Here is a 72,089-nt window from a genome sequence, read left to right as displayed (position 1 = left end):
CTGTAGATTGTCTTTGTATTTTGGTCACTGTTTTTTTTTGAGGTGCAGAAGTTTCTTAGTTTGAGATAGTCCCATTTATTTATCTCTGTTTTCACTTGCTTGGCCAGTGGCATGTCATCTTTGAAGATACGATTGGCTTCAATGTCTTGGAGGGTTTTGCCGGCCTTGTCTTCAATGTACCTTAGGGATTCTGGTCTGATGTCACGGTCTTTAATCCATTTTGATCTGACGTTTGTACATGGTGATAGGTGGAGGCCTAAGCCCATTTTTTTGCATGTAGCCATCCAGTTTTGCCAGCACAATTTGTTAAACATGCTTTCCTTGCTCCACTTTACATTTCTTGCTCCTTTATCAAAGATTAGAAGATCGTATATTTGGGGGTGTGTGTCAGAGTATCCAACCGTGTTCCATTGGTCTGCAGCTCTGCCTTTGTTCCAGTACCATGCTGTTTTAATGACTACTGCTTTGTAGTAGAGTTTGAAGTTGGGGAGGTTGATTCCTCCCATTTTCTTTTTCCCAAGAATTGCTTTATATATTCGTGGGGGCTTATTGCTCCATATGAATTTCAGGAGCGCTTGCTCCATTTCTTTGAAGAATGTCAAGGGTATCCCTATAGGGATCGCATTGAATTTGTACAATGCTTTGGGGAGAATTGCCATTTTGACAATATTAATTCTTCCAATCCATTATCAGGGTATGTCTTTCCATTTCCTCGTGTCCTCTTTTATTTCCTGAAGTGGCGTTTTGTAGTTTTCATTATACAAGTTCTTTACCTCCTTTGTTAAGCTGATTCTGAGGTACTGATTTTTTGAGGGGCAATTGTGAACGGGATTGCTTTTGTCATGTCACTTTCTTCAATATAGAGCATTTTTATGTGCCCTTTGGCCATTTGTATTGTTTTCGGAGGAATTTTCTGTTAATTTCTTCTCCCTATTTTTTGATGAGGTTGGAGGTTTTCTTCTTGTAAAGTTCTAACAGTGTCTGTATACCCTGGATATTAACCCCTTACCTGCTGAAACTAGGAAAATAATTTTCCCCATTCTGTGGGCTCTTTCTGTATTTTGGTTACTGTTTCTTTTGAGATGCAGAAGCTTTTTAGTTTAATATAGTCCCATTTGTTTGTCTTTATTTCCACTTACTTGGTCAGTGATGTTTCATCCTTAAAGATGCTGTTAGCTTCAATGTCATGGAGGGTTCTGCCTACATTTTCTTCCATGTACCTTTAGGTCTGATATTTATGTCTTTAATCTATTTTTATGTGACTTTTGTACCTGGTGTTAAACAGAGGTCTGGGTTCTTTTTTCTTTCTTTCTTTTCTTTTTTTTTTTTTTTTTTTGCATATTAGCTGTCCAGTTTTTCCAGCAACACTTGTTGAAGAGGCTTTCCTTTCTCCAATTCACACTTCTTGCTCCCTATTAAAGATTAAGTGATCATATACATTAGAGTCTGTGTCAGAATATTCAACTCTATTCCACTGATGCGGGGTCTGTCGTTATTCCAACACCATGCCGTTTTAATTACTACTGCTTTGTAGTACAGTTTGAAGTTGGGGAAGGTGATGTCTCCCATCTTCTATTTTTCCCAATAATTGATTTAGCTATTTGTGGAGATTTATTGTTCCATATGAATTTGAGAACTCCTAGAACTACCACCAACTGGGAGGTCTTTGGCACTACTGCAGCAGTATGGGAAGATGCCGTGGTTGACAACATCGAGGACGAATACGAGCGACTGGTTCAGCAACTACATGATTGTGCGAGGAACGCTGAGAGAGAAAGCCACAAAAAGACGCCTGTCTTCGGAAATTCTCAAGCTCATTCACCAACGTGGTCTGACACAAGCCTCAGGCAATCACAAGGTAATGTCCAAGCTCGCAAAGCTGCACAGAGAGGTGATGAAGGAAGACCTCAAAGAGAGAAGAGCAGCATTGTTAGCTGATGCGGCAGAAGCCGGGAAAGTATTCGCAACTCCCACCTGTCCTTCGCCAACTATAAGACCAAGATGACTGCCCTTCCACATCCTCATCGATCTATCATGTCTTCCAGAAGGGCAATGGAAAAGGTTATCCACAACTTCTACTCAGATCTCTTTGATAGCCACTTCCACCTGCCCACATACCAAATTCTGCAGGATGGATATGTCATTCCCAGCATTCTCTCTTCAGAAATCCAACATGCCATTATGTTGGCATAGAAGTGTACAGCACCTGATCCAGACAAGGTCAGATCCGAACACCTGAAGAGTCTGCCGCCAGTACTCATCAATACACTGGCTCGGTTCTTCACACACTACCTGTCCACATGCAAGGTTTCATCCCATTGGAAAACTAGCAGGACTGTCCTGTTGTACAAGATGGATACATCCACAACATCAGCAACTATCACCTGATCTGACTGTTGTCCGTTGTCTACAAGTTATTTACTGGAGTAATCCTGAATAGGATTGGCAGAACACTAGACAAAGAACAACCATGGGAGCAAGTCGGGTTCCGAAAAGGATTCAGCATGATCGACCATATCCACATGGTGACCAAATTCATTGAGGTTTCGCAAGAGTTCAAGATGCCGCTCTGTCTAACGTTCATTGATTCAAAGAAGGCCTTTGATTCTGTTGAGAATGAAGCAGTCATCAAAGCCCTAGCCAAACAGGGCATTCAAACTCAGTACATCAGAATCCTCCATGAGCTGTATTACGGATTCGCCACCAGGATCTCACCATTCTACAAAGAAGTGAACATCGACGTAAAGAGAGGGGTCCGGCAGGGCAACAGCATTTCACCAAAACTCTTCAGTGCCACCCTCGAGAACATCATGCGATGACTGAAATGGGAAGAAATGGGAGTGAAGATAGATGGTCAGCAACTACACCACCTCTGCTTCACCGATGACATCATTTTCATAACACCAAATATCAGCCAAGCAGCAACAATGCTGGCTGACATTGACCATGAATATGGAAAGGTTGAACTGCAATAGAATCTCACGAAGACAATGTCCATGAGAAATGGACTAGTTCCTGATGTTCCATTTGCCCTCAATGAAACGAACATCTCTGAATGCAGCAGTTATGTGTACCTTGTTCGAGAACTCAACATGACAAATAACCTGGCACCTGAACTGCACAGGAGGAAGAGAGCAGCATGGGATGCGTTCAAGAGAGTCAAAGAAGTGGTTAAAAGGATGAAGAACCTCCAGCTCTGGGCACATCTTTTCGACTCCACTGTTCTTCCTGCACTAACATACACCTCAGAGACCTGGGCCTTATGAAAACAGGATGAGAACGCTATTTGGGTATCCCAAGGAGGAATTGAAAGAGCTATGCTTGGAGTATCACACTTCACTCAAGTGAGAGAAGGAAACCAGAGTTCCAACCTCTGTCAACGATCAAGAATCAGGGACGCTGTCTTGTTTGCCAAGGCATCAAAAATCAGATGGGCCAGACACATAATGCGATTTAGAGATGACCGCTGACTATAGCTGTTACCAACTGGATTCCAAGGGATGTCAAAATATTGCATGGCCACCCACCTATGAGATGGTCAGACTTCTTTGTCAAGACCCTGAATGAACGATTTGAGTCTCTTCCTGCTCCTGGAGTGAGCAGACACCATTGGGCTACACTAGCACGCAACAGGGACGAATGAAGACGTTACTGGCGCCTGCTCAAACAAATTGACGAACAACAGGATGTCAAGTGATACAAGTGATGAATTTCAGGAGTGTTTTTCTATTTCTATGAAAAATATCATGGGTATCCTTATAGGGACTGCAGTGAATCTGTTTAATGCTTTGGGGTGTATGGGCATTTTGACAATGTTATCACTTCATCACTTCAGTTAAGCTGATTCCAGGGTATTTTATTTTCTGAGGCCAGGAAGATTGGTCCACGGTTTGGAAGCCTGCCTCATGTTCTGGGGGAGAAATCAGTTAGAATAGAGAAAAGACCCCCAAGACAATGATGATTTGATGGGCTGGAGCGATAGCACAGCGGGTAGGGCGTTTGCCTTGCACGCGGCCGACCTGGGTTCGATTCCCAGCATCCCATATGGTACCCTGAGCACCGCCAGGGGTGAATCCTGAGTGCAGAGCCAGGAGTAACCTCTGTGCACCGCCAGGTGTGACCCAAAAAGCAAAAAAAAAAAAAAATGATGATTTGAGGGATCACTTGGAATGGGAGATGTACTGAAAGTAGACAAAGGACCAAAAATGATGTCCTCTCAGTATCTGTATTGCAAACCATAATGCCCAGAAGTAGAGAGAGTAAGAAGAAAATTGTGCCACAGTGGCAGGAGGTAGGGTAGAGTCAGGGGTGGTGGAAGGGATACTGGGGACTTTGGTGGTAGAAAATGTACACTGGTGGAGAAATGGGTGTTCTTTTTTTTTTTTTTTTTTTTTTGCTTTTTGGGTCACACCCAGCGACGCTCAGGGGTTACTCCTGGCTTTGCACTCAGGAATTACTCCTGGCGGTGCTTGGGGGACCATATGGGATGCCTGGGATCGAACCCGGGTGGGCCGCGTGCAAGGCAAACGCCCTACCCGCTGTGCTATCGCTCCGGCCCCAATGGGTGTTCTTTCATTGTATGACTGAAACTCAATCATGAGAGCTTTATAACTGTATCTCACAGTGATTCAATAAAATTTAAAAATAATTTAAAAAGTGAAGAGAAGTAGCATCTTGCCCAAGGCAAACAAACCCATAAGCAAACCTCAGTAGATGAGGTTTCTGCCTTCTCCTTGTGTCAAATATGCACAGACTCCTCTTCTTAACAACTCAGATTCAGTGTGGGACAGAGCCTGTGAAGATACTCAGCCTCGAGGAGGAGGAGGCAGGTGTGAGAGAATAATTAGTTTTGAAGCAGTAGTAGAAAGGAAAAGAGACACGCCTTCTCACAGAAGACCTCCTAGAGCCAGAATTCACTTTTATATTTTCAAATTCTTAAAAACAGTTGAACCCTCTGAGTTCAGAGGGTTCAAGAGCTATCTACAAGAGCTGATGGAGATCTGGCCTCTCCTTTGTTTTAGTGAATTCAATTAGTAATCTACTCAGACCATCTTTCGTCTGTTTTTAATTCACGTTATGGAATGTTACCGCTACAATTTACACAGGTACTTTTATGGCAGGAAAAAATTTATAGATCTTGGGGCTGGAGTGATAGCACAGCGGGTACGGCATTTGCCTTGCATGCGGCCGACTAGGGTTCAATTCCCAGCATCGCATTTGGTCCCCTGAGTAATTCCTCAGTGCAGGAGTAACCCCTGTGCATCACTAGATGTAACCCAAAAAGCAAAAAAAAAAAAAAAAAAAAGTATTATAGGTCTTCACTAACTGGAGTTTCAACAGGTTGTTTTTCAATAGCCTAGGTCTGATTTAAGTAAGGTACCTCAATCTGTTTAAGGTAGCTATTAAAAAAAAAGAAAAAGCTGTGAATCTACCTGGGAAATTGTTTTCTTCTCTCTGGGGAACTGGAGTGTGGGCAATCACAACCACTTGGCACATTTGACGCAGGATAGTAAGCTCAGGACCTCGTGTTTGCCCGTGCGCTTCCTAAGCCTATAAATCACCCTTCCTCTGGGATCACAAACGCCTGAAATACCCTCATCACCTTGGTGTAGGTGCTGTTACCAGGTTTTACTTTATGACTTGTGCTTGCCAGTAAGTGCCTGAAGCTATTAAGTCATCTTCTGGGCTCCTAAAACAGAAAGATTTTTAAAGTTCAGCTAATATGTGAACTGCTGACTCATTCTGTCTCCAATGAGATGATGTGCCCCTTACTGAAACTTGCAACAATATGAATTTGTACCAAAAAAGGCCACTTTTCTATGTATTGTTGCAATCAACATATCACTGACCATTATTAATGGGTGGGGTTGAACGTGGGTAGTGTACAGGGCTTACTTCTGGCTCTGTGCTCAGGAGCCACTCCTGGTGATGCTCAGTGGACCATTTAGGAATGCAAGAGGTAAAACAGCTTGGTGCATGCAAGGCAAGCACCTTAGCCACTCTACTATGCTAATCAGCCCCTAAACATTATTTTAAAATTAAGTATTTATTGTTTTATAAGATATAAAGATTGGTTCATAATTTGGGGGGCAGTTTCAAACGCAGTTGGATAAAATACACAAGAGTGGGGAAAACAATCAAGAAAGTAGGCAAGAACTTAGGTTATTATGGGAAACAAGATCAATCTAATTTAGACTTGCCTTAGTTTCAGCCTACATGCAATGAAGCGTAGTAATTTGATCTCAGTTTATTAAATGGTATAATCCCTTTTTTAACTAATAAATATCTCGAAATAGTCTTTTGTATGAATTATGTTACAAGAAATCTCATTTTATCAGGGAGACCACTTAAACAATGTTGTAAAGGTGCTCTTGAAAAGGAGCTTGTAAAGGTGTTCTTGAAAAATGGTACTTAAAATTTGCAGGATCTCTGCAGACTCTAGGTACCTTAAAGAATAAGTTTTCCTAACTGTACAAGTAATATGTACATATTGTAGTATAAAGAAAAAGCTAAAAATTATGTAGAAGGTCCAAATCCAATGACGACTACTCTAAAAATTCTAGGTTTCTTATTATCTCTCTCTGTCTCTGTCTCTTAAACATACACATTTAGAAAAAGATTGATTTTGAAGTCTATGTTTAAGGAGGTTCAGAGAGATGGTACAGTGGATAAAATGCTTTCCTTGCATGCAAATGACCCTGGTTCATCCATGGCACCCCCTATGGTCCCTGAGCCCACCTGAAATGTCCCCTGGACAGAGTCAGGAATAAAACCTATGAGTCCCAGAGGTCCAGGAAAGTAATTTCAGAGAAGAATCATTCATTAAAGAAACCATCACGGAGAAGTTTCCAGAGTTGAAAAGCACCCAGATTCAAGAGGCCTGGAGGGTACCAGCTGAAAAAGACCAGCTAAGTAAATATCACTTGTATCACTTGTAGTCCCATTGATCTTCGATTTGCTCGAGCGGGCGCCAGTAACATCTCCATTTGTCCCTGTCTCAAGCTAGTGTAGCCCAATGATACCTGCTCGCTCCAGGAACAGAAAGAGCCTCAAATCATTCACTCAGAGATTTGACGAAGAAATCTGACCATCTAGTTGGTGGGCGGCATTATCTGGTTTCAGTTTTCTTAGTCTTGTCCATACAGACTAAAAGCTATTTTTGAGCTTCTTCCTTCCTTCCTTCCTTCCTTCCTTCCTTCCTTCCTTCCTTCCTTCCTTCCTTCCTTCCTTCCTTCCTTCCTTCCTTCCTCTTCCTCTTCTTCTTCCTCCTCCTCTTCTTCCTTCTTCTACTCATTTTCCTCTTCCTCCTCCTCTTCCTCCTCCTCTTCTTCCTTCTTCTATTCCTCCTCTTCCTCTTCCTTCCTTTCTTCTTCTTCCTCCTCCTCTCCCTCTTGCTTCCTTCCTTCTTCCTCCTCCTTCTCCTTCTCCCCCTCCTCCTACTCCTCCTCCTCCTCCATCTTCTTTTTTGTTGTTGCTGTTGTACTGGGCGTTGAACCCAGAACCTCTTTCAAAAAAGGAGCTCCAACACTGAGCAGCAGCCCTTCCCCTGAAAGTTATTTTTAAATTTACCATATAGCTAATATCTCTCCTTTTTTCAAGGAAAATCTCCTAATATTCTCAGGGTGAGTCCCTGAACAAGTGGTAGTAGCAGCAACAACATCACTTAGAAAAATTTTGGAAGGGCTCTAGAAATCTCAATGAGTGGAGAACAGGGTGTTTTGGGGGTTTTGTTGTTGTTGTTTTATGAGGGAGGTCCATGTGTGATTCCCTGCACCACATCACATAGTCCCATGCTCCAGGAGTACCGCCTGAGCACCAGCTTGGGAACAGTCTTCAAGCACTATCAGGATGGCCTCCACACTAGGAAAAGGTAACAGTGAGCCAGGGCTATGAGTAGTAGAGCACTTTGCATATGTGAGATCTGAATTTTATTTCTAGAAGTTCAAAACAAAAAAAGGAAAAAGAAACATGTTAGGAATACAAATTCTGGTGCAAATGCTGCCCGAGCACATGTGTCACCCGTGTGTCCCCTCTTGAGATGTGTTCTGTCCTGCTTCCATGTCTAATGCTGGGCTGTTTGTGGGCTCTCTCCACCGTTAGAGAAGCCATGTGCTCTCTTGAGTACGTTACTCTCTCTCACTTTTGCTCCTTCCATCCCCTTCCCAAAACACTCCAAATAAAATCTGTTTTTACTTCAAAAAAGAAAAAGAAAATCAAATTCTCAGACTCTACCCCAAATTTACAAAATCAGAAATTAGGGGTCAGGGGAGTCAGACATCTGTACTTTAAAACATCTCAATAATACACACCGAAGTCCAAGGGCCACGGGTCTATGGTATCAGTGATGTACAGAATGTCCTTGGGTGTGTGTGGGGGGGAGGGATGATTAAATTGACTTTTTGACCACTATCTAATTTTCCATAGACACAAATTAATGGACTTCTATTTCCTTAAGAAATACAGTGCTCCAGGATAGCATTAAAAATAATAATTTGTAAGAGTTTTTTGTAAGCTAGTAAGTGGTAAGAGAAGATAACTATGTTTATATATGTTAAATGTATATATGTATATATACACATTACATGCTCAAGGACACTCTCCACACGTTTGGACTAGCCTCAAGCATGAAGACTGCCAGTTTCTCCCAAAGGGAGAAGCAGGCTAAAGATATCGCTCGGCTGCTTGCGGCCCCGCACTTCTGAGAGCTTCCTTTTAAGTCTCTGGACGCTGACCGTTGATGGGATTACACACACCTGGGTTCCTCTGCCGGTACCTTCATGCATGAGGCCTGTTTGAACGTGTTGAGAGGAGCCTCCAGCATGGCTGCAGCTAGGTTCCGGTGGTCTTCGGCCGCCGGGAGCTCTGCTTGGGGTGGAGAGGGAAGCTGGAGCCCATCCCCTCCGAGGGGCCCAGGGGAAGACAGTGCGGGCAAGAGACTCTCTGCTGTGCTATTAGTAAAAAATACAATTCACCAGTGACAACTATTGTTACATTAAAGCAGAAATAAATTTCAGACTTGCATTAAGCACAAAAAAGCTAGCAACAAAGAAGATATATATTATACTTGTGTGTGGTGAAGTTATAATTGGCATCTGAAAAAAGGTTTCTAAGATTTAGTATTAGTCTATGCCCTTTTATGAGGCTTTTTTTAAATTTGGGGGCTTGGGGGTCACACCCGGGGTGCTCGGGGCTTATTCCCACCTCTGTGCTCAGGAGTCATCCCTGGCAGTGCTCAGGGATATGTGGCACTGGGAATGAATCTGGGCCATCTGCATGCAAGGTAAAGGCTTGGAGTCCTGTACCAGCTCCTGTGCCTGTACCAACCTGGGATTTTTTTAAGAGGTCAAGAAAAGGTTTTTTTTTTTTTAATTTTATTGAATCACTAGAGGGCTGGAGTGATAGCACAGTGGGTAGGGCGTTTGCCTTGCACGCGGCCGACCCGGTTTCGATTCCCAGCATCCCATATGGTCCCCCAAGCACCGCCAAGGGTGTGTGACCCAAGAAGAAAAAAAATTGTTGAATCACTGTGAGACAGTTACAAGCTTTTATCTTTGGGTTACAATCACAAAATGATCAAACACCCATCCCTCCACCAGTGCACATTCCCCACCACCAATATCCCGGGTATACCCCCCTTTCCCTGCCTCTATGGCAGACAATATTCCCCATACTCTCTCTCTCTACTTTTGGGCATTATGGCTTGCAACATAGACATTGAGAGGTCATCATAGTTGGTTCGTTATATACTTGCAGTCAGGAAAGTTTTAATACTCTTCCCTTTAAGAGGTGAAGGCTGTTTCCCCACCTGGAAGCCACATACAACCATCATACTAGCATGGAAGCAATGCTGCAGAACTGCCAGGGATAAGGAGAAAAGGCAAAGCAGCTTTCATCTTGCTTTTCAAAGAGGTATGCACTCTGGACTCAAGCACTGGGAGCTCTAAGCACTTTTTTTTTTATAACGAAGCACTTGGGAAAAACAAAATGGAATGTGGAAACAGTTCTTAACTTTCACATTTTTCAGCTTTCATACAGCCCAATTTTCACACGACACTGGCCACTCCTAAAAGCCTTCCCCACCCAGAGTCTGGAATCTACTGCACTGCCATTTTGTGAGCAATTCAAAGCATCTCCTGACTGTGACACCTGCCAACCCACAGCTCTCCTTTGGCAAAGCCACATCTCTTTCTATTTTGCTGTTTCTGCACAAATTTTGAGTTTTGCATCTTGCCACTATTATTTACAAAGAAAGCAGAAAAGAAATAGTAAGAGACATAGTCCTTAGCCACGTTAGGTTTTTATTTCATTTCTTTGGCAGTCTTAGGCTATGATTGTTTATACTTTTGTTTTATGCGTGTGATAGCCTCTCAAATATCTTCTAGTCCACAATTCATATTTCTTTCAAGTTTTTCTCTGCTCCTTAAGTCTCCTCTGCTTCCTCTGCGCTTCTTGCTCTCTTTCAGTCCTGATGGATCCCCAGATGCTTGCTTTTCTCTCGTCTAGTCATACACTGTGGTCCTAGTACTTAGCATGGCTTGCTTAGAAGCTGCGCAGGCCAGTTTTCCTAACAGAAAGGTGGCAAGTATCTTCCTATCACTGGGACGGGCACTGGCCAAGAAACTCTCCTATAGGACAGCAAGGGCATGGGAAACTGTGGACTAAAGGCCACCCTCTCCTTCCCGCCCCTTCCCTTTGTGCCACACAAAAATGTAGGAGACGCAAATACATTTTTTATCCAAGCAAAGATGACTTACGTATTTCATTAATTCTGAGTACATCTTGAAGTTTTTCTTTATCTCTCTCAGCCCTCTACCCTCATATGTAAACTAAACAAGTATCTTGGGACCCCCTATCGTTCTGGACCAGAGTTTACCCCAACACAGAGCTGGAGTTTCTTTCTATCTTTTATCCTCTTTCCTGATTCTTTTTCATGATGTTTGTTACAGATTTCTCTACAATAGTTCTCCAGCTATAGTGCCTGTGCCAGCAGCATTAACACTTCATGGGAACTTGTTATAAAGGAAAACTGTTTATTTGTAATGCTGCTGATGAGCCTTTGGTTGTTTCTGAATTTCTGACTATTACAAATAAAGCTAATATAGTTCTTGCACAAGTTTTTCCTATAAATCTTTTCTAGAGGGTAAATACCTATAAGTAGAATTGTAGGTAAATCCAATTAATGATGCAACCTAAAAATTCATAATTATGATCCTTGGATTTATGCTTAAATCCAGATTTAAAACTGAACTGCAGAGAGAGCAAGAGAGAGCGAGAGCGAGTGAGTGAGAGAAAGAGACAGAGAGAGAGAGAGAGAGAGAGAGAGAGAGAGAATATAGTGCCTCCCATAGAAGCAGACTGGCCAGGGTAAACTGGGGACACTGGTCCTGGGAAATATACACTGGTGGAGGGATGTTGGAACACTGTATGACTGAAACCTAATTATGAACAGCTTAGTAAAGATCTATCTCACAGTGAGTCAATAATAAAATCTTAAAGAAAAATAAAATAAAATTGAGCTGTCAGATTAAAAAGAGTTCAAAATATATTTATGTTAAATTTGTATTTAAAATACTTTTAATAATAACATATACATACAATACTCATATTTCTATTTTTAGTGAACTATTTAAAACATCAACAGCATATACTAGGGACTATAGTTCTCTAGTCCCTAATATAGCTCTTGGGGATAAAATTCCTCCATAACATATAGGGTTATTGCTTGATTTCTATATTAAACTTTTCATATAAGCTTTATGAAACTCATAAAATATAAAATATAACTCTACAAAAATGTATAATGGGTGGGAAAGTTAGGCCTTGGGGCTAGAGAAATCAATACCTAGATTTTTAATTAGCTCTCTAGCAAGTTTAACCAATTTTGTTACCTTGCTGTAAAGTTTTACTAGATAATGCATAGTCAGTTTTCCCCTAGCAGTTATGATGTTATGAGATTCTATGAATATTGTGGAATTTTTTCTTGTCCTGCAATTTTTGGAATGTGGGTTTCTCTCCCCAACTACTTGGTGTAGAAAAAGGACTACATTTCTGTGGTGAGTTGGTGGAAGAACTGCACTCAGGCTGTGAGGCTTCTGGCAGAACACTATCCTCACAGGACTGTGCTTGGGGCTGAATTATTCCCAAGGAATCACATGCAATGCCTATACCTAGTTAGGGCTCTGTTTATGCATTGAATTGTACTAGTGGTATTAGTCTCTTCATTGAAATAAATATCTGGATGAAATAAAAACTTGTGAAGAGAATTTCTGGAAGCAGTGGGGAAGTTCTTGGTCCAGTAAAAACCAGGCAATTTAAAAAAAATTATTAATGAATCACCGTGGGGGTACAGATACAGGTTTACATATTTTTGTGCTTGTGTTTCAGTCATATATAGCTTGAGTATCTATCCCTCCACCAGTACCCGTTCTCCACTGATGACCCCATCATCCCTCCCAACCCCTCCCACCCCATCCCCCTCCCCACCCCGCCTCTTTGGCAGAGCTTTCCCCCCTCTGTTCCCTCTCTCCCTTTGGGCGTTGTAAAACCAGCACGTTGCATGGACTGCATTTACTTCTGTTTTACTTAGTCACCTTCCAACAAGGTGAGAGAAATTGTATCTAATTTTTTTTTATGTCTAATGGAAACATTTCATCATCATTTATCATGTGCCAGATTATGTACTAATATAACTTAGTGCATGTATTTAGTACTGTTGTACTGATTTAACATGTATTTCCTGCTTGATAAGAATTATAATTATTGTTTCTCAGGTCCCATCTATAAAGTAGGTGTTTTACTTAAATTGTTGAATATTTTCAACAAATTAATTTTTTTCAGTTTGTTCTTTCGTTTTTAGGACACACCTGGCAGTGCTAATGGTTTACTCCTGGCTCTGTGCTCAGGGATCACTCCTGGCAGGCTTGGGGAACCAGGGCTTGGTTGATGCTAGGCAAGCACCCTACTCACTGTACTATTGCTCCAGCCCCTCAACATTTTGGAGACAGTATTTTAGGAATTGAGATTTTGAGGTGCTGACAAGTTAAGAAGCATGTCCAAATTAGGTAGGTGATAAAACTTGAAACTGGGATCTAAACCTAGATTTTCAAGTCTTCTTCATGTAATGCAACTGAATCTATTTCCATATTGGAAATGGATGTAAATAGCAAGGATTTAACACTTCATTTTGATAAGAACATCCATGGTTTAGCAAATGACTTTGGGAAAACTGGTCAGTCACATGTAAAAAAAAAAAGTTGAATTCAGACCCCAATCTCACACCATCCTCAAAAGTCAATTCCATTTTTTTTGTTGTTTTTCGTTATTGTTTTTTGGTTTTGGTCCCGGTAGTGCTCAGGTCTTACTCCTGGCTCTGCAATCCGGGATCACTCCTGACTGAGCTCAGGAGACCATATGTGGTGCCAGGGATTGAACCAGGCTCGGCCATGTGCAAGGCAAGTGCCCTACCTGCTGTACTATTGCTCTGATCCCACAAGAGCCAATTCAAAATGGTCTAAAGAATATAATAAATTAAGGAAACCACTTACAACCCTTAATGATATTGAGTCTAGAAGCATCTTCAAAGTTTCAGTGCCATTGGCCAAGCAAATAGAGACAAAGTTTAAAAAAATATGGGATCACATCAAATTAAGAAGCTTCTGCTCTGCAAAATACTGATGCCCTTTTCATAATAGCCGAAATCTGGAAACTACCCAAGTGTCCAAGAACAGACAACTGGATAAAGAGACTGCGACTTGCACACAATGAAATATTATTTGGCTGTAACTAAAGACAAAATGATAGTTTGCCACTATAAATAAATTTGTAGAGTAACATTTTTATTACTCTAAAGTGAAGTCTGCCAGAGAGTGGCAGAAACACAATCATGTCTCTTATATGTGGGTTACAGAAAAGTATAGGAAGGGGATAACAAGTGACCTAAAGCAACAGAATCTGTAAACTGGTATGTAGAACTGAATTTATCATGAGAGAGATTGGGAGAGAGGAGAGGGCTTCAAGGAGGGACTGAGAGGAAGCAGCCACTGTGGCAGGGAGTTTGGTGTTGCAACAGTGTAGATGTAAAATTCTATTATTACAGTGAACCATGGTGACTAAAATAAAGTTTTTCTTAAAAAAGGAGACCACTGGTAAAAAGATACTATTATGCCCATTTTCAAGATGAGGAAAATGAGATTGCCATATTCACACATAATAGTAGATTTAAAATCATGAACAACTTTGTGGTGGTCTATCTCATGGTAATTCAATTTAAAAAAGAAAGTAGAGTGGACCCAGAGTCTTGCTTCCTTGCTATTAATGCAGTACATTCTCTGATAGATGAAGTCAGGTTAAGTGAATATGAATTTAAATCCTTCCACCCCAAGAAAACCTTGAAAGCCATCATCTGAAATCTTATTTCCCTCCTAGTTCTTGTTTATACTTACTCTGAGAAAACAGGCAGAAAGAACTCAGACAGACTCAGTGAGTGCCAACAAACACTGATCTTCAAAGATAGATAGTCCTTAACAGTTTTACCTTCCAAACCACAAGTCCCAATAAAAATGATCCTCCACAAGTTTCAAAGTCAGCTCCAGGCCTAGATCCCAGATCCCGGGTTCCACAGGAAGGCGTCACCCACAACCCATGGGAAAGTTGGCAGGTCATTTAGAAACCTGGCTTCGGCTGGCTGCCTTTGATGGCTAAGCCAGAAGGGCTACTCTGGGCAGTGAGCGGCTTCCAGTCCACCTTTACAATTCACCCCAAGTTCCCAGGTCCCTGCACAAAGATTTCTCTTTTGCCTAGAAGATTCAGTCATTCAAATGATTACGGGAATATGCTGATAATTTTTGTTTGTTTGTTTTGGTAAATATATGCGGTGTCACTTCAGGTCTGCACATAAGTCCTTGCAACTCCTTGACTGCATTAGTCACTTCCAGTCAGAGTCACTGAGACCAGTGCCTCCAGAGCCCAGGTTCTCATTTCAAATCTCTGCTGGCTCACACTTGGGCTATGTTCTGTCTTCTGTCTCCAGCTGGCCCACTATCATGCCCTTTCCTCTGGAACAAAGCTTCCCACCTCCCCCCAGTTATCTCCTCATTCCTCACACTTAGAGGGGTGGAATTTATAGCTTGCTAATTTAGCCATGCCCCAAAGGACAAGCAAAGAGGGAATTGGGTTTAGGGCCCAGGACCCAAGTGGTAGGCAGAAAATAGGAAAAGCTCCAATTGTGTTTTTTTGTTTGTTTTAAATTTCTTTACCTAATTTCTCCTTGTTCCCCTTACTTCCGGGATGGAGCGATGGCACAGCAGGTAGGGTGTTTGCCTTGCACTCGGCGGACCCGGGTTCGATTCCTCCGCCCCTCTTGGAGAGCCCGGCAAGCTACTGAGAGTATCTTGCCTGCTATGGCAGAGCCTGGCAAGCTACCCGTGGCATATTTGATATGCCAAAAACAGTGACAAGAAGTCTCACAACTCCGTTGTGAGATGCTACTGGTGCCTGCATGAGCAAATCGATGAACAACGGGACAACTGTGCCCCTTACTCCCATTTGAAGACTTGCTATTTAGAGGTTGCTACTGAACTTTTTAAACAGCACCAGTATTGCCTAGTTGACCATTACCTGGTTAAGGTTCATTTTAAAGTAAAATGTACTAAAGAAAGTTTTTGGAATCAGATTTTCTCCTTGCTTCAAGCTATTCACCAGAAGTCTAGTGGGAAAGGTATTTTTGAAAGATGCATCAATGCTTTGAAAGTCACTAGGGGGTGTCATCAGTAAATCACCAACTATACAATATCCGTTAAGAAGGCACAATTTCTACCCCTGCCACACTGAATTTAGCCTCAAAGTCTGTAAACATTTGAAACAACTTCTGAGAGTTCCAAAGAAAACTTTAAAGGGGGACCTCTCCAATCTCTGTCCACTCGCCATTTTCTGTTTACTGAAAGCAGCCACAGACTCATTAATTTCTTTATTCCACAAACATATTTTGTGCCCCTAGTCCAGGTTATCAGGTGTTGGAGGTGCTAACAGTAGACAGAAAATAAAAATTATGTTTCCATGGGTCCCAGAGCCTGTGGAGGGAGTCAAGTCTCAAACCCCATTTCCATTTCTGGTGACTTGAGCTGTCCCAACCAACTACTGAAGGCAAATTTAATCTTTCAATCCTTTTGGCAGTGAGATGAAATACAAACCAGGTACAAATTCCTCTTCTTTCTCAGTTTGTCATTTTTTACTTCTTGTCATCTCAGTTCCTTCATCTATAAAATGGTATCACTTGTATCACTTGTCATCCCGTTACTCATCTATTTGCTCGAGCGGGCCAGTGACTTCTCCATTCATTCCTGTCGAGTGCTAGTGTAGCCCAATGGTGTCTGCTCGCACCAGGAACACGAAGAACCTAAAACCACTCATTCAGGGTCTGATGAAGTCTTACCATCTCGTAGGTGGGCGGCCAGGCATCCTTTTGATGTCCCTCGGAATCCATTGGTAATAGCTTTAATCCAGCAGTCGTCTCCAAATCGCATTACGTGTATGGCCCATCTGATTTTCAATGCCTTGGCAAACGAGACAGCGTCCCTGATTCTGGATCGTTGATGGAGGTCAGAACTCCAGATTCCTTCTCTCACTTGAGTGAAACGTTATATTCCAAGCAAAGCTTTTTTGATTCCTCTTTGGGATACCCGAATAGCATTCTCATCCTGTTTTCATAGGGCCCAGGTCTCTGAGACATATGTTAGTGCAGGAAGAACGGTGGAGTTGAAAAGATGTGCCCAGAGCCAGAGGTTCTTCGTTCTCTTAACAACTTCTTCAACGCTCTTGAAGGCATTCCATGCTGCTCTCTTCCTCCTGTGCAGTTCTGGCGCCAAGTCATTTGTCATGTTGAGTTCTCGACCCAGGTACACATAACTGCTGCATTCTATATTCTTGTATACTATAAAATGGTATACAAGTTAATCACATCTTTGCAGAGTTGCTGAGGTGATTAGGAAATAATATAAGTAATAAACACAAAATCCACATGTATCCACAAAATCCTTAAAGACTATTGTTCCCTAGATCTTTTAAGTTAAAGGAAAAAAAATATCCTTTTAATCCATCTTGCTGTTAGACATCTTGCTGAAGATAGAGCAAAAATAGTAAGACGCTCAGAAGACAATGAGAATAATTTGCAGCCCCCATTGCACAGGAGTATTCTATATAAAGAGGCATTCCAAGTCCTAGAATCTTTTCATTTGGAAAGGAAAGCTCCCAGAGGCACAATGTTTACAGTAAAATAAGCTGACGACAGGTATAGGAAAAGCTAATCAGGAGCCACTATTTACTTCCCCCCTCAAATACAAGAACTAGACTGTTCAACACATTGTATAATAGCCGTGTCACCTTCCACTTTGGAACACTATCAAAGTGAGCTTTACCCTCCCTTCCTCCTAGCTGTGGTGCCAAGCCACACCCCAGTCTCCGCCAGCACACAAGACACTGCAATATACACATACCGCTCAGAATCTGGAGGTTCTGGCCCTCTGGGGAGCTGGAGCCACACAGCCCAGCTGCTGGTGTTCGGGATTAAACCTAAGCCCACCAAGGTAAAGTGGTCTGTCCAAACTGGTCTGGAAGCTGAAAACACATCTAGAGTTAGCTTGACTTCAGGGTCAGATTACTGGGTTGATCTCTGCTAGACCTAGGTGACCTTGAGAATTAATAATTCCAATTTTAATATGGTTGGAGAATCAGTGAGTAGGTCGGGTCAGTGTATTCTGTATCAGTTGTCTGTGGTGTCTTGATTCTTGGTGTAGTCATTACGCTCTTTGAAACAGCCTGAGGTGGGTCAGGTACAAAGCGGGATCGTTGGGGGAAAGTTGGAAGATTCAACATATTCCTCCCACCTTACTTCCCTTCACCAACAATAAAGTACAAACTTCAAAAGAAATGTACTGAAATGGTGAACCCTGGACTCCAAGACCTTTGCCGCAGTAAAAACCTGTGGTCAGATTTTGGTCAGGGCAATCCTTGGACAACTTGGTGGCCATCCAAGTGTGCTTTCCATGGGGAATAAAGTTCATGTTTTGGAGGCAAAATCCTTGACTTTTTTTATCCTGTTATTCAAATTATTTCCTAATAATCTTCAGCATTTTTACACTCAAGAGACCTTAAAGGAACAGGATGTAGGAGTACAATCTATTTTCCTTCCTTTTGCTAATGAATAGATGTTTTCTTTCTGAATTCACTGGCCCTACCACCTATTTTTTTCACTCTCAAATACCATACAAAAAAGAAGTCAAATAGCAATCAAGAAACTGTAAGTTACCATGTTTTGCTTTGGATTTGTGCGGTATCTTTTCTTTTTAAAATTTTATTTTTAGTTAGACACTGTGACTATCAGAGATTTTCAACATGAAAAACCTAAAAAGAGAGGAATAGAAATTTTAGCACATATATGCATAAACAATAGGAAATAGTATGGGTGTTTGTGGTGCCACCTATTGGCCAGAAAGTAAGATTGAACTATATGTGCTATTGTTGATTGTGAAGATGAATAAAAAGTGTAATTTATGCTATTACAGCCAAAGTTATATATATTTTAACAGGGCTTTCCTGATTCCAAAATAGAGTGTTTAAATTTTGTCTTTAGTCACAGCTACTTGGCAATGTAGCACTATTTTACTATGTAATTTTTACGTTGGTTGACTTAATCAACTAAATATATAGAAAGAAATATGTTATGAGACCTGTTCTCTGGGTACTCTGTGATGAATGCACACATATTCCTACTTGAATGATTTTTCTAACTTGAAATTCATTACTGCATTGGTTACCTGTCCAGGTCTCGTTCATCAGCCATTTTCCTGAGTTATATGAACTCTGGTCAATACAGCCCACAGCTATTCCTTTCCCTGGCGCACTGCCCTTGGCTGAGAGCAACCATACTGACCAGGAGAGTTCAAGCCAGTTTCACGCACATACCCAACTTCCATAGCCAATAACTAAGGGTTCCAAATACAAGCACCCTCACCTCCGAGAACACAAATTCTTTGTTGAAATTCGTATTTCTCAACTCCCCAAATGATTAAGCTGAGCTAAACTCAAGCTGAGGCCAAATTCTTGTTTGTTTTTTTCCCCCTGTCCTTTCTTTCTCTCTCACTTTCCTCCCCTCTTTAAAAATACTCAATAAATCACTGGAACACAACTACTCTCAGGCTCTGCTTCTAAGGAAACTGACTTAAGAATTATCCCCAAGAAAAATGCACCTTTGTATTAATAAAAACCTTGAGAATAAAAATGTCTCATTTGGTCTGTGAGTATGGTTTTCCAGACATCCTTGATCACATGGGTCTTATCTATAAGCAACAAGCCCAGACTGAGAGACACAGCAGGTATATGGCACTGTGGGACCAAAGACTTGGGAGATGACATAAAATATATCCTGGAAATGTCATTCTGCCCCAGCCTTCTGAGAAATGCATTTAGTTTCAAAATAGTACATCCGTGCTGGCATTAGATCTCGTGCTCCCAGGAGCAGTGAAAAATGACCTGGAATTGGAGGAGTGAGGCTTTACACATTTCTGCAGTGGCCAGAGAAGCCAAGTTCTGAGGACTTGTGCCAAAGGAGAACCTTGAGGAAAGAAATAAACAAGAACTCTGTCAGAAGACAATTCCGAAATCATCTAAGAATTGTTGGTTGGGAGAGATGCATAAATAACATAAAAGAGATGGTGAAGGACTACATATTGATATTTAATGATGTATACCCAAACTATAAAATATGATTCTGCAATTTTACTTTAATGTTTACCAAAAAAGAAAATATTGACTAATTAATTGGATTAGGGGCATAACTGGTTCCTAAGAAGTTGCAGGACTGAGTCATAAACTGGAATCTAGTCAATTCAGGGTTTACATCATACTTCCCCAACTTCACTCAGTTTTCTCATCTACGAAACAGAGATTGTACTATTTACTCCCCAAAGTTAAGGTGGGGTTATTAATAAATACATTGTGGATGCAGTACCTGGTTAATACTAATCAAGGAATGAAGGGAAACATTTTTTAAAAATTTCACTTATTTTTAGGCCACACCCAGCAGTACTCAGGGGCTACTCCTAACTCAGTGTTGTGGGGTTGCTCCTGGCGGTTTTCAGGGGATCATGTGGTTACTGGGCCTGAGCGTAGGCAGCCCTTTGAGCTGTCTCCTCAGTCCTGAAGGGCAGTTGTTTTTTTATTCACTGGAGCTACAGCATCCACTGGTCAGTCTAACTTCTTGAATAAAGGCAGAATTTTGACATATTTCTTTTGGGGCAACACACGGCACTGCTCAGGACTTACTCCTGATTCTGTACTCAGGGATTACTCTTGGTGGTGCTTAGGGGACCATGTGGCACATGTTATAATTGCTATACTCTCTCCAACTGTATTTTGACAGTTTTGGTGTTTTTTTTTTCTTTTTGGGTCACACCCGGCGATGCACAGGGTCTACTCCTGGCTCTGCACTCAGGAATTACCCCTGGCGGTGCTCAGGGTACCATATGGGGTGCTGGGAATAGAACCTGGGTCGGCTACGTGCAAGGCAAACGCCCTACCCACTGTGCTATTGCTCCAGCTCCATATTTTATTTTCTCTAAGAAATAGTTTTTATTGTCATTAAAAAATAAAGAGAGGCCAGAAAACTAGCTTGAGTCATAGAGCACATGCCCAAGATACGTGAGGTCTTGTATTCCAGTCTTAGCATCACGTGACCCTTCAAACACTGCTAGGTATAAACCTGGTGGCCTCCCAGCGCCACTAGTCTCAGCACTGTTGGTTGTTGTGAACAAGTTAGGCTTGGAGTTGTCTTTTAAAAAACACATTATTATCAGGCCTAAGCAATAGTACAGCGACCAGCCCCATATTTTGACATTTTTTAATTCAACTTGTTTTGAACATGGTACAAACAAAAAGAAAGTTATATTTGTTGTAGTGAAAATGACTTTTCCAAAGTGTATTTACAACATTTAAAGAGTTGTTACTCTAAACAATATTACTAATCTTCAGATGTAGAAATCTGATACTCCTTTGGTCAAAGCCAGGGCTTATTCTGTGAGGTCCTTCACAGCTACAGACTGCACAGTTTGTAGAAGCACCCTCTATGGATAAATTAGCTTTTTCTCACCAAGTTGTAAGTCTCATGGGTGGTCACAAAGAGGGGGCACTGTAGAGGAAACATAAGTATCATGCTTTCTAGACTCTTCTCTCCTAAGCACTCCCTCACAGCTAACGCCTAGACCAAGACGTTTTCGACCCTAGAAACCAGCGGGCAGAAACCATCTCAGAACTTTAGCACCTATTTTAGTTATTTCTATATCAGTAATATTCAAGGTAGAAAATTAAAAATTACTCACACATTACCTAGGGCAAGTTTTCTTAAACTTTTTCTACTTGCAATCCATTTTCACCTGAGAAATTTTTATTTTATGTGACACCAGGCACATAAAATAGATTTATGAACAATCTACTTACAATAAATCATAAAGAAAATCATCTTAAAACCAATTTTTGAGATTTTGCTCAACCCCCACATTCACTCACATGACTCCATACAGTGTCATAACACACTGTGGAAGAAATTGGTTTTTACTTGACTGGAAAAGCAGTTTACTTGACTGGAAAAGCAATTTCCTGAGCTATATACCTGACCATCTAGATTCTAGAATCTCTAGGTGTAAAATCAGAGAACAATTGTCTGAAACATTATGAATCATTTCCTTCTAAGCTTGCTGACTATATGGAAGGCATTTTCCCTTGATTCCCTTCATCACAAGGCTACATGAGCATCGAAGGGAGAATTGATGTTTCTTAGAAAGGTTTTCCTCCAAAAAGAATTCCAAAGATAAGAGTCATCAATCTTTTTTACCCTTGGTTAACCTTCTCCTATTCCATACCTCATTTCCACAACACATACATAAAATGATCTCTTAGAGTGATCCTCTTCTGTGATTTATAGAAGACAACCTCCAGCAGGTAGAAGCAACTAAGTAATGGATAAAAAGATAAACCTGTTGTTTATCTTTTCTAAAATCGCTTTGACATTTTAACATGTAATTGTTTTTTCTCTAACCCTGGCTTACCTAAGTCCTCGAAGCAACAATCCAGTTCTCTGATGGTGAAAAATATCCAGAGTGTCCAGATAGTCAGTTTGACAATAGGATACCTATAAAGTTCATGATGTTTTCAATATTGCATAAGCCTTTGATAATGCATATTACTGCTAACATCATTTCTGCCAATCGAAGCAAATTCAGCTGTCCTCTCACCAACAGCTGTATTATGATGTAGCTAGAGCTGTTTCAATTCTTTTAGCCTAGTTCCTAGTTAACTACATCCAAGTGAACATCAGTGTAATTAAAGAACAAAGCCACTAAGGCATAGTCAAAGAAATATTCCATACCTATTCTAGGGACTAGGTCTTGAGATAAATTAAACATGATTTCTGCCTATAAGAAATTTATTCTTAGGGCTGGAGAAGATAGTACAATTACTTGAGCAACTGCTTTATGTGCAGGATGCCTGGGACTAGGTCCCAGCACCACATGGTGCCTGAGCACTGTGAAGAATGGCCTCTGAGTCCAGAGCTCAGAATTCATCCCGTAAGCAGGAATGAGGAGAGAGAGAGAAAGAAAGAGAGAAAGAAAGAGAGAAAGAAAGAAAGATAGAAAGAAAGAAATGAGAGAAAGAAAGAAAGAAAGAAAGAAGGAAAGAAAGAAAGAAAGAAGGAAAGAAAGAAAGAAAGAAAGAAAGAAAGAAAGAAAGAAAGAAAGAAAGAAAGAAAGAAAGAAAGAAAGAAAGAAAGAAAGAAAGAAAGAAAGAAAGAAAGAAGGAAAGAAAGAAAGAAAGAAAGAAAGAAGGAAAGAAAGAAAGAAGGAAAGAAAGAAAGAAGGAAAGAAAGAAAGAAGGAAAGAAGGAAGGAAAGAAAGAAGGAAAGAAAGAAAGAAAGAAAGAAGGAAGGAAAGAAAGAAAGAAAGAAAGAAGGAAAGAAAGAAAGAAAGAAAGAAAGAAAGAAAGAAAGAAAGAAAGAAAGAAAGAAAGAAAGAAAAAGAAAGAAAGAAAGAAGAGGAAGTAAGGGAGAAAGGAAAGATGGAAGGAAAGAAGGGAGGAAGGAAGAAAGGAAGGAAGGAAGGAAGGAAGGAAGGAAGGAAGGAAGGAAGGAAGGAAGGAAGGAAGGAAGGAAGGGTTGGATAACATTGGGTTGTCCTTGCTCCTCCCGCAGGTTTATTGAGTTACTCCCACAAAAGTGCCCCTGAGGCACACCCAATTCCATCAAGCACTAATAATCCTATATTGTTTTTCTTTTTCCTTTATGTCACTTGCATGGTTTATTTAACAATGTCCTTTTTGTATAGACACAGAAAGACAGTTCATGCTATGTTTTGTAACATGGGAGTTAATTACTCCAAAATCCAAAATAATATTTACTTCTGGGCATCCATATTTGACTTAAGCTTCAGTGGCCCTTAGTTCCTAGCACTCCAAAAGCAGGGTCCTGACAAAGGAACTGGATGGACCCAGAGCAAACTGTAAGCTACCCTGGCATCGAAAGGGGACAAGCTAAGTGCCATAAGTATAATAAGTTATGAGCAGGGTCGTGGACAAATTCTGTCATGACCCAAAAATAAGTAACAATAAGGACCCTGGGCTTAGGAAAGACTAACCTGGCCTGAGGATTGTGGTCTGGAATATATAGTGAGATGTCCCCAGGAAGAACCAACCTTCAAGCTTAAACTATCTCTTACTGTGTGACTAGAAATATTATAAGAAGTAAATTTACTATGATTGTTTAAAATGGATTACTAGCTGAGGGAAGGAGAAAGCAATACACCCTAGATGGGATTCCACTCTTGAGCGGATCTAGTAATCTAGAGTACTGAACCCTCAGAGGAGATTTTGTCCTTGAATTGATTTCCTAGAACTTCCCCTGAAGGAGGGGCTTTACCTCTGTTTGCTGTTATGACAAAGTTCAGCCCCACCTATGCCTACCCCCCACCCTTCACGATTTCTATATAACTGTGCTGTAAGGGGAGAGAGGGGACTAGAAAGTCAATGACTAGGAGGATGAGAACTGAGACTTTGGGAGTTTGAGGTCTTTGCGGACTAGAGGGTCTGTGAAAGAAAGATACAGACTAGATGACCGGCGGTAGAGGACTGTGAGACTACGATGAGACGAGGAAGAAGATAGACCAAGGTAGAGTTACACGAGGTCTACGAGGAGACTAGGGTGATGGAACTATAATGACTGGGACAACGACCAAAACTACAACTATGATTGCACCATAAGGGGGAAGAGATTGGACTACGCCAGGGAGAAGAGAGAAATAAACTGACTACCAACCAGCCTGGGGCCCCGGGCCAAGTTTCTCTGTTCCCCCGACCCTTCCTCCATCCGTCACCCTCCTCAGGCCAGGGAATGGCTCTTGGCCACAGAATGCTGGAGTCCCATAAGCCCACGCATCTTGTTTTGGAAACTCATGGGAAGGAATAAATAAATCACAGGATAGAGACCGGGAACATACTTTGCATGAAGGAGCCCCAGATCCAATTCTCAGTATCAGAGGGTCCCCTGAAAACTGAGCTGATTACTGCTCAATGTAGTCAAAATAACCATAAAGACAAATTAACAGACTAAATATCACTTGTGGATACTTTCTTTTTCTTTTAATAGTGAAATTATTTTATTTTATTTAAAAAAATTTTTATTAGTGAATTGTGAGGTACAGCTACAGACTTACAAACTTTTGTGCTTGTGTTTCAGTCATACAATGGTGGAGTACCAATCCCTCCACCAGTGCCCATTTACCATCACCAATGGTCTCAGTATCCCTCCCATCACCCCCACCACGTCCCCTCCACCCATCCGCCCACATCTGTGGTAGGCACATTCCCTTTTGCTCTTTCTCTCCTTTCGGGTGTTGTGGTTTGCAATAGAAATATTAAGTGGCCATCATGTTTGGTCTATAGTCTACTTTCAGCCCGCATCTCCCATCCCGGAGATTGGGCCCTCCTAGCATCCTTTATTTGCTAGTCCCTTTTCTATCTGAGCTGCCTTTTCCCCCAGCATGCAAGGCCAGCTTCTAAGCTGTGGAGTAATCCTCCTGGTACTTATCTCTGCTGTTCTTGGGTAAGAATGGGTTAGTCTCCCAACCTGTTACTTTATATTTGTGGATATTTTCTGTGACAAGAAAAATGTTATACTTAGGGGATATCATCATAAAGGCCAGAGATATGACTCAGGGCCTCACACACATAAGCCAAGTGCTCTACAGTGGAGCTACATCCCAGCCAGTAAAAAGAGTCTTGTGCTATAGTTTAGATACTGAGAAATTAATATTTACTGACCAACATTACATTTTCTCAACTATCTTATTGGGTTTTTACTTACCAAACAGCTGGATCGTTCATGGCTTCAGAGATGAAAAATAGGAAAACCAAGTACAGATAGTTTATAAAAATGCATTACCCCCTTTAATAGTAAGTTTAGAAATAAAGTTTACTGTGGTTGAAAAAAATTAATAGGATATAAACTTATAACTACGTGGTGTGTGTGTAATTTATTACAAGGAATTGGGTCCCAAATTACATTGTAAAGTCATGGGGAAGGGCTACTCCTAAAATTTACTTGTTAAGTTGGCAAGCTGGAGACCAGGGAGAGCTGGTCACAAACTTCCAGTCCAAAGGCTGAAAGAAATGAGAATCAAAAACAATCAATAGAATGACCATGCTGGATAAAAACTGAGTATTAAAGGTAGGTAAGGGAATATACATAACCTTTAAGTATCTGTATTGCAAACCACAAAATGCTCAAAAGGAGAGAGTGACGGTGAAAGGCGGGGGGAGGAGAGAGGGGAAGGTGTGTGAGAGAGAGAAAGATAAAGAAAGAGAAGAAAAGTGCCTACTAAAGAGGCAACTCGTGAGGGGGCTGTGGGAGGGAAACTGGGAACATGGAAATGTACACTGGGGGAGGGATGACTGCTGAAACACTGTATGACCAGAACCCGATCATGAATAGCTTTGTAATGGGCTATCTCATGGTGAGCCAATAAAAATTCAAAAGCAAAACAAAACAAAAACAATCAGCAGTGTGGTTAGAGTAGACTGGTAGGAAAACCCTCTATGTCCCTGTTTGAAGGTATTAAAGCAAGAGAAATGTCATTTAAGGGATGGGTCAACCTTTTTATTCCAATGAGACCTTAAAATGATGGGGTGAGGTCCACACATATTAGGAAGGGCCATCTGCTTGACTCAACCTGTTGATTTAAATGTTGAGCTCATTTAAATATAAGTTCACAGAAACACACAGTTATTTGACCAAATATCTGAGTACCCTGTGCTCCAAATATCTGGATAACCTGCACTCCAGTCAAGTTGACATATGACATTCACTGTCATACTTTTCTTCAGCATTTGCATTCCACCCTTTCTGGCATAAGATAACTTCAAATGTTTCAGTTCATCACATCTGAACACAACATTAAAAAGTGAAGTAAAAAGAACGGTTTTATCGTTTCTTCAGGCACTTATTGCCTAGAATTATGTCAGCTGCTCATTCATAAACTAATTGCTTTCAAGAAAGACCCATTCTTTAAGACAGCAGGGGACTCATCGTCCTCTGAAGCACTCAATAGTTTATGTATTATTGGTAGAAAGGAGGAAATGTTGAATTGGGAGAATAAGGGTAGGAGACTTTTGACTAGGTAGTCAGTAATTCCTATTCTCCTATTTTATTTTATTTATTTTTTAATTTTTAAAATTTATTTATTTTATTGAATCACCATGTGGAAAGTTACAAAGCTTTCAGGCTTATGTCTTAGTTATACAATGCTTGAACACCCGTCCCTTCACCAGTGCACATATTCCGCCACCAAAATCCCCAGTATACCTCCCACACCCCCCTCGACGCCCCCCCTGCCTGCGTAGCTGATAAATTTCACTTCACTTTCTCTTTACCTTGATTACATTCCATATTTCAACACAAAACTCACTATTGTTGTTGGAGTTTCCCCCAAAAAACAGCCGAGCTGAAAAGGAAGCATTTGATAATTAGTTTTCCATTGCTGAGAATGAAGAGATAGGAAGTCGTGCAGCCGCAATAGTGGCCATGCGGTTTGGGATTTCTGTATTTTAGTAATTAAGTCCAGAGAGATTTATGTCAAAAATTGCATCATTTCCCTTCCAGGGGCAGCATGGGGCTATGGCTTAGTTCACAGTCTACAGACATTTCTGCAAGCAGCTGCTGGTACCAGAAGTAGTCTAGCTGGCCTCCAGATCGTGGTCAATCAGCAGCAGAGCGGCCACACATACGTGCGGCCACCCGGGTTACATCTTGGCGGAGAGTGTGCAGGTATTGCCCCCGTCCCGAGATCACCTGCTCGTCCCGCTGTTGCAAGTTCCTATTCTCCTATTTTAAAGATATGGACATCGAGACCCAGAAAGACTTAGGTAGTGAACTGTCAAATTAGAATTCCCAATTGCTAACCTGCATTAATTTCTTGCTCTCTTTGCAAATGTATTTGTGGATCTCTTTAAGTCTGGGCAAGTGACATAATTACTCCAATTTTTGCTTCTTTTTTTAATTGATAGACAAAGCAACAGCTCTTACCTTTCAGAGTATATTAACTTAACATATGTAAGACCCTTTAGTACTATTTACTGCCCCATCACAATATAAAGAACTACATATCTGACCACATCAAATAAATTATACTTTTAGAATTTCATTAGAGCATCATCCTTCGTAAGTAATAGAAAAAGTTACTCCTAGAATGAAGACCAGATATTTCCAAGTTCAACAGTATAACATAGACGATTTTTAACTCGATGCCAAATCAAACAGATGAAAAAATATTTAACGATATTTTCCATGTCCAATATAAGAAACTTGAGGGCTGAAGAAATACCCCCAATGCTTAGGATGCATTCTTTGCATGCAAGAGGCCTAGGTTTGTCTCTGATATGGTGCTTCGAGAACCAACAAAGCAAGCCCTGAGCACTGCTAGATACAGCCCCGAACCAAAAACCCAACCCAAACGCTGGTAAGAACCGTGATCTATCACATGAATCACGAATCATGAAATCCCATTGATCGTCGATTTCTTGAGCGGGCTCAGTAACCTCTCCATTCGTCCTATCCCTGAGATTTTAGAAGCCTCTCTCCATTCGGCCCTCCCAATGAAGCCACACTGGAGGCTCTTTCAAGGTCAGGGGAATGAGATCCGGCTTGTTACTGGCTTTGGCATATGAATACACCATGGGAAGCTTGCGAGGCTGTCCCAACTGGGCAGGAAAATCTCAGTAGCTTGCTAGTTTCTCCCAGAGGAAGAAGTAGGTTACAAGATATCTCGGTGGCTACAACGGCCACATGCTTCTGGGAGCTTGCTTTTAAGTCTCTGGATGTTAGCCGTTGATGGGATTACACACACCTGGGTTCCTCTGCCGGTACCTTCATGCGTGAGGCCTGTCCGAACATGTGGAGAGGGGCCTCGAGCATGGCTGTGGCTAGGTTCCGGTGGTCTTTGGCCGCTGGGAACTCTGCATGGGGCGGGGAGGGAAGCTGGAGCCCATCTCCTCCGAGGGGCCCCTGGAAAGATAGCCAGGTGTGCGGGCAAGAGACCGTGATCTATGCACAATTTAATTCTCAGGAACTCCTAGGGTGATTCTTTCTTACAAAGGAGTGGGGATTGGAGAGATAGCCCAAAGAGCTAAAGCATGTGGTCTGCATGCAGGAAGAAGAGGTTTGGTCCCTGACGCTATCTGCTCCCTTGTGTACTTTCAGGAGCAACCCCAAGCACAAACCAACTTCCCAGCACTGACAGGAATGCATTAAACTCATGACCCAAATGAAAACACAGAAATTGCTTTTCATTTCCTGGGAAAGAATCAGTATCTTAGTCTTAGAACTAAAAAGAAAACAGAATTTCATGATTTACTTGCTAGATAATATTGCTCTGTCAATACAATTTCTGGGGATTCTTTGGGTCCCTTAGGTTCTAATTGCCAATGCTTTAGCATGATGCAGCAAATTCTGAGCTGAGTCAGAGATTAGGATTCCAGGTTTGCCCTAGCAGTTCAAAATTTACAGTCAATTAACATGTCCCTTTGTGAGTCTACATTTCTCTGCAAATGGGATAAGAAGACACACTCCTTGGTCACTTGTTACCCTCTAATTCTGATACTTTCTGGGCCATCTAATGTGGTCTAGCATTACAGAGATGCTATCATTCAGACTTCATTAGCAGGGATGCTTCAGCTTGTCCTTCAGGGAGACTTGAACAGTAACAGATGGAGGAATGAGCCATTTGACATAGTTTTTCTGAAACACAAAGTTTAAACAAAAAGGAAGGTAGACTGGGAAGGCTGACATGTAGAAATGGACACCACCTTGAGGTCAAGCAGCAGAGCACATCTAGGCTGCTAGAAAGCAGTGCCTACAAGGTTAAGAAACAGAAAGAACAATCTGTACTCTATTTCTCCGCATACGCCAGATTTCACAGATGGGTTTGCTGCTATTGTCCTTGGGAATCCTCATGTCTCCAGTAAGGTCCTGGAAGGAATACAATGTGGTCTGTGGGTGAAGTACATCTCCCACTCACCTGTCTTAGGTAAGTCGTCTTTACTCGAGTACTGGCTCTCAGCTTCATTACCTGGTGAGTGAAATTCTGCCATCAATGATCTGGAAGGTTTCTTCCAGGTCTCTGGTCCTCAAACAAATGCTGCTACTGTTTCTTTGTATGTTTCTGAAAATTAGAAACCATAAAATGTGTCCCTTATTGTTTTAGAATGGAAATAAAACCCCAGTTGCGCATGTGGGTGGTGGTCAGGGGCCACTTTAATGCTGTGCTCGGGGTATATGAAGGACAATCAGGATTTGAACTTGTGACCCATAGACTTTCAAGGCAGGCAAGTTGAGTCCCTAAATTATTTCTCTGGGCCTCCGAGATGTGACTTCTTGGAGGCAAAGAAAATAATGAGTAAAACCAAAACAAGAAAATCTAAAATTAAGTCAAATTCTTGAAGTTGAAGAACTGAAAGCTCTCTGGATAGGGAAGGAAGGAAGGAAGGAGGGAAGGAAGGAAAGAAGTAAGTAAGGAAGGAAGGAAGGAAGGAAGGAAGGAAGGAAGGAAGGAAGGAAGGAAGGAGGGAGACAGGGAGGCAGGGAGGAAGGAAGGAAGGAAAGAGGAAGGAAGGGAAGGAAAGAGGGAAGGAGGGAGGCAGGGAGGGAGACAGGGAGGCAGGGAGGAAGGAGGAAGGAAAGGAGGAAGGGAGGAAGGGAGGAAGGGACATTAATTTGCAGCCAATGCACCATCTGTAAGGTCGGGTACATCTGTATTGGAATACAACTCATGTTTACTGTCGAAACTCTAGCAAATCTCTTCAGTTTGGAGGGACTCTTATTTTCTCGACAATAAAATGCAGTAGGTACCAGATAGGTTAATTTATTTAACAAATATTTACTAAGCACCAGAGGTAATTAGTGAATAAGACAGTAAAGATTCTGTCATCCTTGAGGTTATTTCTAGTTAATGGAAAGAGAAAATTAACAAGCAAGTAAATAACCAAACAGAAATGGACATTGAGAAGGGCCATGAAGCGTCATGAAACAAAATGGGATTAAGGGGATTAAGGAGTGAGTGACAGGAGCGAACAATGAATGTGAATATTCAGGAAGACCTTTCAGAGAAAATGGTATCTGGGAGAAAGAAGCAGCTATAGGAAGATAGGGAGCAGAGGGGCTACAAAGGCCTCTTTGTAGGAACCAATCAGGTGTATTTCAGGATTAGAGGGAGGCTGATGTGAAGCTGCATGTGGTAAGAATTCAGAATATTACTGAGGTGAGGGGAGATGGAGATCTACAAGATTTTGTAGCCTTGATCAATTTTACTCCAAAGGCAAGAGGATTAAGAACCCACAGAGAGTTTTTAAGCAGGAAAGGAACATGATTAAAGCAGTTGGCTTTAAAAGACCCTTCCGTATGTTTTATAAAGAAAAAAATGTCAAAGGAGAGTTGATGTGAGCTGGAGAGGTGGTGGGGACAGAGATGGTGAGAAGTAATCCAGATTTGGCGCATAGTTTAGGAGGCATGTGGATTAAATAAAATAATTTATATAAAGTACTCAGAAGAATGCCTGACAGAAGGGCTTTAATTAAGTCCTAGTTAGAGATAACATGATCTGGCATACCGGCCTGTTAGGAATTCCAAGAGGAATCTGGTAAATACTTAGGTCATAAGATCAGGTTAGCAAACGAAATAACCAAGAGTGATTCAATCACTCTTTATGTGCACTGGGTAAGTCTTATTTGAGGCTGTCATTTCATCATTCATAAAAGGAAAGAGCAGATGAACTCTAGGGTGGGTAATAAAGCTAAAATTCTAATAGCCAGTCAGGGTTTTATTAAATATTGAGTTATTACAGATGAGGTAGAATAAAGAATTATTTGTTATTGTTTGGGGGCCACTACTAGTGGCATATGGGAGGCACTCCCAATGGTGTTCAAGTACCATGTGGTGCTAGTGACCAAACACTGACCTCCCTCATGCAAAGCATGTGATCAGCTTATTTCTCTGGCCCCTAGAATAAAGTTTAATAAGATGAAGACATAATACTTGGAAATCGAAGTATAATGACGCACTTCATGCAAGGAGTTGCCTTAGTGACTGCCCTGACCAGATCTGTAATCAATACAGAATGCTTAGCACAGAGTCTGAGTAAGAGACAAACTAGATTCCATGTTCGTCTTTTACTACCTTTCGCCTGGATGGTGCAGCTCACCTCAAAGAAGCCAAAGGACAAGACGGTACAGGGCTGGATGCTTGCAAAGATAAGCCAGCAGATAAGAGACAAGATCTGTGAACTGCTTTGGAGCCTGGCACCTAAAACTAACTTTTAGTACAAAAAGATGCTGCTTCACTTCTATCTCCTCTTGTCTTGCCTTTACTTTTCTGTAGCCAATCCTAACCTAGAACTCTGTGGAAAATGAAATCCTGGGAAATGTGGTTTTATTTTGCTAAACTGAGAGCATAAATTATCAGCGTTCACAATTTGTCTACTTGGCATTCATGCACACTTCCTTTAGCCAGACTTAATTTCTACATACAGACAATAGTAAAGTCACGTGTCCACTTGCATCACACAACTATCCCTCAAGCAACTAAAAACAAGCCATTCTTTTCTCCAAGAGGATCTAAAATCCGTTTGTTGATTTTTAAGTGCTACTCATTATTTTTCTAGCTGAGTCACATTCTTTTATATTTTCTTATTCTGTTCTAAATATATTTGTGGAACGACAAGCCCACCTAAACCTTTAGGATGGCAACAGAATGAATCTTGTGTTCCCCCAACAGTCACATGCTGGAATCCTAATTCCTAATGTTACAATTTGGAGGATAAGCTGAGGAAGGTGATGTCTCGTGGTTGAGACTAGAACCCTATCAACTCAAGCTCCTCAGATGCCTTTCCTGTGTAGTAGTGAGGCCGACAACTTACACAAGCAAATTTTCCAGAAAATAAGGTAAAACTTGCATGCCTTCTATAATGTAACTTTAGAAGTCACGTAGTGTCACTTCCACCATACTTTATTAATTGAAGAAGTCACAAATTATCCCAGGTTCGAAAAGAGAGAACATGAACTCTGCCCCTCAAGTGAAGAAAGCTAAAGAATTGGAGGCAATGTTTAAAACCAATGCTAGGACTTTTTCTAATTTAGGCATAGGAAGTAGGTAGATAATCCTTTGATGATTATTAGCCTCAATTTTATTTTTATTAATTCCTTATCTGAATCAACTAATAAGTTTGCCTCTGAGAATATTACAGATGATTTCCTTTCCATGGTGATCCAGGACTCTTGGGTCACACACTTCTCACTACCAAACTTTTTAAATTTTATTTAGAATATTAGGAAAAATCTAATTTTTTCCTACAAACTCACCAGCTACAGATGTTGCCCTGAATTACAACTCCTTGGCTTAAGGTCCCTTGAGACTCCTTACAAATCCTTGGTTCAAGACCACCTATTCTGCACATACATAGTTCATAATAGCTACAAGTGGCAACAATGAGAGATGTGTTCTCTCTGATTCTGAGTGGTCAACTGGCCAGTGATCAGAGGTAAAAAATTTCTTAGTCTGATTCATGAAAAGATCATAGACCCCTGAATTAAATAATGATTTTGGCTGAGATACTTTTTTTTTCTCTCTAAAATAGTTTAAGAATGGGTGCAGTAGGGTCAAAGTGATAGTACAACAGGTAGGGCATTTGCCTTGAACGTGGCCAACTCAGGTTCGATCTCCAGCATCCCATATGGTCCCCCGAGCCCCACCAGGACTAATTCCTGAGTGCAGAGCCAGGAATGGCTCCTGAGCATTGCTGGGTGTGACCCCAAAAGCTAAAAAAAAATTTTAAAAATTAAAAAAATAAATAAATAAAAACAAGAATGGGTGCAGTAAAATTGAAAAAGAAGCTAAGTGATGAATACAAGTTTGGAGAAAGGAGTTGTGCACGATGACTTCCTTGTAGAGAGACTGACAGTTGGGACGTGGCCATAATTCTGGAACCAATTAGGTTAAAATCTGTAGGTGACCTTACCCAGCATGTAAGTCTCTTTTTTTTTCCTCTGAAGAACCAGAGAATTATAGCTAGAATCACTCATTTATTTAGCCTAAGTATGGACTTAGAGCCTTCTGTGGGTCAGCTACCATAACTTTTTGTTATCTAGCAGTATGCTCAGAGGTCTGTGAAGAGTAACACTCCCCCACACCTCCCTCAGGTAACAAACAAAATATACTACAGGAGGTAAGAAAAAGTGCTTATGCAAGGTAGTTTCTCTCTTGATCTTTATCCATCTCTTCTAATATGTTACTAAACTTTATGAGGTTCGGGACCACCTTTGACATGTCCATATCCCTTCCAATTTTCTGCCCAGTTTCAGCTCAGTGGCAGGTTCACAACAACTCATATTTGCCAGTGTTTCACTGATAAATCCTGAAAAGAAACTTGGCTGTGGGGGTAACAAGCCTGTCCACATGGTCTCTGTCATCTTGAAGCTTTTTGGTTACTAAATCATCACTGCCAATATGCAACAATGTGCTTTGTATATTCTTGTTTGATAGGAGGAAGAGCAGTTATCTGACATGTAAGATCTCAGTGAGGAATTGATTCTTCCCTGGTGACCAGGGGTGCAATAAATTCAAGTCACTGGCTTTGCCACTTTGGAATTATTTCTTAACCTATTAGGGCTTTTAACTGGATTCCTGCTCCCTTTCACCTCACCCAGTACACATGGTTTTGTAACAAGTTTCAGTGCCAGGGAAGATACAGCACCCAGACTGCCTATGAAGCGAGGGCATGTGGCATGGCTTCTCCCTATGCATCTGTTGTATGATAAATTTCTAATACTTAGGAAAGTTTAGTATCAGTGATTTTTTTCTTGAAAAATCAAAAAGGATAATAATGGGCCACTTTCTTGCATTCTTTATCAAGACAGTTCTAAATATTCTGTCCAGATCCAAAGAAGCTGGTTTCTTCATGAGAAGTTGGAATAAGATTCTTCTTGGAAGCTACTGAATATGGATTAGTTGGATTTGTTTCACAGGAAATAAAAAGCAGGCTCTGGGGTGACTACGTTGGCACTTAATTGGGTTAGCAAAAGAACTGCAAATGAGAGGTTTTCCTTAGGAGGGAAAGGATGTTTATGGGCCCCCAGCCCCCTAGGTGGTGGAATTTTTCTTAAATGTTAGTCTTCAATGCAGCCTTTAATTTAGAAATCATTATGAGAATCTATTAGTGCAGAAAATGTCAGGTTGAAAAATTAACACATCACAGCAGTTTGTTAGAACACACTTCTCATTAGATGCAAACGGAGAACCCTCCAGTGGCTCAAGAGTCTGCTGAAGTGATGTTGGTTGTGGGTCCAAAGTAGCTATGCTTTGACTCTTCGGAGGGGAAGGCAGGTTAGGATCACTAGGGCCTGTGCCCACCCTCGGGGGTAGCTGAGCTCCATTCACATGTCCCTGACTCTACTCCCCCGCCAATCTGTTCTGAGTGTTCCAGGGTAGACCGCGCTGGGCCTGGAGCTGCCTCTGGGAAGCGTTTTCTGCAACAAAGACAAACATGCCCTGCCTGTCACCAGGAGCAGACTGGGTAAACCAGAGAGGGAGGCTGGGGCTCCAGGCCATTCAAGCCCTGAGTCCTGATCTTTGTTTTCTTTCCACATTCAAACTGAAATGTGATTCCTCTGGCTTTCTTTGGGGGAAATACCTGCGGAGGAGTTCCATGCAGGGAAAGAAAAGCTGTTGACAGGAAAAGATTCTGCTGGGGAAGGGGCTGTTCCAAGTGTTCGGAAAGGAGACAGTTGGTTCAAGAAAGCTGAGGCAGGAAGGCCAAGAACAGAAATAAGAAGTCTGGATCACAAAAGCCAGCACTAACTGCGGGTTAGGCAGAGCATCAAGCACTTTCCTCTGTGAGAGCAGCCCCATAAATGCAGATTTAGGGTGGGCAGGCAGGCATGACTCTTTGACACTATGTCATTTCTCAAACCTCTTTAGAACAAGAACTTTTTTTTTCTTTTTTGGGTCACACCCAGCGATGCACAGGGGTCACTCCTGGTTCTGCACTCAGGAATTACCCCGGTGGTGCTCAGGGGACCATGTGGAATGGTGGGACTCGAATGCGGGTTGGCCTCGTGCAAGGCAAACACCCTACCTGCTGTGCTATCACTCATGTGATAGCATGGAGGAAACGTTTTATATGGGTTATTTATAACTGATTCGGTAGTAACACTCAATCCAGCCTTCACAGGGCTCCCTCAGTGCCAGGTTGTGCAAGTGCCAGCCACTCCTTTTGAACTCTCACCAATTCATTGCCTAACAAACCATGTTTGAACACCTTCATCAGAAACAAGGTCTCTGCCTGAGTCCAGCCTCCACCAAGCCTCTGGACTCAGGCTGCCACCTGCTATGGCACCCACAGCTCTCTCTGGACAGTGACGATCTGGCTGTTTATTCTTTGTTTTCTATGAGTCCCAGAGGGTATCCGCCTACTCATTTGCTGCATTCATTCAGTCATCTATTCTGTCTGGTAGGTCAGTGAACCATGCCACTCAGCACACGGAGACAGAAGAGCCCTACTCCTGAGTATGGACATTTCCAGCTGGGAATTTTCTGGTCTCTTCCGCCCTTCCATCTACGAAAGTTCCCCTTCTGGACCGTGGTCTGGTGGATCTTTCGTTTTCTAAGGATCACTCTGCTTCTAGTTCCACGCCTTTGGTTCGGAATCTCTTGAAGGGGTTAACCTCGCCTCCTTGCCTGAGAGGTCGTGCTGATAGCTGGAGCCAACGCAGCCTCTCTGTGCCAATGCAGTTCCAGGCGCAGCGCCAGACAACAGCCGCTGAACCTGATGGCACTGCTGGCCCAGCAGAGCCTCGTCGCCGCTGGAAGGAAAGAAAATGGACTCATGAGACACGCGATGGACACGTTGGAGTGTACAGCTCTCCACCCACCTGCCCGGCGCCTCTGCCACATGCCAGCCCGGGCGAACAGGAACCCATAAACATGCACGAAAACTCGGCCGCTGTCACCCAACCACTGGACACCGAGGCAGGGGTCGGGCGAAATGCTCTCTGAGCGAGGGCTGCACCCCCCCCCCCAGCTGCCGTCCGAGCTGGGTGCAGGGCCAGCCCACGGGGCGCGTGGCCAGAGGCGTCCCCGGAGCGCAGGGGGGCAGTGGGGCCGAGCTCCCTGCTGACCTGGCGTCGGGCTTGTAGAGCACACCGGCTGGGCCTGGACCGCGGGCGGGGGCGCGGGGCGGGTGGGGGCGTGGGGGGCGCGGGTGTCTGGCGGGCGGGGCGTGGGGGGTGCGGGGTGTCTGGCGGGCGGGGACGCGGGGGGCGCGGGGCGTCGGGTGGGCGGGGGCGCGGTGCGCGCGGGTGTCTGGCGGGCGGGGCGCGGGGGGCGCGGGTGTCCGGCGCCCCCGCCCGCCCGGCGGCAGCGCGTCCCGGGACAGGAAGGGCGCGGGCCGGAGCACGGCGCGTCCCGGGCTAGTTTCCTCTCAAGTGCCCCTGTGGGATTCCTCTCGGAACGGCGAGGAAGCGGGGGTGGGCGCCGCGCAGAAGGCCGCGGCGGGGGGCAGGGTCCGAGCAAGCGCACCCAGGGTGCAGAGGCCGCGGGGAGGGCGGCAGGTCGGGGTCCGCTTCCGTCCCGCCGGCCCGAGCGCGGCGCCCGGGTGGGCGCGGGGCGGGGCGGGGCGGGAGCGGGGGCGGGCCCGGGGGCGGGGCACGGCCCGCGGCGCCAGACCATTGGACGGCCGCGCTGTCCGTCCGTCGCCGCCGGGGGCTGGGGCCGAGCGCGGACGCGGCGGGCGCGGGGTGCGGGCAGCGTTGCAGCCGTGACCCTCGCGGCCCGCCGCTGCCCGTCGGCGCCCTTGGCGCCCTGTCGCGCTCCGTGCCGTACTCCGGGGCTGTCTCCCGCCGCAGCTGGCTGGGCGCTGGCCATGGGCTGGCCGGGGGCGCCGGGGGGCGCCGGGCCGGCGGTGCTGCCCCTGCTGCTGCCCCTGCTGCTGCTCCCGGGGCCGGCGCGCGCCTTCGGGGACGAGGAGGAGCGGCGCTGCGACCCCATCCGCATCTCCATGTGCCAGAACCTGGGCTACAACGTCACCAAGATGCCCAACCTGGTGGGACACGAGCTGCAAACGGACGCCGAACTGCAGCTGACGACCTTCACGCCGCTCATCCAGTACGGCTGCTCCGGCCAGCTGCAGGTGGGCGCCCCACCCGGCCGGACCTCCGCCCGAGAGCCCGGGAGGGTGCTTGCACCCCCGCCCCCCACTGCCCGTCCCTCGGCGGGCGCTGGACGCCAGAGCCCTGTGCAGGTGGTCTTCTGGCCCCGGCGGAGCCCACTCGCACCCGCCCTGCCTCCGCTGCCCACCGCGCCCGGCCGAGCCCCGCTCCCGGCGGGCCGAGCCTTCTCTCCGCCGGGCTTCGGCCGCCGCCGGTCCTGCGCGCTGGGCGAGGCGGCGCGGCCAGCTGCTGGGAAGGCTTGCAAGGAGAAATCGGGCGCCGGGAACTTCCCCCGCACCCACCGCCCCTGTTTCGGGGCGGACGGTGCTGGGGAATTGCTCCGGAATGGCACGCCTTGTACTGTCCAGCTTCGTGTTAGGGGTCCTGTAGGAAGGAGGTGGGGGTGGGGCGGGGGCTGCCGGGTTCTTTCCTATCCTGGGTGCGGGGTGGAGAGGGGGAGGGCAGGTCTGGTGCTCAGAGGGAAGAGGACAGCTCGAGGGAGAGCTATGGTACGGTGAACTCTCCAGGAAGGTGCATGCATCTGCAAGAATGTTTTTACAGTTATTAAAATTTGTTGTTTTTTGGGGAAAGCACACCCAGCGATGCTCAGAACTTACTCCTGTTCTGTGCTCAGGGGTAATTTCTGGTGGTTTTGGGGGGACCGTGTGTGGTTCTAGGGATCTTAAGGATTTGGCTGCTTAAGCACCCTACCTCCTATGACTGACCGCTTAGTAATTTTTTAAAGGATGTATAGGAAATGTTCGTTCCTACAAAAGTAAATGAAAAAGTAATTTGTTTATATAGGGCGACTGAAGCCTTACCCACCCCCCCACCTCCCAGCACCCCCAAAAGGATTTATTGGACACAAAAGTAACCGAAAGGACATTTTTTGTGTTAAGTGGATTGTGATTTGGTTGGTAAGGCTCTGGGTCTTCTTTTTTGAATTTTAGAAGCTGAGAAAGCTTCTAAGGGATAGTTGCCCCTCCCCCAAAGCCTTGGAAATAACCTGGTTCTGGTTGTAACTTCTGAGAGATAAGAAATGGACAGGCAGATTACTAGGTGCATGGTTTTTACATAGGTCGTGAAAACATTGACTGTGGCTCCAGAAAAATGGTTGGATTAGACTTATTGCTGCTGAAAGGTTCCTTTGGAAGTCTTAAACTTTAGAATTAGATTATAAAAGCTTAAGGAAGGGTCCTGTAGCTGTTAGTTTAGAAACAGCACAGATCCTGACATCAGTGGCAATTCTGGCAGTTTTGGCAGGGATATGTATTTTAATTACGTGTATCCTGGGGGACCGGCCAGACTATTCTGAAGGGCAGGACTGGGTTCCTTTACTTGCTGGAAAATAGTGGCTTGTAACTCTAGCCTTCATAGACAACATCTGTAAGGAGCCAAGCAGACTGTTTATCAATGCTAGAGGAATCGAGGACAGCAACTGGCCTCTCCCCTGCTGCTCTCGTCATTTCAGGGACTCAACATTTGTATTTTCCTATTGTGCTTCATTATTATTCAACAAGGAAACTTGGCCAGATAAGCTCCTGGGGACCAGAGACTTCACCCTGCATCCAGCCTGGGGCTTACATTTTCTTTTCCAGTGTGGGACTTCTAAAACGTCTTTTCAAGAAATAAAATAGTGGAAAGATATTATAAACAGGAGGCAGGATCCACACGTAAAAAAATATTTACTTCTGTGGAGATAAGTGGGGATCAAAGTAAACTGCCCATTATCAGCAAGAATGATGCTGATTTGCTGCCCAGCTCTCCAGCAGGCATTGAAAGGGAGACCAGGAATTCATTTTTAAGGTTAATTTCTCTAAGTATTATGTGAGAGGGGAGTCTGTGATTCCTTGGGCCTATTTATCTATTTATTAATTATGTTCTCTTGAAAGGCATTACTGGAACAAAAGAACACTAGAGCATTAGTTGCCGGGCACCCCTGCTTGAGGCTGGGACAGCTGGATTCCCTGTGGGCTGGTGTAAAAGTAGATACAGACATTGTCACAGTGTTTGGCTGAGTTTTGTGCGAGTGTTCGGTCAGACTTCCCAAGTCATTGTTTTCTTTGTCAATGTCCTTACTTTCCCAGTTCTTCCTCTGTTCGGTGTATGTGCCAATGTGCACAGAGAAGATCAACATCCCCATCGGCCCGTGTGGGGGCATGTGTCTATCGGTCAAGAGGCGCTGTGAGCCGGTGCTCAAGGAGTTTGGCTTTGCCTGGCCAGAGAGCCTGAACTGCAGCAAATTCCCGCCCCAGAATGACCACAACCACATGTGCATGGAAGGGCCGGGGGACGAGGAAGTCCCCCTTGCACACAAAACGCCCGTCCAGACTGGGGAGGAGTGCCCCTCTGCGGGGACCAGCTCCGACCAGTACATCTGGGTGAAGCGGAGCCTGAACTGCGTTCTCAAGTGCGGCTACGACGCCGGCCTGTACAGCCGCTCTGCCAAGGAGTTCACAGACGTCTGGATGGCGGTGTGGGCCAGCCTCTGCTTCCTCTCCACGGCCTTCACGGTGCTGACCTTCCTCATCGACTCTTCCAGGTTCTCCTACCCCGAACGCCCCATCATATTCCTCAGCATGTGCTATAATATTTATAGCATTGCTTACATTGTCAGGCTTACTGTCGGCCGGGAAAGGATATCCTGCGATTTTGAGGAGGCAGCAGAGCCTGTTCTCATCCAAGAAGGACTTAAGAATACAGGATGTGCAATCATTTTCTTGCTGATGTACTTCTTTGGCATGGCCAGCTCCATCTGGTGGGTTATTCTGACCCTCACTTGGTTTTTGGCAGCGGGACTGAAGTGGGGTCATGAAGCTATTGAAATGCACAGCAGTTACTTCCACATTGCCGCCTGGGCCATCCCTGCCGTGAAGACCATTGTCGTCCTGATCATGAGGCTGGTAGATGCAGACGAGCTGACAGGACTGTGCTACGTTGGAAACCAAAACCTTGATGCCCTGACCGGCTTCGTGGTGGCACCGCTCTTCACTTACTTGGTGATTGGAACTTTATTCATCGCTGCAGGTTTGGTGGCCTTGTTTAAAATTCGGTCAAACCTACAAAAGGATGGGACAAAGACAGACAAGCTGGAGAGGCTGATGGTTAAGATTGGGGTCTTCTCGGTCCTGTACACTGTTCCAGCCACCTGTGTGATTGCCTGCTATTTCTATGAGATCTCCAACTGGGCTCTCTTCCGCTATTCTGCAGATGATTCCAATATGGCTGTTGAAATGTTGAAAATTTTTATGTCTCTGCTGGTGGGCATCACTTCAGGCATGTGGATTTGGTCTGCCAAAACTCTTCACACGTGGCAGAAGTGTTCCAACAGATTGGTGAATTCTGGGAAGGTAAAGAGAGAAAAGAGAGGAAATGGTTGGGTGAAACCTGGGAAAGGCAATGAAACTGTGGTATAGAGGCCTTTGCACCTCCACACTCTCCTTGTTTCAAAGGGGTGATACCAGCATTTGAGTGCAAGTGCTACTAAAACTCCCACTCAGTGAATCTCAGTTTGGACAAACTAGCACTCGTAGGTGACTTCCATCACTCGTTGTCACTCCCGATCCCCAATGCAGCATCATAAAACTAGTGATTTTGCTGCAGACTTTGAAACAATCCCAAATGCAAAAGCCAATTAGAGGCTTTCGAAGCTGTGAAAAATCCAAATGTTGATCACTTTAGCAGCTTGGAGCATGAGGTCCTGCCTGGATTCTGAAAGCTCCGGCCGGCACTGCTTCCCCTGCGCCTGGGGTTAGAACTTGAGCTGGCAGTTTGCAGGGAGAAGAACGATTAACTTTTTTAACCCTTTAAAAATTTAAAAACTAACTGGGACTTTCAGATAGCAAAGCGATCTATAAACACTGGAAATGCTAGGTTCAGAGAAGTGTTATGAGACTTTTATAGTTTGGCTGATCTAACATAAACATTTTCTGTGGCACACTCTGCTGTTTAGAACTTTGTGATTGCTCTCCCAAGAGGTGGTGTCAGAATCTTTCAGTGCCTTTGTCATAAAACAGAATTGTTTGAACAAACAAAAGTACTGTACAAACACATAGAGGTATTCAGTGGGCTTTTGTTTCTCCTCACTTTTTTCTTAAATTTCAACATCTCTATTCTGGGCTGCTGCTGCTTTCCTCATTTTATATTAATGACTCAAAAAAGGTATTTTTATAGGGTTTTTTGCACTGCAGCATGCCTAATGAGGGGGGAAAGGAAGGGTGATTTCACTTAAATTAGAAGAAAATGAGATTTTTTGACAATCACTTTCTGACAATCACTTAAATTAGAAGAAAATGAGATTTTCCAAGTGGACTTACCTTACCGACCCCTGAGACCTGTTGCATTGAGCAACAGGGACTTAATAGATTTGACTTTGTGTGATTGCATCTATGAGACGCCAGTCTGGAAGAGCTGAAATGTTAAGTTTCTTGGCAACTTTGCGTTCACACAGATTAACTGTGTAATTTGTGTGTGTCAATTACAATTAAAAGCACATTCTTGGACCATGACATAATATACTCAACTGACTTTAAAACTCTGGTCAGCTTGCATTCTCAGAACGATAGTGCCTTATTTTCCTTTTACATAAGAATGTTATCAGCGCCTGGTCTATTGCTACCATGGAGACTTTCTCAGTTTTGTGGAAGGGTCTAAGGGGAGGGAAGCCAAGCACCCAGTGCCCGGTAATTGTTGCTGAGGGTTCGGCAAAGCCTTTTGTGAGATCTCGTTTGGAGGTAGCCTGGCCTGGACTGTTTATATAATGCGTAATGGATCTTCAGAATGCCAGCCAGAAACCTGATGGTGAGGAGGGAATAAACTTGTGGACTTATGGACTGCAAAACTCTTCGCAGCACAGGTCTTAATTGTGATTTGCTTGGAGTGGTATCCGAAGCATTTAAGCTTTATACTTAGTGTTTCTCTTGTGAAACTGAAGTGCCTCTTGCCTTTCCTCCAAAGCTGCTGTTCTTTTTACAGCAGTAACTGGCCCCTTCTCTGACCTTCGCTCATCAGATCTCTGGGGCAGATTGGTGAAGACATCCTGGGCTGCTCTGCTTTGTAACTCATACCTGTTTTTGCTTCGGCAACTACTTTGCAGTGACTCTTTTCATTATTTGCTCATGCCTTCTCCCCACCTGTCCCCTGCCCCTTTAAAACAGGTGGGAAAGTGCTTATCACACTTTTTTTGTGGAAAATTTTTTTTCCAAGGATTCAAAATAGGTGATCAAGTTCTGGAAGTAATAAGCATGTCTGTCTCTGTCTGTCTCTGTCTCTGTCTCTTTCTCTGTCTCTCTCTCTCTTTCTCTCTCTCTCTCTCTCTCTCTCTCTCTCTCTCTTTCTCTCTCCCTCTCTCTCTCTGTTTCTTATGTGAACATTTTGCCCATGGTTTGGTATTTTCCTTCTTTCTTTCCCGAGTTTTCACATGGTTCTTGAGTTGTCTGAGATAAAGATATACTTTGAGGCAAATATGAAGTTTGGGGCATGTTTTGGAAGGGAAAGTCTTACGGGGGGGTTTGAAACAGAGAAGAGTGGGTCTGGGTGACCCTGGCTGTGTGTGTTGACCGCAGGGACCTTGGCTGGATTCTGGGCCAGGGCTCCAGGAGCATGAGAACTGAGCCCCCGAAGGGCCAGTTGAATTCCATCTGCGACTCCATCGGCACTGACGTGTGGGACGCGCCCTCCCTGCGCTGCTCTGCTGCGTTCCCACACTGCTCAGGCTGCACAGGCATCGGGGCCAGGGCCTGCCCTTACTCACGCTCTGGCCGGTGTCTTGGGACTTGTGCAGAGACACTGGCCAGGAAAGGGAAGGACGACTGTGCAGGGCTGCGGGCCTTGCCTGTGCGGTATAGGGCTTTACCCTGTCACTTCTGTTGTAAGTTCCAGGGAGTGTGTAAACAGGCAGCTTAGTGGGTGGCTGGGCTCAGAGTCTGTTCTCGGTGAGTGATGAGGTAGTAATGACAGCCCACACCTGAGCTCCAAACCTCTGCCCTGACCGCCTCTGGGTTTGGCCTGTCTTTTCACGAACTCTTTCTCCTAGGAAGGTTTGTTACATTGCAAGTGATTGTGATGTCACTGTAGACTGGATTAGCAGTCTTAGCAATGTCTCCAGGTCTGGGCCTCTCCTTTATAGTGGTGACAGTGGAGAGTGTTGACGGCTTCAGGAAGGAGCTTGTGACTAAAGACTCAGTGCCTGTGTCTGCGAGCAGCTACATCACCTCTTTTGCTGGCCTGCCTTCCTTCCTTCCTTCCTTCCTTCCTTCCTTCCTTCCTTCCTTCCTTCCTTCCTTCCTTCCTTCCTTCCTTCCTTCCTTCCTTCCTTCCTTTTTCTTTCTTTCATGCTTGCTTGTTGCTTGCTCTTTCTTTCCCTCCCTCCCTCCCTCCCTCCCTCCTTTCCTTCCTTCCTTCCTTCCTTCCTTCCTTCCTTCCTTCCTTCCTTCCTTCCTTCCTTCCTTCCTTCCTTCCTTCCTTCCTTCCTTCTTCTTTCCTTCTTGGTCAATCATTGTCACATCTCTTGAGTGCTAATTGTGTTAAGGCCTGCCGCAGGTACCTGAGAGGGTGTCATGGAGGATAAACTCTGTTCTTCTAACCAACTCATCCTTAGGGTGCTTCTGTGTCTGTTGAACTTTGCTGTTGGTTTTGGGGGAGGTGCAGGGACCTCTGAATTCTTTTATACTCTCTCACTAAGTCTCTTCAGGATATTATCTTTCATTGATGTGTCTCTCATCCCTCTCCCAGTTCATTCCAGGGATTTTGACAGAAAGTACCAGTTCTACGTTTTTATGCTCTCTTTATGGAAAATCCTATGGAAGACTGAAAATCGCCTCTAAAACATGAACTCCTGCGTCTAATGTAGCCTTGGAGGCAGACAGTTCAGGGCTTGAGGTGGCCCGTGTACATTTTGCAGGTGAAGTTGGACTCAGGAAAAGATGAGGATTTTTTAAAAAAAATCTCTCTTACGTGGGTAGATACGTGTTTGTGTCAGTGGTCAAACATCCACTAGCCTTCAGAGATTCTACTCAGCAGGGCACAAGAGCACTTCCTCTCTGGCACGTGCCTTCCCCTTCTTCGCAAAGGCCAGCGCTTGGCAGGGAAACGGGCTGGGTAGGAACTAGCCGGAGCCCTGTGCTTGAACTGCTTGCTTGACTCCTGTCCTCTTCCTTGGTAGAGACCCATTTCCTGGTCTCTGAGTGGCTTCTTCGATGGCAGCTTACTTGGAGACCTGGACCAAGAGAAGGGGGACAGTTTGTCTGAGCAGGCTTTGACCGCCCTCCCCAGCTCCTCTCCCTGCAGTCCTGGCTGTGTGCTCTGGACTGTGCCTCTGCACCACCCCTGCCTCTGTCCTTCTGGGCTCCTTTGAGCCTTCTGGCCACTGAGAGCTGTGCTCGTTGTTCTGGAAATGAAGCTAAGAGGGACTCTACTTGGAGAGCAGGGTGAGATGGCGGGAGTCCAGCCTGGGGATCCGTCTGGTTCTGGAGAGGGACGGTGCCTCGGAGGAAGGCCCACCTACCCGCGGAATCTGGTTCTGTAATGGAGGGAGAGTTGCTGTCCAACCATGTAGGCCAAGTCACTGGACTCTGATGGTTTCTTTGGTTCCTTACTGAGCTCAGAGCCCCTGTGTGGGTTTCTGCTGTGTCTGGCAGAGGACACCGCTTACCACTGTTCCTCTGCGCTGAGGTTGCAGATCTTGGAAATTCCTAGGAGAACATTTTGCTCCGACAAAGGATCAGATACACTCCTGGGCTGTTTCCTTGGGCCTGGCCAGCGCTTTCTGCTGCTCACGTGGCATCATGGCACACTGGATAGAACTAGGAAGGGGGAGAGACTGGAGCCTGCTTGCCCCCTGGTAGCCCCATTGTCTGTCTAGGTTATCCGGTTATCTCTCTTTGCACTAGAGAATCCCCAGTGCTCACCAGGGCAGTCGGCCCAGGACTGTTTTGGGTTCTATATGAGTCATGTCCTGAAGCCATTTTACCTTTCCGATGCCTGAGTAGTCATCCCAGAGGCTTCTGGGAGAGGGACAAGGGCACTACACTGCACATCTGCTTGCGTTCTGCCCTGTAGATCGCACACTCTCGCTCCAGAACTTTCCCTACCTCACAGGGATGTTGTGAGACTGTAGAGGGTTCAAGAATGAAGGCCCCTTGAGCTCTTTCTATGCAAGGCAAAATACTTAGCAGACATGATTTGTGGGGTAAAGAAATCGTGAAGGTGTGGCTGTCACACCCTTTGGGGCCCTTGCGTGGAGGCTTATGTCCCCTTTAGCTCCAGCTACCTTGAGGTCAAGGTCAGATGTTCCACCTACAGGGATCAGGCAAGTTCCTGCTTCTCAATCCCTGGATGAATTTCTGAACTTCAGAGGAAACAGACCCTGCTTTTTAAGGATGTACAAAAGTATGTCTGCATTGATGTCTGTACTGTAAATGTCTAATTTATCACTGTACAAAAGGACTTTGCTATTTAATTTTTGTATTAAAGTGAAATAAAGTTTGGTTTATTAACTGGTGTGTGACTTGATCTGTGTCTTCAGGTGTAGGACGGCCCCCGGAAGCAGACACTCCTGGCAGTGAGAGGCCCGATTTGCAGAGTGAACCTGGGCATGTTTGCTGAGATGCCCTCCTTTATTTATTTGTTTGTTTGTTTTGATGGCTTCTTTTCCCCCCTCTCTGGTTTCTCTTGGGTCAGCACAACCCAAGAGCCAAGGTCAACGAGGTCTATTACTGCTCATCAGGAACACTCGCGTGGTCGAATGCCACTCTGGGCTTGACTATACAGCTCTTGAGCTCACAGCCCAGGACACTTCTTAGTGGTATTTCCACCGCTGACATTTTTATATAACTCCTAAGTCTCACTGACCTAATTTTTGGTGGCCTCTTTAAAGGCGGGATAAAAGTACAGTACCTTGGGTGTTTGTCTTGTACCTGACCTGGGGCCCTAGAGCCCCATATGGTCCCTTGAGTTCTTGTGAGTGAGCCCTGAGCACAGAGCTAGGAACGGGCCCAGTGCCTGTGGCTCAAATAAACAAAAAGTTTATTATTTTTTTAAAGGCCAGGGAGAGTATAGCAGAGTTTGGCCCTGGTACCTCGCGACCCTGAGCATCACTAGATGATGTCCTGGTGGTCCCTGCCACTACAGGACCTGAATAGCACCACATATTCGGGGTGACACTGAATTGAGCACCTCTAGGAGCTGCTCCTGGGACTCTTTGGGGAGCTCTTCCTTACACCCTCAAGAGGGGCTTAAAAATGTGCATATGTGTGTGAGTGTGTGAGTGTGTGTGTTCAGCTGCGAGCATGTGTGTGTGTATGTGTTCAGAGGTGAGAGTGTATGTGTGTGTGGATGTGAGAGTGTATGTGTGTGTTTGGATGTGAGTGCCTGCGTGTGTTCAGACATGAGTGTGTGAGTGTGTGCATGGACATGAGTGTGTGTATGTATTTGGATGTGAGAATATGTGTGTGTGCGTGTGTTCAGACGTGAGAGTGTGTGTGTTCAGACATGAGTGTGTGTGTATGTGTTTGGACGTGAGAGAGTGTGTTTGGACGTGAGTGTATGTATGTGTGTTTGGATGTGAACATGTGTGTGTTCAGATGTGAGTATGTGTATGTGTGTGTGTATGTGTTCGGATGTGAGCGTGCATGTGAGGAGGTCAGTCTCAGGGCTTCATACATCTGAGGTGTGTGCTCTACCACTGAGCCACAAACCCAACCACTACAAATTTGTAGTTTTTGTTTTTGAGGCTAACCCCCAGCTGTGCTCAGGGCATGTTCCTGGTGGGGATCAGAGGATCATATATGGTGCCAGGGCTCAAACCCCAGGTTGGTTACATGCGAAGCAGTCACCAGATTCTGTATTCACTCTATGGTCCTTCTTTTCTTTCTGAATACACTAGGACTCAGTTTTGTCCAGTAAATATGAGAAGATGTCACATTAGCCAGGAAATTATTTCTTTAGGTTATTTGGTAGTTGGTGTTCCCAAATCTGGAAAAGCCTTCAAAGAAAATTCAAAATCATTATGGGAACCCCACCTGGGAGCAGATAACATTCTTGTTCAGACACAAAGAGGAATCAGTTCCATAGGAGATGCATGCTGATGTGGATGGAAGAGTGCCCTGTGGTCTGCCCGAAAATTACTTCTCAGCTGGTCGTCTCACTTAGAGACCTTCCCATTGTGGGAAGAGTAAAGCCCATCAGCAAGAATCTGTCATTCCATTCTCCTGTGCACACAGTTACTGTCTTCATCCCAGTCAATAAATGAAGGCAGACATGTAATATATTCTTCCCTGTAAGACCAGCTGTGTTTCTCATTTTATCAACTTGCAATAAGCAGCTATGAAGTTTAAAGAAGAGTCAGTGCAATCTGGGATTAATTTAAATCTCTGACACTAGTGAACACACTTACCATATAGAAAACACCTTTGTTTTTGTTTGGGGGCCACACCCTGCAATGCTTAGGGATTACTTCTGGCTCTGCACTCAGAAATCACTTCTGGCAGTGCTTGGGGAATCGTCTGGGGTGCCAGGAATCAAACCCTGCTTGACGGCATGCAAAGCAAGTGCCTTACCTACCTACTATCACTCCAGCCCCAGAAAACACTTTTATTTACATGCTTTCACTATTCTCAAGTCAAATCTGAAGCAAGCAATTATTACTTAGCTTTAGGGAGAGTTAAATCAAACTAGGGAATGGTTCCCTGGGGAGGAAGCAGGGTCGACAGCCATCCATGTCTTCTCAGGCCTAGCCGAGGGATTTTGGTGGGGCTCTTTTTGGTTAAAAATTTTTCTTTTTCTTTTGAAAATTGAATCACCACGAGATACACAGTTGCAAAGTTATTCATGATTGGGGTTCAGTCCAAAACCTGTCCATTCACCAAGTGCACATTTCCCTCCACCAATGTCCCCAGTTTCTCTCCTGCCAACCCTCCTTCCTCCATCCCTCAGCCTGTGGCAGGGACTTTTCTTCTTCCTTCCTTCCTTCCTTCCTTCCTTCCTTCCTTCCTTCCTTCCTTCCTTCCTTCCTTCCTTCCTTCCTTCCTTCCTTCCTTCCTTCCTTCCTTCTTCCCTCCCTCTCTCCCTCCCTCCCTCCCTCCCTCCCTCCCTCCCTCCCTCCCTCCCTCCCTCTCTCCCTCCCTCCCTCCCCCCCTCTTTCCTTCTGGGCATTATGGTTTGCAATACGGGTACTGAAAGGTTATCATGTATATCTCTTTACTACTTTAAGCACTCAGTTCTTGTCCAGGGTGATAATTTCCCAACTATTATTGTTGTAGTAGCCTCTTCTCTATCCTAACGGCTCTCTCCCACCCACTTGTGACGAGCTTCCACTCATGGGCCATCCTCCTGGGCTTTGTTTCTATGGTCCTTGAGTATTATTCTCATACTATTTTTTATACCCGACAAATAAGTGCAGTCATTCTATGTCTATTTTTCTCCTTCTCAGTCTGATACTCTCCACGTTCCTCCATTTACAAGCAAATTTTATGACTTAATTTTTCTGGGTGGCTGTATAGTATTCTATGCTGTGGACATATCATAGTTCTTAATCCAGCTGTCTGTTCTTAGGCAGTCAGGCTGTTTCCTGATTCTGGCTATTGTGAATAGTGCTGCAACGAACATAAAAACTGGCCCATAGTTTGTTTTGTCTTGTTTGCTTCACTCTCCATTAAGTTGTAGGTTAGTTTCTGCCCAAAGACTATTGAAGTCTGAGTCCCATACTGTGATTGTGGACTTTTGAGAATAGGGTCTATACCACCCGAGAGTGTAGGAGGTAAAGCTTGTGCCTTGCATGCAACTGGACTGGTTTGAACGCCTGACACCACCCTGAGCATGGCCGGGTGTGGCCCACACCCCTGCCCTTGCCCCCACCCCCTACCAAAAAGTTTAAAAGAATAACTAGGGTCTTTGCAGACATAATCAAGTCGAGTACATAATTAGTTAGGCCTTAAGAACAGAGACTAATGTCTGTGTGAAAAGAGGAAAATTTGGACACAGGCATAGAAAGGAAGATGGAATGCCATGGGAAGGCAGAGGGAGATGTCAGAGTGATGCAGCCACAGGCAAGCATGCAAAACCAAGGACTCTGGCAGTGACTGAAGGTCGGAGACAGGCATGAGAGATGGTCCTCAGGCTCCAGTGGGAACAGCCTTGTCAGCACCATGATCTGGGACGTCCAGGCTCCAGAACCATGAGAAGAAACTTCTGTTCTTAATCCACCCAGTTTGTGATAATTTGTTAAACATCCCTAGGAAACAAATATCCACTCCTTCTCTCTGACTTTTTTTTTTTTAATCTGACATTTTTAACTTCTGGAAGCAGTTTGCTGAAAAAGGGTAAATGTTTTGGCAGGCAATTTTTAATAATGAGAGCTGGCCTTGAGCTTCTGTTGTCTAAGGATTATGCAGTATAATCGCTGTACTAGGTTTCTTTATCTGAAAGTTGGACACCTCTAGAATAAACCTCATGATCTCTGACACTCAACGGATACAAACTGGTCTTGACTGGCCTCTTGGGGCCCACCCCAGCCCCCAAAGGAAGCTCCCTGTGCTGGCCAGGACCCTGACTGGAATGTGACCCAAGGGTTTTCAACATTTCTGTCCTGAGAGCTGATCTTTTCTTTTTCCCATTTTAGCAACCATAATTTTAAAGTTGAGCTGACTCTTGACTAAAAGAGGTCATCTTTGGCCTCCTGTTTTAAGAGGCTCATGAACAGAAATAAAACTCACTTGGAGAAGGGCAAGTTCTCACTCACTTCCTTTCACAAGCAGCTGGGTGGTAGGTTCGGGAGCATCCCCCAGATATTATAAACTATTGTACCTGCAAAGTTTTAGTCCAAAAGGTTTGGCAAATGGACCTTGGCCCCACTTAAAATTCCTAGAACCACCCTTGTCTCTTTCTTCAGTCTTATCCAGAGGCTAAGATAACCATGGGTTTATTTGCACCATGGCAAAGGAGTTCAACTTCTAAAACACCTAGAGTGAGAAAATAAAATTTTTTTTAAATTTTATATTTCTCACCAATAGCCCAATTTCCATCAATCTCCCACTCCATTTCCTGGAATCCCCCAATCCTGTTTCACCCAGGAATGTGTCTAATATCCTGAACACATGATCAATGCTTTACTCTTTAAAGAGATTAAATGATTTGCTATCTGAATTTTCTCAAATGCCTGAGGGTTGCATCACTTCTCTTAAAATGAAGTAAACAGGTAGAATATAAAGCAATGAGATGGAATCGGTAGGTCACATAGAAAAATCTGTCCTTGTGGGCCTTCCTCTCCCTCCCAGCCTTCCCATCTGCTTTTGAGCTGCCCAGGATGCTGCTGCCTTTGCCCTTAGACCGGGTTATACCCATTCTTCCTTCAAGACTGGAGTTTCAAGTTCTCTTTCTGGGAAGAATTTTTAGACCCTCCTACATGCCATCTCCTCTCCTTATTTCTTCCTGCCCTAGGTAAATGGATTTCTCCATGCTTCCAGCTCCGGGGCACTTAACGGAGTCATCTGGAATGGTCTGTTGGTACATCCTTCTCTAAGGAAGCTCCACACCATGGTCAGAGCCGGCACTGAGCACAGATGCTAGAAACATCTGTAGAAGTAGGGAGGGAGGGAAGCTTTACCTTGTTACATGGGGGCACTTGAGGGGACCTGGTGATTAGTGTAGCCAACATGGTCATCACCTAGTCAGGATTTTGTGGACAGAGGCTCAGACATGAGTCTCAGAGCAAGTTGCTTATTGTTGTCTCTCTTCCCCTTTTTATTCTACTCCCTGACAAATGTTTGCAGACACCTACTGTCTGCAGATAGCTGGAGAAGGCTGGGGCAAGGAGAAGGGGGAGCTTGATTATGAAATACCTGGAAAAGACAAGGTTCAACTCAGAGTCCAAAAGTGTAGATGACAACCAGGAGAAAGAATTCAGCTGTTATTAACAAGATTAACACAGTAAACCTGGGAAAACAAATCATCTGCTTCCTAGTAAATATTTGTTGAAGTGCTGAGTTAGTATCCATGGAGTGCCAGCCACTGACCCAGGAGGGGTTTGTGGAGGACATCAGAGCAATAAACCTTTCCCTCCACAAGATCATGGCAGCAAACCACACCCACCCACCCCCGTCTGTACCCCGGAAAGATCAGTACTACTACTACCAGACCTACCACATTAGTCATGTAATTTTGTCCCAGCCTCAGTCATAGGACTTGTTGATTTTGCTTGGATGGAGCAGCATCTGAGTGCTGGGTGCAGTCAAGAGTGTTTGCTAAGTTATGGCCCACTCACCCTGGCCCCAGAGAGACACACTGACTGACCTCAGCAGGTACCTGTGCAAGATGGACATGGAGAAGAGGTAAGAGAGAAGGGAAATAACCCAGATCTCTCTCTTTCCTCTCTGTCTCTCTGTCTTTGTCTCTATTTCTGTCTCTGTCTCCGTCTCTCTCTCTCTCCCCTCTCCCTCTCTGTCTCTCTCTCTCCACCCTTCCCCCTTCCTTTCTCTCTCTGTTTTTGGACACTTGGCAGTGCTCAGGGATTACTCCTGGCTCTACACTCAGGGATCACTCCTTTCAGGGATTGGGGGACTATATGGGTTGCTGGGGTTTGAATCTAGATCAGCGTGCAAGGCAAGTGCCCTACCTTCTCTATTATCTCTCAAGTCCAAGAGACCTCATTAAAAATTTTGTTCTCTTAATCAATCTCTCTTCTCAAAACAATAACTGAAAACTCACTCATGATGTGAGTGTACATTGGAGGTACATGACCATTGGGCCTGCCAAGTGCCTCCACCTTTCCCAGTACATGTGATGATCCATAGTTGTGCTGAGTAGGTGTTTGCATGTGTGTATCTGCCTTGGGTCCTCTGAGCCCTTTCTTGTCTTCTGGTTTCATAATACATAAACCCAAAGACTAGTTCTTGGATGTGAGGAGAAGCTCAACGCTAAGCGTCATCTTCCCTGTTTACACAGAGCAAGAGGGAGAAATAGATAAATGGAGTTGACTGGGCTCCTGTGAGGGGAATATGGACGCATGGTTCAGTGTGATTAGAGCAGCGGATTCTGGGGGTTGAAGAGACAGTGGGCCAAGGCCAAGTTATGAAAGACTCCAGAGGCTGGACTATTTGCAGTTGGCACAGGACAGTTAGCAAAGGTTTGAGAACAAGGAAATTCCCCTCTTGTCCGCATAATGGTTTACTAAAGAGGCTCTGCATTCTGCATGGACTTGGGGACTGACGAGAGGGCAGACTGCAGGCTGGCCAGTAAATTTGGATGGGAAACCATGAAGGTCTGAGCAAAGATGGTGGTGGAGAGCCTGGAAGGAATGTTAGGGAAGCCACAATCAACTTCATCCTCCAGGGCACTGTTCAATGAGCCGAGTCTTTGCTTTCTAAACTTTCGGAGGCCAGGATCATTCTGTTTGCTTGTACACCTGATATATTACACTCCCTGCAGTGCAAGTGACAGATAAAGAACCCCCTCAGATCGAAAGAATCAGGCCCAACTCGACACTGACCCTGTGTCCCTGGGATTCTGGGTTTCTCTGAATTAGAGTCTACTCCTGTTCGTTTGATTTTTGCTTTTGTTTTGGGCCACACCTGGTGGTGCCCAGGACTGATTTCCAGCTCAGAGGTTACTCCTGGAGACGCTCAGGGGACAACTGGTGGTGGGCACTGAGCCAGAATTGGCCTCACTTAAGGTGAGCACCTCAACCCCTGTATCTGTTTCCGGTCCAGCCTGAGTTTGTTAGTAGCTGGCAGGGACAGGGCCTTATGAGGACAGTGCAATGTCTACTGAAGCACCAAGTACTCAGCCTAGCCTACTACCCTTTGACCCCCAAGATCTTCTTGGGGACTGAAAAGTTCCTATCAAGGTAAACTTCAAGGAATAGCTGATATGAACTTGATAGTGAGGACTTAATTTAGGAGAAACTTAATCCTAGTTACATCTCCTATCTAGATTTTACTGCTTGACACAGTTTTCTTAACTACCGTAGTAGTCAAGTAAAAGGCTGTATGGCCTTATCAGAGCCACAGAAAAAAGATATCACGAACACACATATTTTTCCTGGTCTCTTCCTTTTAAAGTAGAAATTCTGTATAACATTTTCCATAAGTGAAAGAGAGAACCACTTCCTTTTTTTTTTTTTTTTTAACAACAGGCCTTCCTTTTGGATTTACATCAGCATTTAGCTAACTTCCTGAACACTTCACCCATTTCCTGAACTTATTCTGAGGAAGGAAAAACATCCTCCTTCAAAAATAAATGCAAATAATCACAGTGATTATTTTTTATTAAATAAATAGTGTGAATTCAGGGGAATTTCCTGTACAGTGTACAATTACTATGGCTATTTCAACATGAATTTGTGGTCCTGTAGGAATAATCTTGTTTAACAGATAGCCTGAGGAATTGTAAATACTACGTAGCTCCTGAAGAGAAAAATTGAACATGTGCTATATTTACTCTTTTGAAAAAAATATATATATTTTAAATTGAGAAATCTAAACACTAGGGGGATTTACTTTTATCAGGTCAGCATTTTTGAAGCTGTTTCTTTTAAAACAGGTTTTTTCTGACACCTAGTGGTCAATGAGGATAGCACTGTCTGTAGCACTGTCATCCCGTTGTTCATCATTTGCTTAAGCGGGCACCAGTAACGTCTCCATCGTGAGACTTGTTACTGTTTTTGGCATATCGAATATGCCATGGGTAGCTTGCCAGGCTCTGCTGTGCGGGCGAGATACTCTTGGTAGCTTGCCTGGCTCTCTGAGAGGGCGGAAGAACTGAACCTGGGTCAGCAGCATGCAAGGCAAACGTCCTACCCGCTGTGCTATTGCTCCAGTCCAATAAGGATAGAAGGTAGATTTCATAGGCAATACTCCTTCCAAGTGCTGAGGAAGCCTGAGAAGATTTGGAAATGGCCATCCTTTCTGCTCTGAGGGATCTTTTCATCTTTCAAATAATGTTCCTCAGAGCCAGCTCCCCAGAAGGGTAATATTAATCTCTCGTGACTCTGTAGGAATGGACACCTTCCTGGGCGAGGAGAGAAACGCCACTAGGCCCACATCTACAAGGCCCTTGCTGCTTTCTCTCTCAGGCCCAGCACATCTGTTGTTCTGATTAGCAACTGAAATAGTGATCAGATGAACTTTTGGTTAGTTATCTGCATGCTCTATGTGTGCCCTTGCTTCAGATTCTAAATTTAAGTGGGAGAGATCAAACCTCCCTCAGCTCAAGGCTGAAGCAAAATTTTTCTCTACAGAAAAAGATTGATAAATTCTGGGCAACTTACAAATTGCACTCACAAATTCAGCTGAAGTGGTTCATATGGGAGCTGCTGGATGGTATCAGGAAGTCTGCCCGTGAAGCATTGCTTGAGAAAAATTCTGTCACCATCTGGGCTTGCTCCAGTGGGAGCGCCCATCTCTGAATAAGCTGTGTTGGCAGGACAGTGCTTCCCTGAAATTCTTCATTTTCAAAATTAAATAAAGGGCTCCATAATTTTGTGTTTATTTGCTGATTTTTGGCCCACAGATGTTAGTGCTCAGGGATTACTCCTGGCTCTGAACTCAGGAATCACTTCTTGCAGCATCAGAGAGACCATGTGGTATGCCAGGGATTGAACCCTGGTGAAATGTGTGCAAGGCAAGTGCCCTACCTGCTGTACAGCCCTGGAACTCCTAATTTTATTTTCATTTGGTTGTGCCAATTACATAGCTGGTCTTTACTGATTGCATACCCCTAAATCAATGTCATGTAATAGAAAGAACATGAGCTTTGCACACGTAAAACTCAGCAATCACAAAGAAAATGACCATCCCCATCTGAAAAGGGGGAGAAGAGCTCGGCAGATATGCTCGAGGAAGACAGACAGAGCTCCAACAGGCAAAAGAAAAGGGTCACTTGTCATCAAGTAAATAAAAACAAAGACAGCGAGACGTCATTTCACACCAGTAAGAAGGCTGTATGTCCAAAAGATTGAAAGCAAACAGTGCTGGCAGGAATGCAGTGAAGGACAGCTCTTATCCAATGCTCATGGAAATGTCATCTGGCTCATTCTGTGGAAAACAATGTGGAAATGTTTTAAACTATTGAAAATAGAACTATCTTATGATTCAGCAATCCCACTCCTTGGTATATTCCAAACCATTAACTTGAAAAGATATACTCATACCACTGTTCATTGCAGTGCGATTCATAACAGCCAAGAAGGGGGACTCCGGAGTCCAAGGGCAGAGGATACAAATACATAATGGCTAATGGCTCAGCAGTAAACGTGATGCACTCTTGTACTCTTTACAACTCGGATGGAGTCAGAGGACATCATGTTAAGCAAAGCAAGTCGAAGGACAAACACTGGATGATTTCACTTAGATGTAGCATAAAAGGAAACAAAACAAGGAATAGAAACTATCTAATGAAAACACTCTCTTGGACTCTGACAACAGAACCGAGATGACAAAATCAGGGAGAAGGATTTGGAGAAGAGAGGAACAGAACAGACAGGAAGTGATGGAAGCACAGTGGCAGAGGTTGTTTGGTACTTCGGTGGCAGTACACCAAACACATAAATACCAATACTTATGTGAACATGTCACATTAATTTTACTACTGCTGCTAGTACTACTATTACTACAACTACTAATAATAGGAAAGTGACTGAGCTTTGAAGTTGACAGTTGTTGGCTCAAATTTTACAAAATTACATAGCTACAAAGGAAGGTTAATTAAACTCTAGGGTCGATATTCTTTATTTTATTTATGGGAGGGTCACACTTAGTGTTTCTCGCGCCTGGCACTGTGCTCAGGAGCCCATAGCAATGCTGGGGATTTGAATTACAGTCTGTGGAGTGAAAGGCATGAACTAACCCCTGTACTGTCCCCCTGGCCCCAGACTTCAATGTTCTTAGATTTAAAATATAAGATGCCGCTGCTAGTGGTGATCTGATGATAGTGATTATAATGTACCACGTATTGCTGGGCAACTAAACAGTATATGATGTAATAATTGGTAGCACTTGATAACAATAACAGTCTGAAAATAGCTAGTTAAAAAATTAAAGCACAGAAGTATGAAAGTAGATTAAACAAATAAATTTAAAAAGCCATAGACACCAACTTTTAGGGCTGAGAAGAATTCTGAAGATGAACTCCTAGGTTAAGATGTTTTTACTTTTTTCCCCCATAGAATATTCCACATGCTGCCATTAAAGCATTTAAAAAAATCGCTTTGTGAGGCGAGGGTGAACCCGCCTTGGATGTAAGAACTGGTGGCACCCTACTCTGAGTGGAACCAACAGTGTCATCACAAACAACAGCAAAGGGGTTATATGTATGTTGTAAACACATACATGTATACATATATGTGCATATATATGTATACATACATATATGTATAACCATTTTTCTAATTTAGTACACACCTTTACCATTAAACTGGGGCTTTACCTTAAACCAGGGGCAATTTGTATCCATCAAATGGGATTTTTTTTCAGTTCCTAGCACAAGGCATATCATAAAGCAGATGCTTAATAAATATTTGTTCAAAGAATAAACTGCTTCCTTATTTTACTTCTCTGGTTGAGGCCCAGAAAAGTTAAGTGAATTGCCGGAGTTCATAAAGCTTTTCCTTGAAGAGAAGCTCTGTGATTCCCTTAGCAAATTTTGCTCGTGCTGAGTTCAGATGAACGAAAAATGTTTGTGCCTTTTATATACAAGTGGATATTTTTATTTGGAAAAAGAACTTGGGGAGCAACAGCCACTGCCACTGGGGTGTTTGTGGGGTCCCAGAGAGCTTCTGCAGGCAACATGCTCTCCTGGAACCTCCCTTGAGCAGTTCTGAGGCTCTAGCCAGCCACCCCTGCCCTCTGCTCTCCAGCTTCAGGAGGTTATCTGCTGTGGGGCTGGTGTCATGGCTGTGATTGATCACCATGGCTATCTGGGGGACCTGAGAGTGACCTTCTGGATTCATTTGTAAGGAATCATCTTGGAAAAAGAAACAAAAACTTGAAGGCATCCTCTGGTTGCTGTGAGATAAGGAGACTTGAGAGTCTCTTTTCATTAGCCTGGCAAAACAACCCAAACAATAAAAAAATCCATAAGAAAATACTCTGTTTCCAGAGACTTAAAAGATCCTCTTATTTCATCCTCCCCATCAACATGATACTGTCCCCGTCTAAGAAAAACAACTGTGTTTGCCTGTGGTCTAGTAAAGCAAAGCAGAGAGGAGAAGGGGAGGAGGAGAAGGGAGAAGGGGGAGAGGTGAATGAGGGGGAAAATGAAAAAATAAACACACATACACAGAAAGACAGATTATATAGAAGAAAGAAGTGGGACTAACATTTGCCAGAATAACCCTATGAGGATAAATCACGTCATAAGATAAGTCAGCCCAAGGCCCCTTGTTAAGCTCCACCAGGGTGAAAATGATTCTCCAAGTGGGAAGAGAGCCTGGGATATGGTGCGAAACTCCAGATTTGATTTTTGGCTCTGATGATGATTTGTTGTGTGAACATGGACAGGTCATTTAAAGTCCTAGGCCTGTTTTCTCTGCCAAAATAGGGGAAAATAAATGAAACAAGACATATGAAAGTAATTTGAAAAAATAGTGTGACATGAGCAAATAGTCTCGAATTAATACTCAAGCTGGAGCCATGCCACTTAAATCAAAACAGGCTCTGACGTGCCTCCGGCTCTCCTCTTCGTGGGCTCAGGAAAGCTTTCTACCTAATGTTTTTAAAATAAATACATAATCCAGTGGTCTCGTCACATCATTATGCAAAGGTGAACTCATTCCAAATCATGCGTACAACTCTAAAATCATAGTGAAAAAGGTGAACTTATTCCAAATCATGCATACAACTCTAAAATCATAGTGAAAAAGAACAGAGACCTATGGTTCGCCCATCACAGTCCAACACATTTGTCAGAGAGAAAGGAATGGGCTGTGTTTCAGATGCTGTGAGCTTCAGCACGTTTCCCACCTCCCAGACAGCTCCCTTTCCCCTGCTCATGTGCGAGACCGAGTGTGGGAGCATCTCCCTCTCTATGCTGCTGGCCAGGCAAGTGTTCAGGCAGCCCTTGGTGTCACTGGACCCTCGACTATGCTGACCATTGCACTCCTCTCAACATGAAAAAATTAATGGGAACAATCCGTTTACTTCTTTTTACTACCACACCCACATTTTCTTTTTTTTCAGGTGTCTTTCTATTGCCCCAAGTAAACTCTTGTATCAAAGTATCCGAAATACTGTTTGAGTGTGCTTCTTCCCAGGCTTCGGCTAGGAAATGAGTGCTCATCCGAAATGGAGAAGGAATCAAGAGTCATTGAAGAAAACAGATTCTAGATAACTTAAAAATTGAAGAAATATAGAATTATATCCAAAATGGATAAATCATCTTAAGAGTCACCAAAGAAAACAGATTCTAGATAAGTTAAATATTGAAGGACTATTGAAATATAGAGAGATCAAAATGGGTGGAAATTAGGAAAATTCTTAGGTATGTAATGAAGACCTGAGGCTCAGTGATAAGCCCTGGGTTTGAGTTTTGGCTTGGAAGACAATTTGTTGCGTGAATATGGACATGTTGTTTAATTTTAAAAAGTTTTATTAAAGAACTGACTTACAAACTTATGGATAGTTGCATTTTAGGCATATTATATTTCAATACTAATCCCACCCAGTGTCAACCTCCCCCCACCAGTGTCCTCATATTTCCTCCCCACCCTCAATCCCCACTGTATCCCACCTGTCAACATGACAGGCACATTACAAAGTTTCAGTGGTTGCAGCTTAGATCTCATGTTTTTGGTATCTGTTGAGTCTGTGTTTTGGATATAAGGCTATAACCCTCGTTCATATCACCAGTATAACTGACACCCTGATGTTTTGTTCACTTATTACTGCCTTTTCTCTTCCCCCCAATTTGTCTTTTTTTTTTCCTTCTCTGGACATGTCATTTTAAGTCCTCACCCAAGTCTCGCATTTAGAAGTGGAGTCAATGGGCCAGGTCGGAGGGGCCAGTAGAACTAGTGCCTTGACCAGCAAATTGGCTCTGATACTTGGAACAAATGACTTCCAGCTGTCTCTAGGCAAAGCCACCAACCATATCCTGTTCTTGTATTGCTCTCCTGAGAATTCCAGTTCAAGGGAACATCACCAGGTGGGTTCAGTCTAAATCAGTTCCCCATCCTCAGATTGTTCAGATTGTGTGTGTGTGATTATGCATGTGTGCACACTTTTTTATGTGGGTGCCATCTCACACCAAGAAAAACCAAAATGGAGATCACTCCTTTGGCAGAAACATGTATGGGGTTAAAAACACTGAATAATAAAAAGAAGCAAATGTCTACTATACTTAGATCTTCCATTCCTTCCAAAGCTTATGGAATCCCACATGCAGGGGTAACTCCTATTCTTGGATGAGGACCTGAGTTCATTTAGAGTCCATTGGTGTCCCTAATTTGCATGGAGCTTTATAGTTTTCCATCAAAAATATGTTGTTTTCCTTGATCTCCACAATGAGCACTGGGCTACCGTCAACTTTTTCCTGGAATGATGTAAACATTTACCTTTTTAAGTATCTGCATTTTTTTAAACCTAGATGTGCTTAATATACAAGAAAAAGCATAACTCTCGGCTCTTCATCTTGATGAGTTTTGACAGTTGTATGTACTGTATAACGGTCACGTACAGCAAGCTATAATGCCCATCTCCCCAGAAAATTCCTTCATTTGTCTTCTCTGTCCTCATGCCTTCCTTCTTCCCTGCTGCAGTAGGGTATTTTTACTGTGACTGTCACTGTCATTCCGTTGCTCATCGATTTGCTTGAGCGGGCACCAGTAACATCTCCATCGTGAAACTTGTTACTGTTTTTGGCATATCGAATACACCACAGGTAGCCTGCCAGGCTCTGCCGTGCAGGCAGGATACTCTCGGTAGCTTGCCAGGCTCTCCGAGAGGGGCGGAGGAATGGGTTGGCTGTGTGCAAGGCAAATGTCCTACCCGCTGTGCTATCGCTACTGTATATGGTTTTATTTCATATCAACGGAGTTATACAGTATTTATTTTTTGTATTTTTTATGGATTAAGATTTATTTATGTTGTATGCATTAGGAATTTCTTCTTTTTTATTATTGAGTAGTATTCCATTGTATTTGCTCATCAATTTGCTCACACAATTTGCTCATCAAGTCATCTTTTAATAGAAATTTGTGGGAGGTTTGGTCATATATTTTTTGTGATTAAAATAGAGCTGCCATAATAACTCTTAGACAAATACTTCTTTCAGATACATGAACATATGTTTTCATTTAACTTAGATAAATACCTAAGAATGAAATTGCTGGGTCATAGGGTAGGTGTATGTTCAGCTTATAAGAAACCACCAAATAGTTCACCAACACAGTTTGTCAAATATATGAGTTGTCAACATCTACTCTTGCTTCCTCTGGTCACTTCTCCTCAGATTTAAGGGCAGTCTATTCAAAACATAACCTTGATCCCATCACTTTCCTGCTTAAACCCTTCAAGGATTTCTTCCCTCTACCCTTAGGATAAACTCCCCACCCCCCTGCCCCTTTTAAAAACACAGCCTGAGTAATTTGATTCCTCACTCAAATACAAGTATTCTGACTTTGTGTTCAGCCACCCGGTCCCTAATTCCTCAGCCCTACAGGGTTTGTTTCCTTGTGAGTGAAGAAGCTCTTTCCCTCCCAGGGTACATAAGCTTCCTTTGAAAGGGCAGTTCTCCAACCCCTTACCACCCCTAGTCTATTTCTCCTTTAAGTTTCAGTACCAAAGTTGCTTCCTGATGGGCTTTATCTCAGACAAGACAGGTACCAATTCCCTGTCCCGTGACACTCTGAACTTAATATTAATTGCATTGTTGTTTTTTCAAATCATGTACATTTATTTAATTGCTGAATTACATTCATGTGCTTAAGACATTTTCAGGAGATTTTCATTGCAAGTTTTATTACTATTCCTGTTTTCATTTATCTGGTTTTCCATCTACATAAAAGGAACAAATAAACAATCCCTCTTTGATAATAATTTTACAAGATCTTTCCAGAGAATTTTAATATACTTTTATTTTATTTTACTTATTTGTTTATTTTTGTTTGGGGGCCACATCCAGGTGTGCTTAGGATTTACTCCTGGCAATGCTCAGGGAACAAATCAGACTGGCACCATCCAATCAAGTGCTTTAATCTCTGTACTATTTCTCTGACCCACCTGGAGAATTTTACTACTACACTAGTTTTAACACACACCGTATACTATGAGTATTTTTATTACTAACACAGTGATTATTTTTAGCAGATAGCTAATACTTTTACTTGTGTTATTTGTAATACTATACTACCATTAATATTCCTGATACCAACATATCTAAATGTCTCACACATGACGCTACTCCAGCCACCCCTCTTCACTGTGCTTTTTCCACTCCAGAGTTTGTTTGGGCAGTTTCCCATCCAGAGTGTCACTGCTTCTTCAGTCTTCGCCACTAAGCCGGTGTCCCATTCTGCAGCTGACCCTAGCCTGCAGGATGGCCACTTTCACTCTCCCTCCCTGTTCAGCTCTGGTTAGAGCTGGCTGGACCCAACTAAGCTGTTCAGAATCTCAGAAGAGTTTTGAACTAGAAGCAGAGACTTAGTTCTTGGTCTGGAACATAAACCATGACCTGGAAGATCATACATGTTGGAACTAGCAGATATCCCACAAGTGTCTGACTTCAGAGCCAATGAAAGGGTGGACAAACCATGGCAAAGAGCCGAGCATTAACTTCTTAAAAAAATAAACATGGTTTGGGACTGGAGCGATAGCACAGTGGGTAGGGCGTTTGCCTTGCACTTGACTGACTAAGTTTGATTCCCAGCATCCCATATGGTCCCCTGAGCACTGCCAGGGGTAATTCCTGAGTGTAGAGCCAGGAGTAACCCCTGTGCATCGCTGGGTGTGATCCAAAAAGCAATATATATATATATATATTTAAAATATAAAATAGAAAAATAAATAAACATGGCTTAATAAGGTAATGTAGGGGCTGGAGCGTTAGCACAGTGGGTAGGGCATTTGCCTTGCACGCGCCAACCCAGGTTCGATTCCCAGCATCCCATTGGGTCCGCTGAGCACCGCCAGGAGTAATTCCTGAGTGCAGAGCCAGGTGTAACCCCTGAGCATCGCCGGGTGTGGCCCCAAAAGCAAAAAAAAAAAAAAAGGCAATGTAGGCCTCCTAGTCTAGAGAAACTTTCACAGCTAATGTTGAACAATTGGAGGGTGTCTCACAGCGGAGAAATGGGCTTTCTGTGGGTCTTCCAAGATTAAAGCGGTAAAGGGTCGGACTGTGCAAGGATGCCTGGGAATTTTCCCAAGTGATTCAATCAAGGGTTGGGAGCTTAATTTGCTCTTGGAATCGAGGGAATTTCCACTAACAGGAAAAAATAGAGATAAGCAGTGCCAGACCCTATTCCCAGCAGAAGTGACTCCCTCGTCTGAGTTCTAACGCTCCCGTGCTGCATCAAGTGTTGTGGCCTCTGCTTCTCTCAGATACATGGAAGTCCCTTTTCTGTTACCAAGAACCAACAGCATCTTATTAGGATTGAACTCTAAGTCACATACTTGCTGTGAATGAACAATGAATATAGGCTTCCTAACAGGTAGACTCAGTAAGGATTAACTTATTATCACTATCCCTATTTCCATTTATCTGGTTTTATATACATTTGTAAAAATATTTATATATAGAATACAGTAAGAATATACTTACAAACAATTGTAAAATATATTTATTATTTGTTTAATTTAGATATAGTGAATAGATAAATAGATACATTTACTTATTTACTTTTGATGGAGAAAGGAATGGGCAAAGCCTTACTCAACCTCTTTCTGGTTTTGAACATGACACCAGACAATCCCCAGCATTTAAATTTTTTATTTTTTTTTTTGTATTTTGAGCTACACCTGGCAGTTCTCAGGGAATCCTCCTGGTTGTGTGCTCAGGAATCACTCCTGATGGGACTGTGGAGACTATATGTGGTTCTGGGATCAAACTCAGTTCCTTGCAAGGCAAGTACCTTTACCACTTTACTATTTATCTGGCCCTCACGTTTTGAGTTGAAAGTTAAACAACTATATTTGTCATGAAAACTTTGTGTAAAACATTTTTGTTGCAGATTTGGAATTCTGCACAATTGTATTCAGACAGATGTGGGGTACAATTCACACCTGAGCCTCCTAACTGGTGGGCTTGCAGAAGTCATTGCCTCTGTGAGTTTTCTGTCACATTTTCTCAAACATAAGGGGGAAAAAATCTGAAGGGTTCCTGCAGGCATTATGAGTCAAGCACACAGTGAGAAATGGCAGTTATCCTTGTAATATTCCCCCAGGTGGAGTGCCTTTCTTTACATTCACTGGACCTCCTTGCCGGATTCTGTCTCTCCTTTTGCCTGGAGGACAGAATGAAATTTAAAACCGAGTCATAACAACCCAGTATGTTATCATACTGTAAACCCCTTTTCCTGGATCTTGATTTTCCACCTTTCAGATTTATCAACCAGTGAATAGATGCTTATCAATTTACTAGATCAGGAAGAGCATGTGTGTATGTTTTGTGTGTGTGCATGCACACACTCATACACACACAGAGATCTTCAGTTAAACACTTACTTTTTGGAGGAAATTCCCACTTGGCTAATTCCCTGCCAAGAGAAAATGTAAATAAATCACGTTTCAGTCCAGCATCTAGGGGTTCTGCACTAGTTCTAGAGAAATTTAATCTTGGTCTCCATAACAGAAACTTGGCACCCAGCCAGCAAACTTTTGTTGTGTGTTTTAAGAAAAGTTGAGAGGAAAAGCAATGTGCTCCTTGTGAATTGATGTCAGTGATGATCAGACTGGGCCCAGCTGGGCTAAGGGCCAAGGGCAACTTGGACAAGGACCAGTTTGCTCTGGTGGGTTTTCTTAAAGGAAGGGCTTTTCAGGGTTAGTTCCTCTGGGGGTTCAGGCAGCAGAAAATGGTAAGGAATAAAACACCGAGCTTCAGTGCCCAGGATGATTGTTTCCAAAGTGTCCCAGATTGAAAGGGGAACTAGGGTGGGTTGGGAGAAGAGGCAGGGGTGGGTGGGAAGTTGTGGAGATGAACTAAGCAAGATCAGAGAGGAGAGGCACCTTGGACCTGTCATTAGGGCTGTAGACTACCCTTGGCCACTTGAAGCAATGGTTTTGTCTTTCCTTCTCTTCAAGTCTTCCTACTAGAATTAGGAATTTCGTCATTATCACATAATCACTGTAGGAATCCACCAAGGGAGATGCCATTACCTTTCTTTTTCAGCTAAGTAAACTGAGGTGCAGAGGGTTAGCAAATTGCTTAAAACTACCAGATGAGGGGAAACACTGGAACCAAGATTCCAGGGCCTTTTGGCTCAGAGATGGCATTTCTCAGCGAGGCTTGAGAGGAGGGCGGTATCTTATTGATTCTTCCTTATTTTCCTGCCTTCTCACTTCCCCAGAAATCTAGTAGAGTTTGGGGTTGTAAAGTCAACCATGATCTCATTGAGGTTATTTTTTTTTCTCTTTTCTTTTTCTCCCTTGAGCAGGCCCTGGAAATGGCTGTAGGAGCTGGCAAAATAAATGCACATTGAGGCCAGAGGCCCTTCTCTCCCCTTCAGAACACATTCCCTCTTCCTGTGTGTCTCTGGGAGAGGAATTTTGCCCATGGGAGCTGTCTCAGGTGCCGCCTGCTCTCTGACCTCTCCGTGCCTCCCCGGCACATTCCTGCATGGAAATCAGAGCTGGTCAATGTTTTACTCCCCACAGCCCTCCCATCCGGATCTCCCGACGCTGGTGAACAATTAACCCCAGCAGTTCCTTCATCTTCTCTTGCCTCAGATACTTCCCACATTTTCCTATTGGTGTCAATGATCTACCAAGCTGCCTGGGCATCCTTTCCAGTCTTCAAGGAGCCTCTTCTGTACATTTTCACAATGACTCTGATAATATTTGGTTCTACCAAGTAAGAAAAGAGTCTTAGGGCACAGTTGAGCTAAAATACCCTTATGGACTCGTAGTAAAATGTTGCAATGACATTTGATTTTATGTCATAGAAGTTTCAGGATCCATTGTTATTCAGTGTGTATAGGCTACATTTGGTTCACAACCCAGAGTTTCTCTTTTTTAAAAAATTTTTTATTAGTGAATCACCGTGAGGTGCAGTTACAGACTTACAACTTTCGTGCTTGCATTTCAGTCATACAATGCTCAAGTACCCATCCCTCCACCAGTGCCCAATTTCCACCACCAACATAAAATTGATGTTCCCAGCATCCCTTTCCCCCCCCCACCCCACCCTGCCTCTGTGGCAGGGCATTCCCTTTTATTCTCCCTCTCCTTTTGGGTGTTGTGGTTTGCAACAGAAGTATTGAGTGGACATCATGTTTGGTCTACAGTCTACTTTCAGCCCGCATCTCCCATCCCTAGTGGGCCCTCCTAGCACCCTTTACTTCGTGGGCCCTTCTCTGTCTGAGCTGCCTTTTCCCCCAGTATACAAGGCTGGCTTGTAAGCTGTGGAGTGATCTTCCTGGTACTTTTCTCTACTATTCTTGGGTGTTAGTCTCTCACTCTCTTACTTTATATTCCACAAATGAGTGCAATCTTTCTATGTCTGTTTCTCTCTTTCTGACTCATTTCACTTAACATGATAGTTTCCATGTGGATCCAACTATATGCAAATTTCATGACTTCATCTTTTCTAACAGCTGCATAGTATTCCATTGTGTAGATGTACCAGAGTTTCTTTAGCTAGTCATCTGTTCTTCCACAACCCAGAGTCTTAATTTCACCCCTCAACATAAAATTGATCCTTTTAAACATATTTACCTTCTCTTTTTCCCCCTTCCTTCTGGTAACCACTAGTTTGATCTAAAAGTCTAAACATTTACTTTATTTATTTTTGTTTGTTTTGTTTCATTATCTAGCACCTATGAACCAAATCATATAGTGTCTTTCTTCATCTGACTTAATTCATTTAACTTAATACCCTCTGGGTCCATCCATGTTGTTACAAATGGCAGGATTTCTCTTCCTCCTCTGTCTTCTCCTCCTCCTCCCCTCCCCTCTTCCTTTTCTTCTCCTCTTTCCTCCCCCTCCCCTTCATTTCCTCTTCCTCCTCCTTCTTATTTTTCTTTCTTCTTCTATTATTTTTGGACAACACACCTGACAGTGCACAGAGCTACTTCTGGCTCTGTGCTCAGGAATCACGTCTGGCAATGCTCAGGGACTGTATATGGTGCTTGTGATCAAACCAGGATGGACCACATTCAAGGCAAGTATCTCACAGCTCTACTACTCCTTGGGCCATCAGACACTTTAAAATAAAGGCAAAAAGCATTGCATTATGTATATGTGCCATAGCTTTAAAAAACACTACTAAGTTGTTTCCAACTCTTGGATATTATAAGTAGTGCTGTCCAATATTGTCTCCTGAACACTTTTTTTCTTATGAAAAGGAATTTCCTACAAGGAATCAAGGAAACAGTCTGGAAGAACCTACTCTATCACTTACTAGTCAGCTGACTCAAGTTATGCTTCTTACCCATGAATAAGTCCTGAAAGGGATCGAAAGCTGCAGTTAATCTTGGACCATGCAAGGCTGAGCAGACCAGGGTAAATTGGGTGGGGGTGGGGGGTCAGGTCAGCCTGGTGCCCACCCAAGCAGAGATCCCCATCAACTTCTTACTTTCACAATCTAAAATTGCCTCCATACCTCTGGCCTGACTCCACCGTCTCAGGATGTACCTCACAGAGACATATCACTGTATCACTGTCATCCCGTTGTTTATCAATTTACTTGAGTGGGCGCCAGTAATGTCTCCATTTGTTCCAGCCCTGAGATTTTTTTAAATTAGAGAATCACTGTGATGTACAGTTACAAACTTATAAACTTTTGTGTTTGCATTTCACTCATACAGTGATAATTTACCCATCCCTCCACCAGTGCCCATTCACCTCCATCAATGATCCCAGTATCCCTCTCACCACTCCCACCCCATTCCCCACCACCCCACCCTGCCTCTGTGTCAGGACATTCCCTTTTGTTATCTCTCCTTTTGGGTGTTGTTGCTTGCCTGCAATAGAGGTATTGAGTGGCCTTCATGTTCAGTCTACAGTCTACTTTCAGCTTGCATCTTCCAACCCGAATGGGTCCTCCCAACATTGTCTACTTGGTGTTCCCTTCTCTATCTGAGCTGCCTTTTCCTCCAGCATGTGAGGCCAGTTTCCAAGCTGTGGAGCAGACCTCCTGGTCCTTATCTCTTCTACTCTTGGGTGTTAGTCTCACACTCTGTTGTTTTATATTCCACAGATGAGTGCGGTCTTTCTATATCTCTTTCTGACTCATTTCACTTAACACGACACTTTCCATGTTGATCCACTTATATGCAAATTTCATGACTTCATCTTTTCTAACAGCTGCATAGTATTCCATTGTGTAGATGTACCAAAGTTTCTTTAACCAGTCATCTGTTTTTGGGCACTCCAGTTTTATCCAGATTTTGGCTATTATAAACAGTGCTGCAATGAACATACAAATGCAGATGTCATTTCCACTATACCTTTTTGCCTCTCTGAGATATATTTCCAGGAGTGGTATTGCTGGGTCAAATGGGAGCTCAATTTCTAATTTTTTGAGAATCGTCCATATTGTTTTCCAAAAGGGTTGAACCAGTCGGCATTCCTACCAGCAGTGAAGGAGAGTCCCTTCTTTCCCACTTCCACATCAACAAAAGCTTTCGTTCTTTTGGATGTCCAGCCCTGAGATTTTAACAGCCTCTTCTTACTCATTTTTCCCAGTTTCTGGAGGCCCTTTGAGGGTCAGGGGAATGAGACCTGTTATTCTTATTGTATTTGGCATATTGAATAAGCCACGGGGAGCTTGCCAGGCTCTGCTGTGCAGGTGGATACTCGCAATAGCTTGCCGGGTTCTCTGAGAGGCATATATATACATATTCCCTTTATGACGATGTTGCATAAATGTTATATGCAAATTTATCCCAATATTATATGATTGAACAAAGTGGGCACAAGACTTATATTCAGAAGGTCCCAGTTTTTGGAGATCTTCCTCAGTAAAACTATTCAATCAATTTGAAAATGCCGTGTAAATCTCAACCTTATCTAAGAAAAGCAGACAGGCTGCCAAGGAACAGTCCTTATGGATCAGATGACTGTGTTTGACCATTACCTTAGAAAAACATACAAACTCAACAGGTGACATAAAGAATAATACATAAAAAATTAAATTGAAAATTTGAAAAAAGACGATAAAACCAACCTCAAAATCTATTATGCAAAGTAAGGGGATGAGTGTCACTGGCCTTAGAGAATTCTTACTTGTACTGTCGTGAGAGGCTAGACAGAGATGTGCATATAGCTTCATTTACAGTGACATAATCTGGTGAAAATTCAGGTATGCGGGTTTTGTGACTGAAATCTCCTGGCTTTCTCGGGGTCGGGAGGGTTACCGCCCCCCACTTCCCTGTACTTCCGGAAGTCTCGGCAGTCACATCCACACCCCAAAGCTGCCACCCAGTTAAAAAGTTACTCCAGCCTTACTGTCCTGATAAAAATACTGAATGCCCTGAACAAAAATGATGACCTCTTAGTACCTGTATTGCAAGCCATAATGCACAAAAGGAAAAGAAGAGAGAGAGCAGGAAGAAAAGTGCCTCCCATAGAAGGAGGCTGGGGGCAGAGGTGGGGCGTGTGGGGATGATGATAGGGAAACAGGGGACATTGGTGGTGGGAAATGGGCACAAATGGAGGGATTTCAATCAACTTTATGATTGAAACCCAATTATGAACAGCTTTGTTATCATATATCTCAAGGATATTCAATTAAAAAATTTAAAAAAAGTAACATGGAGTTTATGCCTGCTTCAGTCAGCTTGATCAGTGGCTGAATAAATAGCAGCACTTCTACACTGAAAAATAGCTATGCCTCTAACTGTGTGTGGGATTCCCTTTTTTCTGCTCACAAAATGAGAAAAGTCAGTCCCCTTCCTATATTTATTACATAGATTAAGTGACAATGAATGGGAAACTACTATTGTAGCAAACAATACATCGATAAGTATTCATACTTATAAAGCTGTAGACTCCAGTTCATAAAACCAAGAGATGCATAAGAGGCCTAGAAAGCACCTGACTGAACCTGAACATAAAACCTGTATGTTTTACTCCATAAACATGTACTAATAAGATACTAAATTTTGTTGTTAATATTTAAAGCTTGGTGCATACTTTATGTTTACAGCATGTTTTTTTCAACTATCCACATTGAAAGTGTGGCACTAGTTCAGAATCATAGGGTAGCACTAGTTAGAGTCAGCAGACATTGTGTGACTTGTGATGTGCCGGGAGCACTATTAGATACAGGAATATAAGAGCTCGTAAAGCATAATTCAAGGCTGTGGGATTTATCCTGTTTATTTGATAGAACAAATTAAGAAGGAAATTCTCCAGGAAAAATATATATTCCCAAGACATTTCTCCTGCCCAGGTAATTGGGTTGGAAAAGCATTTGTTTGAAAAAATCCCTGTTCTCTTCCAGGCACGTACTTTGTATTTAACTGATATTATTGTTGGGCATACTCCTCACAGTGACTGTTTGGGGTATTATTTTTCCTGTTTTAATGATGAGAAAATAAAATTTCAGAGAGGCCAAGGGTCACACAGTTTATCTGAGGTGGAGGCAGCACTAAGTTTCAGAAGACACACATGTCTGACTCACAGAGAAGTCAGAGATAGTCCCAAAGCTTCCTGAACAAAGTGACTAGAAGTTTGCTAAATAATAACTTAATAACTTTACTTAATAATAATAACTTTACAGGAAAGCCCACCCAACTCTCAGGTGGCAATTAAATGTTGACCTCAATTTTCGGAAGTTTTCATTTTAGAAGTCAGGTTTGGCTATACAAATTCAGGGGCTTATACTTCTTATCTAGAACCATGGAAATGAATGAGAAAAGAAAGAAGATAGAGAAAAGAAAAGGATAGAAATGGAATGAAAAAAAGAAAAGGAAGGAAAGGAAAATCAGATGCAGATCCGAACACCAATGAATCTTGATATTTGATGATGTGATGTTGAGTAGAGTAGGGGATGCTGCTAAGGGTGAGTGAGAGGGGCCAGGCAGGAAACTGAGAGTTGCCTAGGAGAGTGCAGCCAAGAGAGACTAGTGCTGCAAGTCAGAGAGAGCCTCATAATCTGGGAGGGAAAGGAAGACAAGGTCAGCAGCAGCAATATTATGAGCCTTGGAAAATGGCATCAGCAGCTGCAGCAATGTCTGAGACCACTGAGAGGTCACGGTCACCCAGCCAAAAGGCCTCTAAATGTGGCTTCACAATGGTGGATAAGAAGAGGTCAGGCTTGGTGGAATTTGAAGACAGAACAGAGTTGGTGGTTTTGGAAAGTTTGGCTACATTAGGAACTGGGAAAGAGGGTCATACCTGGAAGGGACTGATCAGGTCCAAAGAGTTTTTTATACGGTTCCTTCTGGACACATGTACTCATTCTGTAATATTTAGATTGAAATGTCTCCTGCTCTATCGGATTTACTCCTAGAATCTGGTAGACATCTGCTCCTGGGTCATACTGTGCACATTGATACATTGATTACTGGGTGCTTATCTTAGTACATAGGTTTCCTGTGTCCACCAGTCAAGACAAGTCTAAATCACTGGAAAAGGTAGATACTTGAATTTGACACAAAGAAGATGCTCACTAAATTTAAAAAATATTTTATTTATCTGTTTTTCACTCCCAGTTGGTGGTCATTCTGGGAGTTCTTTTCTTAAACTTAAACTTTCTTCCCACTCTGTGAAGTAGAATTTTGCACGAAGAAGACAGTGGTCTGATCCCATTTGGAATTTTGGGAAACAGCGATATCAGTCAGCCAAAACTGTTGGTTGAATATGATGTGGCCAATTTAATTGTGTAACTGTCCACTAGGAGACTCCCATGTCCAATGTTTAGATTAGGCCTTCTGGAACTGTGAGTTACCATGGATGGTCTTGGTCAACATGATGAACTCAGATAGTCTCTCACCCTGTTTGTTCCATTCTAGGTCATGGGTACCAATGTGGAGTTCTTCGGGTGACCTTCTTGGTCCTATCTTGGCATTAAAATTACAGACAATGATCTTGTAGAAGGTGTGGTCTTCTTTATAGAACTTCTCCAGCTCCATGGAGAACTTCTCAATTTCTTCTTCATCATTGTTGGATGTTGGTGCGTAGACGATAGAGATAGAAACATCTATTTAAGGTAATTGTCCAATT

The 72,089-nt window shown here is 43.5% G+C and overlaps 1 protein-coding gene across 1 annotated transcript; it reads left to right on the top strand.

The window, feature by feature from the left end:
• Positions 1-37,317: 37,317 nt before the first annotated feature.
• FZD4 (frizzled class receptor 4) lies at positions 37,318-46,281 on the top strand. The gene is made up of 2 exons (XM_004619045.2): positions 37,318-37,763; positions 39,870-46,281. Exons 1-2 carry the CDS (start codon positions 37,497-37,499, stop codon positions 41,196-41,198), a joined length of 1,596 nt encoding a protein of 531 aa, XP_004619102.2. The 5' UTR covers positions 37,318-37,496; the 3' UTR covers positions 41,199-46,281.
• The last annotated feature ends 25,808 nt before the right edge of the window (positions 46,282-72,089 follow it).

This window comes from Sorex araneus, chromosome 1 (assembly GCF_027595985.1).
Source record: "Sorex araneus isolate mSorAra2 chromosome 1, mSorAra2.pri, whole genome shotgun sequence".
NCBI lineage: Eukaryota > Metazoa > Chordata > Mammalia > Eulipotyphla > Soricidae > Sorex > Sorex araneus.
The sequence above is the reverse complement of the archived record's forward strand: the minus strand, read 5'-3'. Positions and strand labels throughout refer to the sequence as shown.

Coding starts and splice junctions, on each gene's coding strand:
- FZD4 (XM_004619045.2), top strand. CDS start 37,497: ATGGGCTGGCCGGGGGCGCCGGGGGGCGCCGGGCCGGCGGTGCTGCCC. Junction 37,764..39,869: donor GCTGCTCCGGCCAGCTGCAG/GTGGGCGCCCCA, acceptor TTACTTTCCCAG/TTCTTCCTCTGTTCGGTGTA.